This window comes from Eutrigla gurnardus, assembly GCF_963514095.1.
Source record: "Eutrigla gurnardus genome assembly, chromosome: 12".
NCBI classification, from domain to species: Eukaryota; Metazoa; Chordata; class Actinopteri; order Perciformes; family Triglidae; genus Eutrigla; species Eutrigla gurnardus.
In genome coordinates, this window is record NC_139926.1 from 2,542,558 (window position 1) to 2,614,646 (window position 72,089).

Consider the following 72,089-nt stretch of genomic DNA (forward strand, 5'->3'; position numbering starts at 1 on the left):
TCTGCAAACAGTAGGTGGCTGTGCTTAGCACTGCCTCCCTAATAATAAGAAGAAACACGCAGGATAACAATAGGTGGCTGTGCTTCGCACAGCCACCTACTGTTTGTCTCTGCAAACAGTAGGTGGCTGTGCTTAGCACTGCCTCCCTAACTATATAGTATGGCGGAATAACAACTGGAAGCACTTAGACGTCGGCGCAGTAATATCATCACTCAAAACATGACGGGACTATATACCTTCTGCTTGTTTTCACAACCCTGTACGATGCACGTTATAACCATGATGTTTGATTGTTCACAAACTATTTTACTACAACCTGATGCTTCATTTTGTGTAACCAAACTTGGGTCATGTAACTACTCACGTAACCGTATTTAAATAGGGACAACGTGGAAGTGCTTGGTCGCTTCTAACTTCACCCCCCTTTGGATCCTAAGGAATATACTAGGCCAAGCTACATGCTGGCAAATTAGCGCTGCGTGGAGTGCGCGCAAGAGCCATTGAGTGCATGCACAGAGGAGAGGGAGGTATGTATCACCTCGTCTAACATCAGAGCAGAACATAGTTCAGTATAGAAATGCGGTGGTGTTTTCCTTTAATTTGCACGAATTGAGTGATGGGGTACATTTTTTTACAAAAAACGGGCCTGTTCATAACTAATTCATATATTTTTTGCAATGTAATAATATAGCAATTATCATGACATTTTTTAATCAATCTTAATTTTGGTGGCCCCTGCCAGGTAGTTGGGGCCCTACGCGATCTGCGTACTCTGCGTATGCGGAGCGGCGGGCTGCCGCCACTCCAGAGAAGGGCAGGCTACCCAGCTAACTAGCTAACTAGCCAGACATCCGTCTCCGGAGGTGCGTCCGCTGTCTTCCCAGTGAGTTGTTACTAATACACTTTGCGGCCCCACTGACGAGCATTGTCACCATAACAACTAACAACGTCACCATTTTATTTTCGGCAAGATCACTGAAAACAGTCCATTCAACTCTGATTCTATTTCCACAGAGGAAAAGATTCATGGTGAAAACAGCTCTCTTGCTGTTCTGGCTTCTCAAGAAAAGTGTGCTCGGGTGTTGAGTCAGTAAGACCTTGGCTCCTTCCTATTTGCCGATTCTCCAGCCGTCACACAGGCAGCCTGTCGCTCACGACGTCACCATGACCCCAGTCTTCAGGAAACAGCCATTGTTGCAGTGAGGAACAGCAGCAAGCCGAGGAGACTGAATTGTGAAGTGTGTGTGTGTGTGCGTATGTGGTGGCACAAGTTCCTGTGATGGATGTGTCTTTCTTCCTGTTAGTACTTTCTCAGGAGCACTCTTTCTTCCTATGCTGTGAATCACACACATGCAGCCATGCTTTCTCCGGGGCTGCTGTGGGAGAGAAGCAGCGCAGGACGAAAGAGAAGAGGGAAATGAAAGAGTCAATTTCATTCCCCTCAGACCAAAGGATTCACCAAAGACCGGCTCATGTTCCCGTCAATCCGTTTCCCGAACACAGCCCGCCCCTCCCGTGTTCACAGTTTTTAATTCCAGCTGATAATCGCTGTGATACCTAAACGTTGCTTATTTGAGAGGGAGGGACCTCCGGGCTGATGCACCCAGACGAGAAGAGAAGCCCACCGCTTGTCTCAGATGAAGATAAAGACAAGCGCTAAAGCAGATCAGCTTCCCCCGTAGACCAATACTTCAAACCTGACCCTTGACCTCTCCGTTTGGGCCCGTCAGAATCATCTTTCCTCCTCTCTCTCTTTTTCGTCCAGCGCTCCCGAGAAAGAAGATCCCCGGTGCTGACCAGCACTCGTCACGTATGGCTGGTGGTGACAGCCACGTTCCCTCCGAGCCCTTTGTTCCCGAGGTCATCTCTGAAGCTCCTCTAACACTTAATTACATCTCTTCAGGGGACGAGGACAGGGGCGTCACATGCAAGGTGGACTTGAGCTCTTCAGTGGCCTTGACACAAACAAATGTTCTGGGAGGAGGACGTCAGGCATATGGTGGTCGCGGTGTATGGGGGGTTCTTTCAAGAGTTTGTGATTTTGAATTGAGTAAATCGTCAGGTTGGCTGTTCCTGAGTGATGGTGAGTCAGTGGCGGACATCTGGTCAGTGGTTCAGTGGAGGCCGTTGGGGGTCACACGGTGGCAGATATTGTGGGACGATAAAGGGGAAGAGGGGTAACAAATCAGCCAGCAGAAGAAGGAGATGTCTCTTTAAAGTGAAGATAAGGATCCTTATTTATAAGTCCCACAGAGGGGAAATTTACAACATGGTCCAAACATAACTGCTGATCATTGGACCAAATCCAAAACAAGTCAAACCAAACAAAACCAGACGGAAATGTGATGCGTCGCCAACAACATGGGCGTGGGACCCATTGTATGAGGCTGGGACGAGTCCCACACACTTTTTACTTTGGACCCCCCACTTTTAGCGTGTCTAAAGTCAGTCATCTGTCTGTCCACTCAGCACTATTTTCAGTTTCAGTTTCAGTTGTGAATCAGTTAGTTTCAGTGTAACAGCTGATCCTTGTAGAGGTTCCTGTTCTGATCAATAACAGCTGACTGGTCCTCAACATGTATCTAGTTAATTACCAGGATGTTGATTTCTGTCACTTGAGGAAATGAGCTCCGAATAGAAGATCCTCTGAATTATTCATGGAATCAATTTCTACCTTTAGCTTTTTAATATTTTAAATTCAGGAGCCAACCACTTGACAAAATGTACCCATATGTCTTTCTCCTGCTACAGATACAAGTATCAAACCACATGCATCACAATACAGGAAATCATATCCAATCTGTGAGTATATGTCTAGGGGAGGACCCGTGGTCAGCAATGGTGTTTCCAGAATAATTATTACTTCAAAAAATATGAACCTTTAGGTAATATTTGACTAATATGTATACATTTCATTAAAAATATTTTGTTTGACTCGCTTATTTCTGATCACTGATAGAGAACCAACAAAACTATGTGTACAAACCATAAATAATAAATAATAAACCAGACGGTCTATGGTTCAAACAAGGCTGCTGCTTGGATCATTTGAAGTGTTGATGGAGCAGCTACAGTCCCATCCCAACGCCATTCAGAACACAAGCATTTTAAAAGTGATTTGCTCATCATCTCGCAGATAGAAAAAACAAACCATCACTTTCATTCTTACAATTCAATAAAACCCTTTTTGGGTTCACACGGCTGTAGTAAAACGTGTGGCTTGCTATTGAATGCATGCAGTGTCAGAACTACTCTCTTACTATGGATGCAACTCTCCACTCCACTGACCTCCTAAACCTCCTCTCCTCCAAATTATCAATCTTCTTCCTCCTAAAACCTCCACCATGCTCCCGCCTTTGTCTCCCTGTGCTCCTCACCTCTCCCATACCCGGCCTGAGGTGAAAGGGCTGTTCTCATTCAGGGCAGGGGAGGTGGGGGGGGGGGGTCTCCATCCTCAATGGCTCTTTATGCCAGGACCCCTGGGCCATCAACATGACAATGTGACAATGTGGCTGGGCTTTTTAAAAGAGATCCTGTGTTTGTTAAGTGTTTATCCCCCTGAAGAGCAACCACGGGGCAGGGTCAGGGGACCTGAAAAGTGCTCGAGAAAGAAGAGGGCCAACTTTGATCACACAATGTGAAAGGGATGGACTTTTTTGATTAACTTGATCTAGGAGGCCTGGTTTGTTTAGGCTTTTTTTTTAGAGTGTATCTGAGTTCTACGGATAATCTATAATTCATCAAAATAATTCAGGCGGATATTTGAAATGATAAGAAACCCTTACATGAATAGGCGCTATATTATATTGATATATTGAGTATTACTTAGAATGACTTGCAGTGCCATGAACATACCTTAAAGGGATTTGATACTGAGGGAATATGTAATATTTTCCAGACTTATCAATTCTTGTGTGCCTTATGAACTGACCAGTGAGATCACTGAGGTTTAATGTTAATGGTATCAATAGAAGCTCCACTCAAACATAGAGACAACTTCATACTTCCTGTATCACATGTATTTGGTCAATGTGACTTAACTGTTGTCATCTGCCCATTAACACAAGGGTCCAGTTAGTGGGGTATGCATGCACCTCTACAAGATGCCAAGAAGATGAAGAAGAAGATAACAAACCGCTAAAAAATGTAAATGTAAATGTAAATGTGTGTGCCAGGCGGCAACCTCCAGTTCTGAAAGGTGAAGTCAGATCTGAAATTGCTTAAGATAGCATTCTCTCTGCTGGACATGTAGGACATTATGATCCCTTTAGAGTCCAACAGACCAGAAAGCAGGGGATGCTTTAGGGGGCGGGGCCACTTGGTGATTGACAGGTCGCTACCAATGCAGCTACTCAGATGACTTTAACACTTAGCTGTAAAGTTGACCTTAAATTATGAAGCTAACTTTGTTAGCAGCTTCAACACCAGAATCCAGATGGATCCAGATACAGTAAGGGTGCTGCTCTGCTGCTTGTGTTTGTTAGATCCACCTGTCGCTTCTCCACAGTCCAAATATGGTCACTTCCTTCACTGGTTGCAAAAATCCAAGGTGCTGACTGCCAAAAAAAAAAAAAAAACTCGAAGCTTCAACTGTAGTCCACAAACCAACGAGTGACATCACGATGACTACATCCACTTCTTATATACAGACTATGGTGCATTCGTGTGTGCATCTGTGAGTGAGTTAGTGTGCACCTCTGTGTCTGTCCACGGCTAGTCTTGCATTCTGCTGCAGCAAACTTTGTAATATTTTAGGTGCCCTGTTATTGCTGCATGCTGGAGGACCGCTTGTGGTTGCAGTGACTAACACTTCCTTAAAACACATTATTTTGTACTCTATTTTATAATGCTCTAGACTGCCTGCTGCCTTCTCACTCACTATTGTTAGCCGGCCTTAGACTGGGCTGCTGTGATAATACAGCTGAGTGCATCGAAATGGGCACGTTTTCTGTAACGTCATGTTCAAATCTGGCAAATTAAGCCATATCTGGTGCTGGGTTCAACATGACTGATTCATTTTGGTGACATAGTAGAGTCAAAGGTTTTTAAAGAGGTTTTTTTTTTATCACTTTCATTCAGAAAAGGACATCAACATATAAAAAAAAATCTATTTTCCCATGTTTTTAGGATTATCTTATGAATGATATTCGAACAAACCCCTCTGTAAAAAAAGAAACGTCAGAATAAAAATTGGAATGAAGTTGAAAACTTTATGTTTTTCAGTGTTACTGAAGTGGAGATTTCTGCCTCAGAGTCTGAGACAAACCTCATTTTGAGAAAACAGCCATAAAAGATTGTAAAATCATACATTTTGAAGATACTAAAGGCAGATAGGGTAAATTAAATAATAGATTCCATCCATCCATTTTCTACCGCTTATCCTGTATTTAGGGTCACGGGGGGGCTGGAGCCGATCCCAGCTGTCATTGGGCGAAGGCAGGGTACACCCTGGACAGGACGCCAGTCTATCACAGGGCCAACATGTAGAGACAAACAACCATTCACACCTACGGGCAATTTAGAGTCACCAATTAACCTATCCCCATCCTGCATGTCTTTGGACTGTGGGAGGAAGCCGGAGAACCCGGAGAGAACCCACGCTTACACGGGGAGAACATGCAAACTCCACACAGAAGGAACCCGGGCCGACCCGGGAATCGAACCCAGGACCCTCTTGCTGTGAGGCGAGAGTGCTACCCACTACACCACCGTGCAGCCCTAAATAATAGATTTCCCCAGTTAATTATTTATATTGAGATGTTTCAATTCATTATTGCACATTTTTTTAACTATTCTGTTTAAATAAATGAGGCATTGTGGAATGGTAACTTTTGTGAATTTGGGAGAAATCTACAGACTCAAATGGCAAAGTAGTCAAATAAACGGCTAAATGTGTATTTTGGATGTTTTCTTTCCACCAGTCTGAAAGAGGTCAAAACAGCCCAAAATGTACAGTGCATGTTTTTGCCAATTCTCATTTATTCCAACTAGAATTTAGAACTAGAAAAGGTAACAGTGATAGCAAAGGGACATATGTATTCAATAATCAATCGTCAATCAATCAATACTTCATTCAGGACACAGAAATGGTCCAGCCAATTCCATGACCATTTATCACAGTTGAACTGATACATTTCATGAAGTACCTCAGAGGATCACAGCTATGTGATTAATGCGGTCAGTGAGACATTTAAACAGTAGCCTGCTCATTTGGGCTAAACGACACCTTTAAGCCTTGACTGACATGTGATTATTCCTGACATATCCAAATTGTTTCCCTGAGATTAAATCTCGCATGGCATCCTTTCAAATGGGGATTAGAGGAACATGAAACCTGCTCTGGGGCCTTTGAAACCCTCTCCAACAACTCCATCTTCCCCGCTCGTGTTAACGCCTTCAACGTTCACCCCAAACCACCCAAGAGCAAAGCAGACAAACTCTGCAAATTCTTTCATTTACACAGCTTCTGCAATTCGGCTTCATTTTTTCTCTCCCAGCGGAGCCCTCACTGGAACTCCTTCCTCTCTACTTCCATGAAAGATTTTTTATTATTCATCAAAAGGAGCTTTAAGCACCTCTCCCTTCCCGTTCCACGAATGAAAAACAAGACATCTCTGGCTCTTTAATGCTGATTCCTCTCATCTGTGAGAACAGAATTTGTGGATCATTAAAATAGAACACAACCACAAGTTACAGAAAATTGATTATTTGGCTCCGAGCAGAGGAATTAGAAAGAGGGAGGGCAGGCCGCAAAAACCGTTCCTGGATGGATAAACCGAGACTTGCCCTCAATTTCTAGCAGTAAAATCCCATCATTTCTCTCTTTGCCTCAATTCTGAGGAATTTGTATTTCTGTGGCGGCGGTGCTCACACTCAATCTGACAATACAGACTCATGGATGAATGCACGCTCAACACAAAAGCCCCTTTTCATGTGTGCGGGTATGAAAGTGACACATCTGACAACTGTTAGAACTAAACGAAACTAAAAGTTTGATCTACAATCGAGTCCTTGTGAACAAATTATTTCTTTCTACTAAAATTAGATCCAGAGATGCTGGAACCTGCAGGTAATTAGAAAAAATCCAAATGACAAAAAAAAAAAAGCCTTCTGAAGTCAGAGCACTTTCATTTTTAGCTTGAGTGGTGTGACCTTTTTTTAAGGCTGATTCACTGGGCTTTTTGAGTTATGTGTTTTTAAATATAGTAATGGCAGTTTATTTTGAGCGCAGCACTCCGGGGAGAGTTATCACAATGGCCTCATTTTGCCAGAGTGGGACAGCAATCTTTTAGTGCAGGACTGTGTCATTGTCAAGTTGCGCCTTTTTTTTATTTCTCCCTCACTCTGGTTATCAGATGTTCTTGGTGCTATATTTACATAACTCGGATAAAAGCATCATTTTAGCCCCTGATAGTGCATGAAAACAACAGTTAAAAATGGACATATAGGTCAAATGAGGACAAAGATTGAAATCAGTGGAGTTCTGCTCCGCTCGCTGTCAAAACAAAAGGCAGCAGAGAAAACACATGCAATTAACCATTCCAGTTTACACTTCTTCTTTTCCTCAACAGCTAAGTGGCTGAGCCTTTTCTCCTCTTTCAGGTGTTCATCATAGACCCTTACAGCTTCGACACAGTGATGACATACATGAGTGTGCACATGCAGTTTGGCAAGAGAGGTATGACAGAGTGCAATAGCTTATCAAGCTACACAAAAGCATTGACTGCCAAAGACAGGGAACGAACATAATCAAATATTCCATATATTTTTCTTTTCCATAACCTCCCCAGATCTGTGAGCTGTTAGTGAGCGGGTACAATCATTTGCAAGCGGCCCAATATTTAATGGCCACATACGGTATATAGTGCATGTGTTGTCTGACCCTGTTTACAATGGTGTGTTATCTTTGACTCAACCATCCGATAAAAGGTCAATTATTATTTACTTTTGTTCATTTGTGCACACACATTCATTTGAGTACAGAATACTTCAAATCCACAAATCCATAATTTGTATGCAAACTGCATTAAATTGAGAGCATACATGTTATTTGTGTGCATGAATAAAGATCCCCCCCATAACGTCAGTAAGATTGAAATATATCCTGTGTAGCTAAAATGGAGTGTCACATTCCCAACAATGAACAATCTTTATGGAGAGAATGGAAAGTCCCTTTTCTCCACTTGGGACTTTGGGCCTAATATTATATATATATATATATATAGTGCGATAGACCTGTCCAGGGTGAACTCTGCCTTCGCCCAATGTCAGCTGGGATTGGCTCCAGCCCCCCCAGGATAAGCGGTAGACAATGGATGTGTATATATATATAAAGTAACAGTAGGACTAATTATGAATGGGATGTAACAGAAAAAGTATTATTACCATACATGTTAGGTTAAAATAAATACTATAAAGACATGTTTATTTGCGCATATTTGATCACGGATTGCTTTAAACCAGCATAGCAGACATATATTCCCCAATATAATATAAAACTCCTATTTCTACATATTTCTCTTAAAGAAAAGTAAGGCCAACTGTACATTTACATCATGGATGCATTGATTTGACTGGCAATCCCGAAGACTGCCGGGAAATACCGAAAGCCGCGGTGCCTGCTGGGAAACTGTAAACTCGCGAATCCGCCATCTTTCTTTAGAGAGAGCTAGTGGGACAAAATTACAACCAGTTTGAATGATTATTTCTCCAAAATAGAATAGCTGAAGCAATTGCTGTTGGTCTATTATTGTAGATAAAACGTTTAAACAGGCGTGCGCGGGACGGAATTCCAGATATTACCGTTTTATCAGACATAAGACAGTAGTTTGGTGCAAGCGCGCTACTGACGTTACTGGAGGTGGTCAACATGGGCCGATCTCGGAGCCGCAGCTCATCACGGTCCAAACACTCCAAAAGCAGCAAGCACAGCAAGAAACGAAGCCGGTCTCGGTCGCGATCCAAGGACAGGGAGCGGTCCAAGAAGCGATCCAAGTCCCGGGAATCGAAAAGGAACCGTCGCAGAGAATCTCGTTCTCGTTCGCGATCTACCACAGCCTCGTCCCGCAGAGAAAGACCAGCCTCGCCTCCGGAGCGAATCGACATCTTCGGTAGGACGCTGAGCAAGAGAAATGCTCTAGACGAGAAGCAGAGGAAGGAGGAGGAAGAAAGAAGGGCAGAAATGGAAAGACAAAGGAAGATGTAAGTATATTTGAACAAAACACTCGGAACCGAACGTTATACAGTTATATAACGTTGCCTATGTTGAACTGCAAGATGCGCTAATGCTAGGTTAGCTGCGTTCGGTTGTGTATATAGCATTAGCTCCTTGCATTAGCAAGCTAGCAGCCATAGCATGCTAACGTCAGCTCGGCTCCGCAGGGCCCCGAGGAAGATGAGTATCCCTGTCAGCAGACTGCTGCAGCGCAGAGGCCGGTTCACTCACAGCTGTACTGTAACAGAAGCTTGAGGCCATTTGGGATTTGAAGATAGCTGATTTTATTGTTATGTTATATGATTAAGACGCTCATTTATTATTTTTTGTATGAATTCTAACTTTAATAAACATAAACAGATATCATGAGGAAGTCGTCATATAGAAAGCAAACACTGCGAAATAAACGTCCCTGCAGTTCTGGCCATCTATTATCATAAACTGTGACTGAATGTTGCTTCTTGGGTCCAGACTAAGTAGAAGGGACTTATCTAAATCAACATAGGATGTGGCGGCCATGTTTTCTGTGTACCATTAACATTGGACCGTTCCAGCTGGCCATGTCTGTATTAGTACTGAGGTGAGGTTGTCCAGTAACGACTATCAGTGACAACACGAGGCAGAGAGAGACAGAATACATGAGCAATATTTAACACAATGCTTCATCCATACACGCTTATTACACCGTTGGAAACAACAGTGATATAGTCAGGTGACTGTCAATATTGTTGAGATAATTTTCTCTAACACGTGCAAAATGAAGTCAGTGGAATTAGCAAGCTAGTTAGCTTACTAGGGGACAGCTGACTTGTAGCTTACTTGCTAATTCTGTCTTTCTTTAATGCTACACTGATTACAGAATAGAGCCTAACAGCGGCATCACTGGCTCTAATGGTCCCTCCGCCTCACTCCCCATCGCTCTGGAGAAGGACAACATGCCCAGCTAACTAGCCACCTCGCTAACTAGCCAGACATCAGTCTCGGGAGCTGCGTCCACTCTCGTCTCGCTATTTTCTTGTACTTCAAATGACCATGGGAAAACTGCTCAATGTCCATCGTTGAGACCTTTGAATCCACCCACTCCAAGTTTGATTTCACTGACTAGTCTGGCATTGTGACATGAAACAGCTGTGTCTCAGTCAAAAAGTAATCCACCAATGAGTGTTTACATAGCAGAGATTTAATTTGATTGGAAACAGTGGAAAGGCCCACCGCAATGTGTTTATTTTGTTTCTGTTGGCTTTGAATGATGTTTTATTCACTTTAACAATTGACATTTTTTAGCTTTTTTGGTTCAGAAACATCTTCACTGTGGTGGAAGCGGTTCACTCTTCCACAATCACCTGTATTAACGTCTGTGAGCTCGCCTTTTCACCACGGGTGTCAACCAGTGGCTCTTTCCTTAGAAAATAATTCAAAACGGTTTTTAATGCAAGTCATTTATGGAGCAAACCAAACAGTTGTAAGGTACGTCCTGTTTATGTGCTTGTCTGGTAAAAAAAATGCTATTTTAAGCCCCTTACCTGCTAACCCTCACCCTTCCTCGACCCTTCCTGAAGGTGTTTGGTTGATGTTGAAAAATAGATTAGTGCATAAGACAGCATGGAAATTAGTTGGCATTGTAATATAATGCATTGTGGAGAAGCGCTCATCACTACAGGGAAGTGAGGAAGAGTTGGATTGTTACAACACTGTATCCAGCAGCAACAGTGAACTGCAGTCAGTGAGCTGCAGCCTGTAAAGGCCTGCTGTAGACAACATAGTCTAGCCCTGCCCTGCTTCTGCACAATGTGCTATGGCTTGTTTATTAACCACTTCATAAATATTACAAACGGTTTGTGTGCCCAGAAAATGTCAAGGACACACAGACAGACGACCATTCCTTGCTTTCAAGGTAGATGCATGTAAGAAAGCATGCTTATAGCATGGCTGTGTGACAGGAAAAACAAAGCAATGCTTTTTCAAAGATATGTTATGCAATATATAAAGCAAATACAAGAATATTCTGTGTTGTACTGTATATAGCTATAGCTAGCTATAAATGGTGAAGGGCAAACAAGTCACTCCCACAAGGCATGGTTAACAAGACAGGCTCCATGAATCATGTAATAAAAAACAGACTTGCATGTCGTTGCAATTTTTAAAAGTGTATTTATCATTTATTTATGCAGGGAGACCTTATGACTTGTGTTAAACTTATTGGAAAAAGATGTGCATCTTATCTGCGTTGCAAGAAAACGTATTTATAAAAAATGTAAGTGACTACAGCAGGTTTAGTGCCAAGAGTTTTCAGCATATTTTTGATGATTATTGGGATATCATGAATAGCAAAGATTTTCATATGGTCCTGTTAAGAAGCATGAAATGATTGAGTTTATTTGCAAACATTGTATGCCATTGTACGCCGGCGGTGTGACTCTTGTACATGTTCACATCGTGATATTGATGTTTAAATGATACGCAGTGCAGTCCTAGCTTCTAGTATAGAAGTTGGTTGGTTAGCCTTTTAGCAGTGTAATCCTCTTAATATTTGAATCAAGTGTGTGTGAGCGCGCGCGCGTGTGTGTGTGCGTGCGTGCGTGCGTGCGTGCGTGCGTGCGTGCGTGCGTGTGTGTGTGTGTGTGTGTGAGAGATCCAACCACTGTTGCTGCAGCAGTAAAGGTACTGCTCCAGGAGGTGCTAATAAAGTGCATTATTGTCACTAGTTTGCACACATAATCACAATGGGCTGTTTCTTCTCTGCTGCAGGGTTTTGTCTGTTGGACGGGGAACTGCTATTGTGAAGGTGTGTGTGGTAGCCAGAGGCACGCAGACACCTGAGATGTGAGCTGCTGCCGCACACCTGGTCTGCCGAGTGGCTCTTTTTTTACTGCTTAATGGCCAAGGGCCCCTAAACAGTATACAAATGTAAATATCCCAACACAGAGACTTGGTAGATAAGTCGGGTGGAGTCTCTGGTTTCCCAGTGGCCGACCGAATGAAAGCTGACCCGTGCAGGATAGGTTGCATGTTTACAGTCGTGCCACAAGTGATGTGACGACACCCCCCCCCAACTCGTACTTCCTGTTGAGAGTGGAAGGAAAAAAAGATGAGACTGTAAACAGGATGATAGGTGACCTGCATCAACCCCTCAGTCTGCATTGTAAGTCATGTTTTCACATTTGGAATACCTGGTCTGGACTGTGGTATGTTGTCAACTTGTCTTCAACGCTCCTGGCTTTACATCCGACATAGATGGAAAGACAGGTTTTGTGTACTTACAAGTCTTACATAATGGAGGTTAGTTTTTTCAAAAACTGCATCTCACCGGTTCACTGGCTACCACTTCTATTATTACACATTTTCTGAAAACATATCATCTTGTACACTAAAACTATATTATTAGCTTCATAATAGTTTTCAAGATTCTATGTAATCTTACATTGCTGTATGTCATGTGTAGAAAGCACAGTGTATGTTTCATGTAAATTGGAATATCACATAAGGATGACTTCTTGTTATGAGTAGTTATGAGTATACATTTTCATTGAAGTACAGGAAAAACATACAAAATGGAAAATGGCCAACTGAAATAATGGCAGCTATGTGGGCACCAAATTTGGCTAATCTTTCTCGAGCATCCCAAGACCCTTGATATGTGACGGTAACACTAACCTGTAGGGTTGCACGGTATACCGGTACTAATTTGGTACCGGGGTACTGAGGCATTTAAAACGGTACTATATTGCATTTGGACGGGACCGGTACTTGCAGCGCCGCCGGCAGCGCCCGCAACAGCGCCCGCAACAGCGCGGCGAACTCGCCACGTGACGTCACCGCGTTGTAACTACATCTGAGAGGACGAGGAGCGAGCCGCAGCTTGGGGAGATAAAAGGAAAAAGCAGGCAAGCCGGAGGAAACAGCTAGCAAGTTAGCGAGCAGCGTGGACTGGAGCAACAAACGGAGCAGGAGGAAAGCTTGGAGAGAGCGAGCGAGTGCGAGAAGCACGGAGAGGAGAATGTCTGCTGCAACCGTCACCACGCCGCAACTTGCGGACAAACCAGCGCCGCGAAGTGCGATATAGCCGTACTTTAGCTTAAAACAAATGAGCAAGGCGAGGCAGTTAACGCCGACGCACCACTGTGTAAACGGTGTTTAAAACATGCATGGCTAACAGCGGAAACGCCTCCGACTTAGCCAAACACTTAAAGGACAAGCATCCAGACCTGCACACTGAGCTCAGGGAACGACAGGTCATTTACTCAGGAAAAAAGCCACATTCAGTGCTAAAAGCAAGCGCCACCGCCCTTCATTCTTAACAAAAGTAGCTCTGGAAGAAAAAAATAGAGCTGGTTTATTTATGTTATTATATTTTATATTATATTATTGTATTTATATTTTAACATTTTTAAAATTGTGTGCATTAGAAAATCTTGTCTTTGTGGTATTTTATTTTATTTGCTGATTAATATGTTATTGTTCTTAGATTTTCTATTAAAATAAAGTCAGTAATGACATTTTTTGCGTTCACTTTTTATTTGAAAAAGTATTGAAAAGTACCGAAACATCGTGACAACACTACTAACCTGTAAAACCCTCTCCTGCATCCTAACCAGCTGTTGCCTTCAGTGGGGAGCGGCCACATCCACTGCAATATTATGCCGTTGGCATTGATGTGGCCTGTAAGACAACACTGTTTACGCTGTTTATTGATCGGGTGGTTGGGCTAAGCTGCTAACGGTAGCTTTGACTTGTTGTCATAGCAACCGCAAACATCCGGTCAAGCATCGTGTTTCCTTCCTCTTTGACCTCTATAATAAAGTAGCAAATCCATGACTTTATAAAGCAGCAACTTTTTTTTCCTCTGAAACATTGCCTCCTCTCGGCTCTGTTTTTTCCTACTTGGCCCAAACACGCCGTCGTAGAGATCAGTGTTGGAAAAGGAAGAGACTGCACCATAAAAGCCACAGACAGTGTCAGTTTTTGTGTTGTTTTGTGTTGTTGAGCATGCATCTTCGGCATGAGAGCTTTCTGATCAATGGCTCCTTCTTCCTTCTCCACCTCCAGCCGGCAGCAGGAGATCGAGGAGAAGCTGATCGAGGAGGAGACGGCACGGCGAGTGGAGGAACTGGTGGCCAAGCGGGTGGAGGAGGAGCTGGAAAAACGCAAGGACGAAATCGAGCGGGAGGTGCTGCGGCGCGTCGAGGAGGCGAAGCGCATCATGGAGCGGCAGCTGCTGGAGGAGCTGGAGAGACAACGGCAGGCGGAGTTGTCGGCACAGAAGGCTAGAGAGGTAACGCTCGGTCGTTTGGAACGCAGCCCCTCCATTCCCCTCATACCTCCTAAAGCCCGTCCCCACCTCCCCTCCTAGTCACCCATCTGCGGGACATGTGGGGGCGCTGGAGGTGGAGGGACCGCCCTTCCCTCCCAATTTACTGCTCAGAATGTAATCAAGCCATGGTACAAGTTTCACTGCAGGGAGGGTAAACGCAGAGCCTGGAAGTGGCTGTCCTGCAGGGAAATAAAGCACTTAATGTTAAGCAAGCATTACCATGAATTGAGTCAAGTGCCAGTGTAACTGTTTATACGGTCAATTTAAAATATGTGAGATGAGAAACACTGCATGAACCTAAGTGCACATGTTCCTCACTGGGGGAACGAGCCTCCAATTGAATCACAATAATGGAATTAGTACAACGTAGTTTGGTTGTGTAACCTGCAAAGACGGTGTTTCTATGGACTTGTGAACCATATCTAGCTGCAGGGGATTTGGGTTTGTAACAGCAGGAGTCCTGCTGGAAGCCGAGCTGCACTTTAGGCTGTAAGGACGGTGATGGCCGGTTTCACACCTGAAGATGGAATTTAAATATCGCCACCGTTACTTTTAACGTCTCTGGGAATTTCTCGACAGTGGGAGTTTTGCCATGGCAGGGTTCCAACAATGTACTGACCTCATTGTTTTTCCATCATTTCCTCATGGTTTGCCATGACCTTTTACCTTTCCTATTTGCTAGCAGCTTTGTTAATAATATGCAACAGATCTCTGTTTTAAGATAGCACTTGTTTTACAGAACATCACTGGCCAAGTTTCAAATATTAACTCTCTTCTAGTGCTTTTTAATGTTTGGGGTTGTCCAGGCTTAAGTTTGACTTCTAATACGAAGTCTTTTTGATGCAGTTCTTCACAAGTAAAGCCCCTTTGCTTCTTTTGTTTTAGAGTAAAGACCCCCCCCCCCCCCAGCCCAGCCATCATTAAGTAAAAGTACTACAGTAATCATGTATTGTGAATGTTAGGGCAGCTGAAGCCTAGTGACCCTGACTTGCACAGGGAGCAGCCAGTGACTTGGTACTAATGGGGTGAGAAATGTAGTGGGAGCATGCCCCCTTTACCTCCGTGGACTTACTGGGCCACCTCTCTGCTGCTGTGCTCAGTCTCTCTGCTACCACTCATCTCTTTGTCCTGCTCTCAGACCCAAACCCAGTAGAACTACAAGGCCCTTCTGTAACCAAAAGGTCAAAGTGGGTGTTGAAGTATTGAGCTTAGGAAGCTTCACTAGACGCCCACCAGGCCAGACCTCGTAGGAGATCTGTGTCTCTGTTGCTCTGCTGTTTGATGTGTAGAAACTTTAATCACGTTTGTTTAATCCACAGACATTCTGTCCTGTCCAGGTTTTCTTTCCCTCCTCCCTTACCTTCTCTTTAACAATGCTTGTTTTGAGAGTCTTCTGTTAGACGCCATCTGCTCTTGGATACGTAATGATGGACTGCTACGTTTCCTGTTTGGCAAAGTAAACTCTGGTCTAACATTTTTATCTGTTAATATATATCCGTTTTTTTCTAATATTCATTAGAGATTTTTTTTTCTCCCTAGAAAAATCAATGTACTGTGTTTTGTACTGATGACTTGCTTCTCCTGTAGGGTTGCTGCTAAGATTGATGTTATTTCTAAATACATTTTTGTGTTGTTGTTTTTTTTATTTATTATTTTTTGTTTATTTTGGAAACGCAACTCCTAACTAGCACTTGACCTGAGCTGGCCTGCAGCCTTTCAGCTCACCCATGACTTGTGTCCTGTACTGTAAGTGCACCGTGGTCCGGGCCTCCTCGAACACACACACAGACGCCACTTTGTACTGTATTGGCCTTCACCCTGCTACCGTCTGAGTGGGACAGAAAGGAAAAACAATACAAAACCAATGTGAGCTGTGGCTGCAGGTGCAGGCTAAGCAGTACAGAGATCAGAGTTATAAAGAGGAATGCCGCCGGCGCGGTACAGCAGAATCCCCCCCATACCTACCTACCCACCCACCCCAGGAGCGCTTCTCTGTCTCTGCAGGGGCGACACAGTCCGGACGAGACAGTAAATATTCAACCGTTTAATGCCGAATGCTTTCACCAGTTGTGTAGGTACACAGGCAAGGAAAATGCGTAGGTATTCGTGCATTGGTGAGCCAAAACTATTCCCTCCTTTATTTGTATCCTTTTTCTCTTGCTTATAATGATGTTTAAAAACATCAGCAATTGTATTTTCTTCTAGATTGTATTGTCTGTCATTTATATCTGTCTTCTATTTATGAGTGTGATGAGTGGGTTTCCCCCCTTTTTTGGATCCTTGTGTTTAAATTTTAATGTCTTTCACAATAATGCAGTGATCGCCCTAGATGTGGCTTAGCTTTTAATTTTCTCTGAGGGTGTTAACAGCAGTAAAGGGAGGGGAAACAAGTAGCGGGTTCATTTTCCCCACAGTTTCCTTATGCTTTCTTTATGCTTTCCCCCTCTTTGTATTTTAAAACATTCAGCCTGACTGCAGAGAATGTCACAGTGTGGTCATGTGCGAGAGGGTAAACAAACTTCTCTGGTGTAATGAGTTAGGTGTGTGTGTGTGTGTGTGTGTGCGTGCGCGTGTGTGTGTACTGGTGGTGAGTGTGTGTGTGTGTGAGTGAGACACAATTAGAGGGCAAGTGTGTGTGTATGTAACGTGCTTTGCGGCCCAAGCCGGTTCCTTCACTAACATGGAACCGTGTCATCCATCTAGGAAGAAGAAAAATCTAAGCGGGAGGAGCTGGAAAAAATCCTGGAGGAGAATAACCGCAAGATCGCCGACGCTCAGGCCAAGCTGGTACGCCCTGCTTCCATTTTGGTCAAATTCATAACCCTCCTTACACTGCTCTGCTCACATATGAAAGGCTAGGGCTGGTACGGGTGCTGGAAGGCCTTGAAAACACTTGACATTTAGTGTGGTGCTTTCAAGGGTTGAAAAGTGCTTGGATTTAGAATAAAGTGCTGGAAAGGTCTTGAAATGTGTGTTGTATGTGATGACATCTATGATAGAACAGAGAAAAGAAGATCTCCATATTTGAGGGACAGAAAACAGCATTTTCTGACATTTCTTTATGAAAAATGACTTTTGATGATGAACAGATGATGAAAATAGTTGGTGATTATATTTCTGTGGATCTGTTAGTGGAATTAGTTTTCCTTTCATTTGTGGTCCTTCTGTAAAAAGCTGTCTCCAAACATCATGTTGGTTGTTTAGAGGACAATAACATCTCATTTAATGTGATGAACAAGTGACATAATAACTAGACTGAATACCGATGATTGGATTGATACAAATATGGAGTTAACTACAGCTGGAAGGTGCTGGAAAACCTTGAAATATTTGAAAAATGCTTGACTTTGGGTCAAGAACCCTGGAAATGACCGGCACTATTGATGCTTCCTTGATTCACGTCACTGTTTGCATCACGTTAACACCCACAAATGATGTCTGGTTTTTGAGTTTTTAACGTCACTTGCATATCTTTAAATCCAAACGTCAGTCCTCTGCTGATAGAGACCTTCGCCACCACCCGACATGATTGAATAGTCGTATGGAAGAAGTGGCTTGGAGTTGGTAGTGATCAGCCTGCGTCACCGGACCAGTAGGGTTTCTGTCTTTTGAGCTCCTGTCTGACTCATTTGGAAAGCAGTGTGTATTTGGTTCAAGCTCAATTTGACAAACGGCTGGTCACAAAAAAGAGAAGCAGAAACTGGGAGAGTGGATCTGAAATGGGCTTAAAGACGGCGGCTTGAAAGATAACTTGTTTGTTTTTTGTGTCCGACAGGCCGAGGAGCAGTTGCGTATTGTAGAGGAGCAGAGAAAGATTCACGAGGAGCGCATGAAGCTGGAGCAGGACCGTCAAAAGCAGCAGAAGGAGGAGCAGAAAATCATCCTCGGCAAGGGCAAGTCCAGGCCCAAGCTCTCCTTCTCCCTAAAGGCCACCGAATGAGACTGCTCCCCTTCGTCCACGCGTCACGCCCTGCCTTGATCCCATCCTGCTCTCCCTCCTCATCTTCCAGCCCCACTCTTCCTCCTCTGAGGAGCGCTCGCTTCGTTTTGGAAGTGCTGAAGGAAGGCCGTGGAAAGGGTGCCGCCCCGGTGTGTTAACTCGCTTGTCCCTGTGGAAGGCCCACGTTGTCCTTACTGCACAGATGAATTTTGTTTGTGCGTTTTATTTTCTTTTTTAGGGGAACTTGAACATTTGATGTAGATGATGCTTTAACATGTCCCTTGTCCTGTAAGTCTTAACTCTGGTGTTACAGCGTGTAACTGCTCTTCTGACATGTCTGCACAGCCAGCAAACTACAATAGAACGCTGATATAGAGGAGTGTGTGTGACTTTGTCTCCTTCACTTACTGTAAAAGCTCATGTGCTGCTTGGGAGTTGGCCTGTGGTTCTCCTGTTTTATTTTTTTTTATTTATTTTTTTTGAAAGGTTCTTAAAGTGGCTGACGCAGCGGTAACCAATCACATAACAGCCTCTAGAAGCACAGTTAACTTCCCGTCCAGCTGACAGGTTTGTGTCTTCCACCCGCCCCGCTTCCTTTGCCATACGTTCTGTTCACCACATAGATCTCAGCTGAGTGTCTCTGCTTCAGCGGTCTGCCATGTGTAGAATGTTTCTCTCTAAATGACAGCAGCACGTCGAGCTGACAGGAAATGTAAAAACTTGCGTTAGATTTGAAGTTGCAGCCACAATGCAGGTGAACTCGGCGCCGACTCCCAAGCCGCCCATGACAAAGCACGAAGCCGCCGCAGGGCGTCCCGTCTACGATGGGGGTGACGGAGGAGCGAGGACATTTCCTGTATGATGTAATTTTATTAGCCTTGCTGTGATGTGCTGATCCCACTCCTCCCAAGTTAAGATTGTTTTATGAAATTGATCCATGATTAGAAACAGACTATTTTTGGGAGACAATGAATTGAAGAAAAGCCCCATCAGACAGTCAGAGTTGTGTTGTAGTTAATGAACTTGGCAAGCTGCTTGACTTGGGAAGTCTTGATTCGTGTAGGATGGACAAGTTCAGGTAAGATCATGTTTGAGGTCAGCAGCAGTGTGTGTCAGTGTGTGTGTGTGTGTGTGTGTGTGTGTGTGTGTGTGTGTGTGTGTGTGTGTGTGTGTGTGTGTGTGAGTGTGTGAGTGAGTGAGTGAGTGTGTGTGTGTGGTTCTGAGTGACAGGCAGGCTGACCTCAGGTGGGTATAATGATTTTTTTGTTGTGGGATTTTGAATTTGTCACGTACTTTCCCCCCAGTTACCAAGGGACTGCCCAGTTCAATAAACCCGTTGAATGCCTCCTGATGTGTCTGTGATGCTCTTACGCTCTAAACCCTCCACTTCAATTAGCATCATCTACAGTTCAAGCTCACAAATAAGACCAGTTGCTATGTGGCCTTAATTCAATTCGAGAGTTGACCTTTGACCTGGTCAATGGCAGATAGACATGTAATTACTGGCACCGTTTTGGGATTTCTCTGCAGGTTTCTGCAATCCGTTTCCCTCAAGCCTCGCGGCATCAGTAATACATCGCCATGGTAACGGAGTCCCAGTAACAACAGGTGTGTCATTAGTTGTTGGCTCCAGTTTGAGACTGGTTTGTTTCCAGTAAGGGAAGGATGGTGTTACTCTCCTCTTCATCACATTCAAGTAGATGAGGAATGAGCTCATCATTTCACTGCTGTGTGGAAACATGAATGTTCCTGATTCTCACTGTGGACTCCTGTAAATGTGGACTCCTGTAAATGTGGACTCCTGTAAATGTGGACTCCTCTAAATGTGGACGTGCAGCACTGATGGATGAAGAGGAATTGGGCTTTGAAGCAAAAGTGTGTAGTGGCCAAGTGAGGAATTTGCAGCTTGTTGGTCTGTTCCACAAAGGAACGGTAGAAACACCTTTCCTCAGCAGGGGTACGGCCCGCCAGGCAGGAGGTACACAACCTTTTTTTATTCATTTTCTTGTTTTTACAAAAAAAATCCCTTTGTCTTGGACAATAAACAGGCAGCGAGTCAAAAGATATCTCCTAGGCCTCCTTTGCCACGAATCCTTTACAATCACCTTTCATAATACAAAATGCTGCTAAAAACTATAATGGATCAAAATAATGAATGATCTTGATGTTATTTCAATTTAGTTTAAAAACAACCCATAATAATAAATTGTGAGCTGCTTGTCTTAAAGAGAGGCTAAATGATTGAACACAGGTGATGTGTTTACTATTTGAATGTGGCCCCTGAGAGTAAACATGGAAACAGCTTCCTCATCCCTGAGTTCCAGGATTCAAACGGCTCCGAACATGGCCGACACCTCTGGACCATTTCACTCCGTTAGGACCCTCCTCTCCATGGTCACATCCTGTTAGATGGGATCTGTAGTTCTATCCTGTGCGTTCTGATTTGTATTTTTTGTAAACTGCTTTTGAGAAGTGTAAATAAACGTTATTATTATCAACCACACAAACTTCTGTTGCACATCATGAGACTACCAGCCTGCGATCTAGAGTTAAATATTACGATTTCACCTCTAACCCTGGTGGTGCTGCCAATCAGCTCTGCGATCAGTCCACAGCCAGGCACTTCCCCTCATGCCTTGGAGTGTTTTTCCCCCGGTGGAGAGCAACGATCTCGTGAGATTATCGTTGCCCACCTGTGCGTGATGTCGGAGCAAGTCGGACACAAATCTAACCAGCATGCATTGTGTGATGAACGCCGGTAATGGATCCTCCAACAATCTGTATTTGATGGAAGTAACGAACGTAACGTCAGCCAATCCAAACAATCCTCCTCAATCACATGGTAACTGTATGCAGGCTGCATTTACAGGTGGAGCGGTGATAGATGAAGAGATTACGTTTGATTCATGTAATGAATGAATCACCCAAATCAGAGGTGCGTCTCCTCATTAGCATGGCATGCTCGTTATATTCCCACCAACAATATTACGTTCCCATAATCTCCATCACGTTTCCTGGGAAACGTCTTTTCCCCCGGATCGATGCCATCGCAGTGTTAAGACGGTTTCAAACACGGTTAACGAGAACAAGAAAACAAGAAACACCACAAAGCCACAGATTCAGGGTCAGTCACCGAAAACTACGTTTCCCTCCAAACCTCGTGAGAATGTAGGGAGATGGTTTCCAACAGTACGTCACTGTCATCGCACACGTTTCAACCATGAAGAAACAAACTAATCTGCACTATTTAGGTAATAGACCTTTAAAAAGTTCCATTCTGTTCTTTTTTGCACCGTGCAGACAAACAAAAGTGTGTATTGATTCCTGAAGCTGGTGGCAGTATGACAGTTTGACCACGCGTTCTCCCAGCATGCTCAGCGGTGTGTGAAACAGTCAACCAAACCGCTTAGTTGAGGAGAGACATCCCAGCTCGGTTAGAAAAACACAAGAAACATTCATTATTATTGCATTTCGTCACTTTTTCACACCCGACCGTGAGACTCAGAGTTCAGGATGAACGATCTGTGTTTTTCATTCACATTCCTCTTCCTCCTCAGCCCTGCTGTGATCTGCATGGCTCCGTCTTCTTATTATTCACGGTGTTTTACTTCTGGACACTAATGTCTCTATGAATCAGACTACTAGGCTACTGTTCTCTGAGCCCGTGTTGAAGAGCACAGACATAACTAGAGCACAGACATAACTAGACCTGGACTTGGACCCGCAGCACGAGTCAGCCTGCTGTCACCTTCAGCACGGATCACGGATTACAGCATTTAGTCTCAGCAGGATTTGGAAAAACTTGTCCATGCATTTATCTTCAGGGGACCGACTGCTGCTGTGGTGCGTTCACGGGTCTCCTCCAAAACATGGATTAGACAGCTGCAGCTGATTGCTGCTGCTCGAGTCCTTACTGAGACCAGGAAAGGGGATTCAATTTCAATTCAATTCAATTTTATTTATAGTGTCAAATCACAACAGAAGTCATCTCAGGACACTTAACACATTGAGCAGGACTAGAATACGCTCAAAATTTCAAGAGTCAACACAATTTCAGAGTCCCAACATCACCCAGGGGCAAGCTTTACAGCGACAGTGGCGAGAAAAAACTGCCTTAGGATCACATCAGTCCAGGTCTGAGGTCTTCACAATGACTTCCTGTTGGCAACCGCTCTGATGAAGAGCCTTTCTTGAATGTTCCGGTTCAACCGAGAGCCGCATCGACATGAAGGCGAAGATCGAGTTTAATCATGAGACCACATCAAATTGTGAGTCTGGCATGAGAGCCCAGGGGGTCTGCGTCTGGGGGCGGAGCTTCATGGAATGTGGGCGGGGACTACAGGCTACAACTGCTAATTGATGATAAGGGATCATTGAGCAGCAGAGGAGAGGGAGCTTCAACATTTACACCAAACTCTCTCCTCTTGGTGGTCTCTGATCTCCTCTCTGGTGGTCTGGTTCAGGTTCAGGTCTGCTTTCTGTCCCCAGAGTCCAAACTAAACATGGAGACGTGGCGTTCAGTTTTTATTCTCCATGTATGTGGATCAGTTCTTATACTCTTATACTCCATGTATGTGGATCAGTTCTTATTCTCCATGTATGTGGATCAGTTCTTATTCTCCATGTATGTGGATCAGTTCTTATTCTCCATGTATGTGGATCAGTTCTTATACTCCATGTATGTGGATCAGTTCTTATACTCTTATACTCCATGTATGTGGATCAGTTTTTATTCTCCATGTATGTGGATCAGTTCTTATACTCCATGTATGTGGATCAGTTCTTATTCTCCATGTATGTGGATCAGTTCTTATTCTCCATGTATGTGGATCAGTTCTTATACTCTTATACTCCATGTATGTGGATCAGTTTTTATTCTCCATGTATGTGGATCAGTTCTTATTCTCCATGTATGTGGATCAGTTTTTATTCTCCATGTATGCGGATCAGTTCTTATTCTCCATGTATGTGGATCAGTTCTTATTCTCCATGTATGTGGATCAGTTCTTATTCTCCATGTATGTGGATCAGTTTTTATTCTCCATGTATGTGGATCAGTTCTTATTCTCCATGTATGTGGATCAGTTTTTATTCTCCATGTATGTGGATCAGTTCTTATTCTCCATGTATGTGGATCAGTTCTTATTCTCCATGTATGTGGATCAGTTCTTATTCTCCATGTATGTGGATCAGTTTGTATTCTCCATGTATGTGGATCAGTTCTTATTCTCCATGTATGTGGATCAGTTCTTATTCTCCATGTATGTGGATTGGTTCTTATTGCCAGAAAACTGCTTTTTTCTTTGCTGCCTATTATGAAATAATATGAAATAATGGTACACCTCAAGGTGAGTTTATTCTTGTTTATTATTCTTGCTATGTCTCTGCCTGCTTGGGTCGTATATAAAGTGCTTGTAGAGTGTTCCTCTGCACCTGTCTGGTGTCTGGTCTTCATGTAAGGTGCTCGGCCTGTCTCGTCCTGGAGAAGGAAACCGCCCTGGGATTTGTTGAAACATAATGTGACGTTTTCTCTCCGCGGTGGGAAGACTGATGGGGACACATGTGATTTATGTATTTAAATAAAATATGAAGATGATATACATGTGTGCACGGTATTATGTAGTAAATTCATTCAAGTGGAGGATGAGTGACTGTGACGTATATGGAAACAAATGGCCGCTCCCCTAATGATTGTTTCCATCTCTCACTCATCATCACATTATGACCGTGTCAACACTTGTGACCTGCACTTGAAGTTGTGTGTAGTGTAGGAGGAAGACAAGTCCCCCTTCCCGGACCCCGGTCTGAAGGAACGGCTCCAGCGCGGCCTGCGTCGGCTACGGAGTCCGCGTCCCGCTGCCGACGGTCTCCCTCAGACCACTTGAGTCCGGGATGAAAAGCAGCCTGCAGCTTTGAGAACCAATGAAGGAGATGACCCGCTCCTGGAAATCATCACGACAAGGTTTCATTGCTTGAACCAAGGCGGCAAAGACGTATTTTGAGTTATAATAACAATAATAATAATAACTGTAATCATATATATATATATATATATATATATATATATATATATATATATATATATATATATATATATATGAATTATATAATAGGCTAATTATTATGGCTTCGAAGTTTTGTTTGCATTGATGGAAGTGAATGATGAGCCTGCCGGTCCTCCGTTTAATCCACTTTATCTCTCACCATTGTTGGAGCAACAATAGTTAAAGTGCTGTCCAAACTGCTTTCCTGTTTGCAACTGTCAAACTGTTAACTGTGTGTGTGTGTGTGTGTGTGTGTGTGTGTGTGTGTGTGTGTGTGTGTGTGTGTGTGTGTGTGTGTGTGTGTGTGTGTGTGTGTGTGTGTGTTGCGGGTCTGCAGGAAGGACGCTCCGCAGTAATTATCGGCAGGTTGAGTGACTTGAATGAGAGGCAGGAAGTTCGAGATTTAAAAATAAAGAAACACTCAAACCTGACATCTTTATTTTTTTCCTACTGAAACTATAATTTAAGACAACACAGCTACAATTTTACATGAAAATAATAAACATCGTTTCTTGCACAATATTCAGCTTTAATTCACCACACTTTCACACTTTTGATTTTTACAGAAAAAAACTCAAATCATCAGATATAAATTAATTCTAAATTTATATATATATATATATATATATATATAAATGATATATACTACTATACTATATATATAGTATAGTAGTATATATAATTTCTGTCCATCTCCACATATTCCGGATGATTTGGGGCTTGGTCTCGAGTAAAGAAAGAGTGTAGTTGAGTTTTGGTTGCGGGGTCCCGGGTCTCCGAGCCGCGTCGTGTCGGGCTGTTAACCCGTCCTTGAATCGAATAATCTACTGTTCCAAATAAACACCGCGTCTGTGGTTCGGCTGATCTCCGGTCTGTGTTTATTCCAGCGGCGGACTCCTCAATTACCGTCCCGGTGTCCCATCAGCGGCCATCAGCTCCGCAAACAGCCGCAATCCACAGCGGCGGCCCTTCAAACCCGCTGATCGAATTAACGCGTTCAAAAGTGTCAAAACTTCACACGGTGCGTTCAGCGCGCGCGCGCGTGTGCGTGCCCGCGTGTTTCCTCATCTAATTAGAGGCCATTGACTAAAAGGGTTTGCAGAAAGTGTGAATGTGTGTTATATCAATGAGGCTCCGAGTTGAATTTGAATGCGCGTTAAAGTAAAGTTTAAATTGTTAGGGAAGCAATTATAAAGCAAAATAGGTGTAATTATATGAATCATAATAATAACGTATTAACTGTGTTGGTCGGGGACAGAACCTAGTAAAAAAAACAGTTTTTAATCCTTCAAAGTTTAGAAACGTGCATTACCAATTTAAACTGCTTCTATGTTCGGAAACAACGTGTGTTTAAAATACTAGAATGTTCTATTGTATTTATTATGCAATAATACGCTATATTGGGTGGTTTATTATTACTTTTTGTTTTCTTTAGACGTAAAATGAAACATAATTCGATTGTTTCTGACTTTCCTCAACTGTGCCTGAAGCGAATTTTCCGCTAGTGGGCGCTCGTGCCTTTCGAAAAACTCTGAGTGCACAATGAGCGCTCTCAATGCAACTGCACCGCGGGCTCCGTCCCGTCCTGTGTGTGTGTGTGTGTGTGTGTGTGTGTGTGTGTGTGTGTGTGTGTGTGTGTGTTAAATATATAACATTTATAATAATAATAATAATAATAATAATCATATTTCTAAAGTATAAAGACGGGAGCAGCGCGGTGTAAAAACGCCATTAATTGACATGGAGTCTGCTGCGGTGGAGTTCACCTTTATCGGCGTCACGTGATCGGACTGTGTGCGTTCATGTTTTTTATGATGTTTGAATCAGACAGAATATTCATCGACCTATCGACAAAAACAGGATCCAACTGTAATCTCGTCCCGAACCAGTTGCCCTGCTTGACTGACAGCGGAGCTCCTACTGACTTCCCCGCCGAGGGACCAATCAGCGGCGGCGGGGGGCGGGGCCTGGGCCAAACCAGCTCCACCAAATATTCCCAGTCGCGGTCCCTTGCAGTTACTTTGCATCCAGGTTTCGGAGCAGCGCCGCGGCATCATCCCTCCGTGTTCCGCGGGGCGTTTCGGGGATCTGCAGCAGGATTGAGCCGCAGCACTTGTTGGGACCTCGAGTATGAGAACTTCCATTCCAGCTCCTTTGATTTCTTCCATTCTCATTTTTGATCATTTTCCTCATTTTGACCACCCGACCTCATTGTTCAGCCCTCCTCATTTTTCTGCTGCTGTCACCCACAGTTTGTTGCTCACCACCACCACCTCCACCACCACCACCACCTCCACCAGCAGCAGCAGCAGCAGCAGCAGCGTCTGAAAGCAGGGGAATATCTCACCATTCCACCATCTCCGTCCCGGTTTTTTGGCCGTGCACTGCTGGACTTGAACGCAGGGGATTTATATTTGTGTTGATTTCATCCGCCGCCGGCCCGCCGCGGACAGCCCGCCGCCGTGCTCTGAGGGATGTACAACAGCGCGCTGTGAACACGGGGACGCACAGCCCCGCTGCCCGCTGAGTGAACTACTGCCGTGCGCCTGTTTGGAGCTCCCGTCTGGAGATGCTCGAGTCCGCCTGACCGGGGTTCGTGTCCGTGCGCATCCCCACCGGATCGGGATATAAGCCGAAGAAAATTGCCGCGGTCAGCCTTTTATTTGTGGAGCGCTTGTCCTCTGATCTATTTGTTTGTTTGCGCGTGTGGACATATTTGGTGATTTTTTGAGGAGGATTGTGCACCCGGAGGCGCGCAGGCTAACCATGGGGGACTCGATGTGGAGATATTATTTCGGAGTTTTGTTTATTGCCTTCAAAGTGGACTTGTGCCGGGCGATCATCCTGGAGTCCATCTACTGGAACACAACAAATACCAAGTAAGTGGACCCGAACCGCGCGGATCCGCGGCCCCGTGGCGCCGTGGACGCTTCTCCCGTGTGGCGACGAGTTCATGCCAGACCCCGTTGAAAAATAAGGCAGTTTTATTCTGGCTCGCTGGCTCGCTTGCCGCGCGTGGCTTGCTGATATGCGTAGAATATCAATAGTTATTTTTTTTATTTTTTTTAACAGAAACAACTCCCGTTCATGCATTGAGTAGAACAACAGCTCTCAGTAGCGCGATTTAACATTTTCATTTCTGCTCAGACTTTCTCCGCCTCGACGCACCGCGGCGCGTCTCCAAAGTCACATTTAGTCCAAATGAAATAGCCTCTCTAATAGTTGCTCATCTGTGAGCCGAGTTTCCCAGAGAAGCTTAATGGTCCGTTAAAAACCCGACATCGATCTGAACGCAGCTCAACTCCGTCACCACCGGGAATGAGCCCGAAATGATGAGACACCTGTCCGGGGAACAGAGCCCGCGTCCGGCCCTGCTCGGTGCTCCGCGGGCGGGTTGACTGGTCGGGGAGATTTACGCGCAGCGGCCCGCTCGGCCGCGCCGCTCAACCCGCCGCACCATCACCACTCTTATGTGTTCTTCGCTGGTAGATGTTAGGGAGTTTGTCCGCTCGGTGTGACGCGTTTTTGTTGTTTGAAGTAAAATCAATTTGAGGCTAACTTTATAGTCGATAATAATAATAATAATAATAATAATAATAATAAAAATGATAATAATATTAATAATAATAACGTCGATGGTAGTATTATAATTCATATCGGACTGTAACAGGTCCGGACCCGTTTCTTCCCTCGCAGTGTTTCACATATTGGATGTTATTTTCTCCTCCGCCATGAAGAGATTATTAATGAGACGTTGGAGAGCGATGAATCCGTGTTGTGTGAATGTGTTCGCGGGGCTGCCGGGACGCTCCGCCGGTGTACCGGGCCTTATAATAAACCATTCAAACCGCATTGTGGAGCGGATTAAAGCGGACAAATAGTTTGTGAGACGGGAACTTTGGACGGACCGAGCAGGCCGCTCGCTCTGAACGCGGCCGCGTCACGGCGCCGCGGAGGGAGAGTCGGGCGGGTATGTGTTTCTTCTAAATAGTGCGTTTGGACGGAGGAACCGGGCTCCGTACGGAGATCTCACATCAGCTCCGTTTGCCTCCTAAATGTTCGCAGAGGGCCAGAAAGGCGGTCCCCGCTCCCCGCCCTGCTCGCACCCGGCGGGGGGCGCCCCTCTTTGTGGCCGTTTCGTCACGGCCAAACTCGCTCAATAATTCAGCCCTTTGGCACCGGAGCAGCCAGAAACCCCCCTCCCCCTTTCTGTCTTTCCCCGGTGAAACACACACAATGACGGTCTAACAGGTGTCTGTTGTGACGTGGCCGGGAACGGCCTTGAACGGCCCGGTAACTTGTGCGCTGCAGCGCGCTCGGGCCTTGTCCGTCCGCGGTGCCCCGGACGTCGGTGTGCGCGGGGCCACGGCCGTCTGAATACACCGGGGCCACGGCCGTCTGAATACACACAGACGGCCGTGGCCCCGACGACGCGACACGGAGAAAACAAGCTTTTATTAACGCGGCGAGTTGTTTGCGCAGAAGTGATCATATTCATGTCGATAGACACAAGATACATGACGACGCTTCCTGAGCCTGAAACCTCTTATTTTTTCCACATTAGTTTATTTTTTTTTAAAGAGTTCACAACACACACACACACACACACACACACACACACACACACACACACACAAAGTCAACCGCGTCCAGCCTCGGAGGGAGTCCAGGACTACATGAGTCCAGGACTACAGGCCTCCCTTGGGCGACCACAGACTGGCGGGCATTCCGCTGAATTAGCGCGTGCATGTGCACATTCTTTGCTGTCCGGGCGGAGAGTTCAGAGGTAAAAGGCCACAGAGTGATATCATTGTGGGACTGCTATAGTCTCTGTGAAGAGCCTCGTTCTGTTCAGTTTCAGTTCAAGTCCTTCAGCTGAAGAAAAAATAACAACGTTTCCACACAAACCCAACACAGTGGGGACATTTCCCATCAGGCCTTGTGTCTCTCCTGCTGAAGTAGGCGAGTTACCTCTCACAGTCCATGCAGCTTACACACATTATTATATTATATTACATACATAACTTAACATCGCATCATAACCATCATCTCTACACAGGTCTCAGTCTGTCCCTCCGTCTGTCTGTCCCTCCATCAGTTTGTCCCTCCGTCTGTCCCTCCATCAGTTTGTCCCTCCGTCTGTCCCTCCGTCAGTTTGTCTGTCCCTCCGTCAGTCAGTCTGTCCCTCCGTCAGTCAGTCTGTCCCACCGTCAGTCAGTCTGTCCCTCCGTCAGTCAGTCTGTCCCTCCGTCAGTCTGTCCTCGTCCTCTTTGACTATTCAGGGGAGGCTGAATGTTAGAAATGTGAAGGCTGCGGGCCAGTCTAATGCCTTTGTGTGTATAGGCCGGGGGAGAGGATAAAGAAACATGGAGGCTCTCTCTCTCTCTCTCTCTCTCGCTCTCTCTCTCTCTGTCTCTCTCTCTCTCTCGCTCTCTCTCTCTCTCTCTCTCTCTCTCTCTCTGAGTGTGTCTGTGCAGAGAAAAAAGAATCCCTCCACAGGGCCCACGGCTGTGTCGATTAAACTTCATTGTTTGTGCTTTACTACGTTGCTGCCCCTTATGCATGAACCTACTGAGAAAAAAACAAGAGAGCCCCCCCCCCCCCCCATCTCACCATCACATCACACACCTCCTCCTTGTGGTAATCCATTTTGTAGTTGGGAAGGAGAAACAAAAGAGAGGCCTGCTTTACACGGTTTATGTAAAAGGAGCGCTCCCTCTCTTCCACTGCAGTTCATTAAGAGATTACAGAGAAGCCCGAAGGCCCTTTGTGACCGGGCACTGACGGGGGCACCTCTCTGGGTCCTTTTGTGTGTGTGTGTGTGTGTGTGTGTGTTGGGGGTGCGTATAGAGATGCAGGTCCATCATGAATGACTGACGAGGCCTTGTGCTGAATGTCGTAACGAAACCCTCCCTCTTCCTCCTCCCTCGCCCCCCACAGAGGAGAGAGAGAGAGAGAGAGAGAGAGGAAGATCAGTTGCTTTAATTTCGCTACATCGATCGGCCGGGTTGGCGAGGGGGAAATGGGGGGAGAGAAAGTGCAACGCTGCCATGTTGGACACAGAGTTCAGCGCGCCGGGGTCAGAGAGGTGAACGCTGCGTTTTAATGATCAGCCAGGAAAAGAGGTGATGATTAAGACGGAGTAATAAAAGAAGACATGAAACAGAGGGAGAGACGCTCGGGGCCCGCGGGGCCACACGGGGCCACGCGGGGCCACGCGGGGGGGTTACGTCCTGCCTGCTCACGACCCGTAGGCCTGGATTACTGGATGAAAGCTGGGCCAAGGGCCGCAGACACAACCAGACACACGGGACCTCCGTCCCCTCGGCCGACAGGGCCAAAGCCAGGGCCAAAGCCGGGGCCAAAGCTGGGCCAAAGCCGGCCGCTGTGAAGACTTCTGTGGATTAACCCCCACAATGCCCGGCGTGGCCTCTTTGTCTGCCCTGATGAATCCGTGCTTCGCAGCTGCACATTCACAGTCAAACAGTTGCTCTTGATCTGCACTAAATATTCGCCCTCCCCTCATTTTCACTGTTTCCTGCTAACATCGGGGCCACAGGAGGAGGACACGGGGGGACGAGACAGACAGACAGGCAGACAGACAGGCAGGCAGACAGATAGACAGATAGACTCGCAGATGAGAACTTTTTTGAGGGTTGTTTTTTTACTGCGACAGATGCAGCAGTCACGACCTCAGGAAGTAGATCCACAGTCCTCCTCCTTTTTTCCTTTTGCCCTAAACATTTCCCCTCCCCAAACTACTCCACACACACACACACACACACACACACACACACACACACACACACACACTAAAAAAAGACACCAAACTAAAAGGTGGTGGAAGACTAACGAGGTAAACAGATGTCACACGGCAAATGTACTTTCAAGTCTCCAGGAGTGTCGGCAGGGTTTGTCATGTAGGGACAAACACTTAACTTCCATTTCCATATTTCACTGAAAGATAATTGCATCCTCTCTCTCTCTCTCTCTCTCTCTCTCTCTCTCTCTCTCTATCTATATATATATATATATAGATATATATATATATATAGATATATATGCATACTGTGTTAGATTATGAGAACCGAACAAAACTGACTGTGAGGAGCGAGTTCAGCCACCTGTGGATCTTCTCACCTTCCCACCAAACGGGCCGACGGCATCTCAGAGACGTGTGTTGGTCGGGGAGGTGGAGGAGGGAGGGTGGGAGGTGGAGGAGGGAGGGTGGGAGGGGGAGGAGGGTGGGAGGTGGAGGAGGGAGGAGGGTGGGAGGTGGAGGATGAACACTGATGTGAGAAGGGTGGAGAGATGGGTGACTGCTGTCACCTGTGGTTCTACGTCCTGCTCCGGGTGGAGGAGGAGAACCACATGTGACATGACAGGAAGCTCTCAGCGATCTCACTGCAGCCGTCCCACGTTCCCAGTCCTGTCTCCATAGCGACCCCTGGTCCACCTGTAGGCTCTCATACCAACCTGACTTAAACACCGCTCTCCCACCTTCCTAGAACGAAATGTAACCAATAAACACATTTACAGAAGTCTTAGCTATTATTAAAATAATAAATCTTACACCAGCAACTTCAAAATTAAGTTCGATTTTTTTTTAATTCAGCAGCAAATTTCTCACATAGTTTTTAAAAATGGTTTTAAATGAGAAGGAATCAGTGTTTTTTTTGACATGTTTGGTGTTTTCTTTATCGCTAAATACATTTTTCTGTAGTTATTCTATCAACATGTAATATTACAGTTCATATTCATGTCACTTAGTTCTACGTACATGACCATGACATAAACAAGCTAAACAGTTTTACATCACACTTCCACAAGGACACGGGTTCCTTCACAAGTATATCATGTATTTCCTTGTTTGTATTTATACGACATACTGTGGGATGACTGCAGACAATACACTTAAACACAGACTCGAAGAGGGAAGCAGCCTTTAATGCGTCTAATGCCTCCTCTCCAGACCAGCAGCAGACCTCGGGTCCAGCAGGGCTGCAACCTCTTCAGGGCAGGAATATTTATGATGGGGGAGGTGGAGCAGGGCGGGGGTCAAACCCATTCACCATCATGGCTAGGCCTTTATTCCTCCTCTCCATGGATGCAGCGGCTGCATCAGGCTCAGGTAGACCAGGCCCTGATACCCCCCCCCCCCCCCCCCCCCCCATGAAGGCAGGACGCAGGTTTGGGGTTGTAAAGGCAGAGAAACATGATGCAGCTGTTGTGATAGCATATCTCATAAAACACAGTGTGTGTGTGTGTGTGTGTGTGTGTGTATAGGTTTAGTCATGTGTTCCTGCAGAGATAGCATTCATGCTAGCAGAGCAGCAGCTCCGACACCCTGGTTGATAGGATTGTCAGAAAACAGCAGAAAAACACCTGTTCACTGTGTGTGTGTGAGTGTAACGTGTGTGTGTGTGTGTAACGTGTGTGTGTGTGTGTGTGTAACGTGTGTGTGTATTCATTTTGACTTTCTTATCACCTTGAGTTACATTTTCAGACTTTTTTGTAGCGTGCACACACACACACACACACACACACACATGCATGCATGCTTTCACCCATCTACACAACACACATGCCGACTTCCACGCATGAATGAACACTTTCAACCGTGCACACACACACACACACACACACACACACACACACACACACACACACACAGCTCAGTGGAGGAGTCCCCCACGGCTTCTCTAAGGACCTCTCTCTCTCTCTCTCTCTCTCTCTCTCTCTCTCTCTCTCTCTCTCTCTCTCTCTCCCTCCCTTCCTTCAGACACACACATGAGAAGATGATGCCAGATGGCGCTGCCGAGCATAGACATACATACTCTCTCCACCCCTCTCTCTCTGCCTGTGTCACTGGACACACTGTACCACCACTGAGTGCGTCCCCCGGGGGCCGAAAAAAATATTCTCTCGGCCTAGTTAGCCATCGTGTGTGTGTGTGAGCTTGTGTGTGTGTGTGTGTTGCGCCGGAATAAAGAGAAGATGATGATGATGATGCTGTTGGAGACGGGAGGAGGAATAATGCATGTGTCCGTATCCGTGGGTTTGAAAGACAGACAGAGAGAGAGAGAGAGAGTAGTTCTGTGAAAGATGTTTTTATGTATATAAACGTGATTATGCGTTTCCGCTGCTATTTCATTAAGTGCTCTTTTTAATTATGAATGGACTGCCTTGCCACCCGGCCCCCCGGTGTCTCTTTGTAGTCGGGAAAACAGGAAACCTTCTGCTTTGTAGTGAGCTCATCTCAGTTTCTCCTGGAAAAGGGGTGAAAGGTCATCTGGAGATGCCCACAGACATTTGTATTTACAGTATATATATATATATATATATATATACACACACATATATATGATGATGCAGGTCTGCGTGGGAAAGACAAAAGAACCGGAGAAGGGGGAACCGGCTAGGTCACCTGGTCACCGCTATCCTGACCAAAATAATTGTGATTCACAATATTATCCCCATAATCATAAAAAAAAAACGCTTCAAATGACACTAAAACATACTGTTGTGAGAAACAGTCAAATAGTCTTAAATAGATGATCATTAATCATAAGGGCTCCCTGCATGAATAAAGGAGATCACATTAAAAACATTTCTTTATTTGTATTTTTCACTTCTCTTCCATAATAGTGAGTGAGAGAGTTTTTTTATCTCCACTCCTGAGACCATTAGTGGCTGATCAGAAATCATTTTGTTCAATTATTAACAATGCATCAGTCTCACACATGGACTGCTTACAGGTCTTTCATTCCCCTAATTGTAGAGGGAATTTAATTATTCTTAATCATGTAATTCATGATAAAGCTGCATCAATTACTTTCATTGCGAATTCATCTGCGGATTATTATTTAATATCATTTTGTAATGATTTCAGTGAATGAATTCATTGTCTGGGCTTTAACATGTCACACACGTCTGTGGCGATGTTTTATTTCTATTGCGTTGACTTCCAGAGAACAGAAGCAGCAGCTAGACTGACTGGTTTGAAGGTCTGGTTTTGTACATACTGGTTCATACTGGTTCATACTGGTGGACACGTCCAGCCTCGACGTCCCAGCAGACGTTCCCATCGTTCCTTCGGCACTCAGCCTCGCTTCACGCTTCTCGGCGCTCACATTAAATAGCAACATTATTTTAGGGAAGAATTTGGGGAAACTGGACTCCGCTCCCTGCAGGCTCCCTCGTCTGTCTGTTTTCTGCTGCTTCCCTCTTGTTGTGATTCTGCCTCGCCAAGTCAGGCTTTTATTGTGTTTTTAATTTTCTGTTTGGTATGCCAACGCCGTCCTGCCTTTTCCTCCGACACCCGGCGAGCCTTCTCCTCATTTAGCCGCTTCGTTATTCTCTTTTTCCATCGTTGCCACGACGCTGCAGAGAAGCTGCGATTTCATCTTTAGATCACTTTGCGCGTACACACACACACACACACACACACACACACACACACACACACACACACACACACACACACACACACACACACATCACGCTTTCCATTATCCTTCATCATCTAAAATTAATGGACCCAATCAGTAATTACCACATCAATAATTAAGCCAACTTGTCTTTTTTTGGAAGATATGGAGACTCGATGGCAAACACTCCAATCTGCGCTGCATAATGAATGACTTATCATCCTGTTTCTCTGCAGCTAACCAGTATCCTCTTCCTCTCTCCCCGTCTCCTGTCAGATTCGTGCCCGGCCAAGGCGTGGTGTTGTACCCCCAGATCGGGGATAAGTTGGACATTGTGTGCCCGCGCGTGGACGGCGGGATGAGCGACAGCGTGGAGTATTACAAGGTGTACATGGTCCCCCGGGAGCAGCTGGAGAGCTGCACCATCACCAAGGCCGACACACCGCTGCTCAACTGTGTCAAGCCCGACCAGGACGTCAAGTTCACCCTCAAGTTTCAGGAGTTCAGCCCAAATCTGTGGGGGCTGGAGTTCTTCAGGGGCAAAGACTACTACATCATCTGTGAGTACAAAACAACAAATTCCTATATATGGCTCAGAGTGGTGGTGTGGTTTCCTTATTCTAGTCAATAACTGGCCATCTGATGGAGGATTATGGGGGCGGGGTGATGGATAAATAAATGTAAGGTGTTTTTAACAGGACTTGACTTGAGAACGCTGTCTTGCATCATGTAAGATGAATGTTTTTATTTCGTGATCTTTTATCTATGCAGAGGAATCTTGATGCTAAAAGTCCATTGAGAGGAATGTGTTTCTTCTTCTACAAACGGGTGTAAAGTTAGGATCATTCAAAGTAAACCACCTCCGTGGACACGAGCAGCTCTGATAGGAGGACATGAGATGGTTACAGCTCTTCTCTGGTCACATGGTGCGGCCGTGGACGCCGTCCTGAGAGGAAGTTGTGATGGGCTCTAGTGACGGCCCCCCGGTTTGAAACATGGGAGGTGGACTGAACCATCTGCGTGGCGCTGATGGGGGTGTGTGTGCCGCAGATAGGACCATCTGTGATGCTCTGCCACGGCCATCTGTGAGCTGTCACAGTAGGGGGAGGCCATCTTTCTGAGTAGGAAGAGAGGAGGAGAGAAAAAAGATCCAAACCGTCTCTTGTGAGACAGGAAGTGGAGTTTGTGGAAGGTACCGGCACGTTGTGTGTGAACACCTCTTTAAAGTGCCTTCCTATGAAATGTTCCTCTGAGCGCCACGGCAACCAGAAGTCCTGCAGAGAGATGCGTCAAGCAGCTGTTTCACACAGACAGGTTCAGCCAGACATTATGCTCAATCACTTCTACTGAACTAACTTTAAAGTCAAACATGCAACAGTGGCTGCTGTTCGGTTGCTGCAGGCCTTTTCATGGCGGGGCACGTCTGCTGGTCTCACTGGTGAGACGCTTGTTTCAGCAAATACAGCTGTTAATTGGTTTTGGTGGTAATAGTTACCTGTGCAAGCAAGCATGAGCATCCAGATCTGGTTCTTACCTGGTGCCAAAACGCCGTCACCATGACACCTCCACCTCTTATATACAGTCTACGGGGCAAACACACACACACACACACACACACGTACGTTCCCTCGGAAGGCTGCAGTCTGTAGCATCTTCTCTGTGCACACACAGCTGTAGCAGTCCTCCTCTCTGCTGTACATCTGTACGTTGTTGTATCGCAGCCCGAGCAGGCGAGGAGATGGCGTCCGCCTCTCCGCCGGCTGGGAAAGTTCAATTCAGAGCTGGAAAAAAGAACACGGGTTGGAAAATGCAATTTTTGCAGGCCTTGCAAATTCCCTTTCTGCCGACCTCCCCCCCCCCCGGCCTCCGCCATCGCCGCCGTCCCGGCTCCCCAACATGCTAATGCGTAGCCTAAAGAGCTGTTTCTGCACCGGAGTGTGTCACGTTTTGCTGTTAATTGCTTCTTCTCTCCGGCCCCAGCTCTGCAGCTCAGCCCGCTGCATTGCACCGCTGCCATGTGTGCTCTTCCTTCTTCTTCGTGTGCTGCCTGGAGAAGCTCCGGCTGTGCCGGTAAACACTGGAGCTCACACACGGCAGCGAGGGAGCGAGGGTGTAGGTGGTTGTTTCGGGACTAATAGACACACGTACGCTCAGCGTTGGACTTCCCCCCGTGCACGTGAAAGCATCTCCATCTCACCGGTCCCCCCTGTGTGTGTGTGTGTGTGTGTGTGTGTGTGTGTGTTTGTCCCCCTCCAGCAGTGCTGCCCATGCTCCGTCGGAGTGTGACACTGCCTCAGAAAGTTCACCTCGAGGATTTCATTAGTCTCTAGGAGTGAGCACTCGATACGTAATTAATTAACCGCCGTTTAATCCTCCGTTTCTTCTCACAATCGCCGAGGCTCCCACATCAATGCTGCGCCGTCTCAACCAATTGGATTAGTGCTGCCTTGTGTCGAGTATTGTGCCAAGCCTGGACACCCCCCCACTCAAGTAGCTGTGACATCGTCCTCAGCATTTGTCTCTTCCTGTACCGTCCTGTGGATTCACGTTGAAGGGACGGCGGCAGATTTCCGTCACTGCGCCGATACGTGTGTGTGTGTGTGTGTGTGTGTGTGCGTGTGTGTGTGTGTGTGTACTTCTGCGTGCCTTTTTCTCTTTCAAACAGCACACAATGCTGCTCCAGCTGAGAGCAGATGAGTTTGATGTGATCGTTTGCGGCAGCATGGCCTGCAGCCCGAGAACGTAGCGAGCTGGATGATTCCATGAGCTAAAGAGGGAGAGAGGAATGAATAAGTAGGGGAAGGGGGGCGGGAGCCAATGAGAGGCAACGAGAGAGAGACAGAGAGAGAGAGAGGGGAGAAATAAAGCCAAAGGGAATGGGGCCATAAGAGAGGGAACGAGGGATGAGGAGCTGAAGAGGGCAGGAGAAGGACAAGGCTGCGTCTCCAGTCGGACGTTTCATCAGCACTGGAATCACCCGTTGCCACGGTCACAACAGAAAATTGTCCCGTCACCTCCCCCGCCTCGCCGCTCCGATCCTCATCGGGGAACGTTCCTCTCATTAAATATGATGTGAATTGAATATGTGCTGCAGGTTTTTGTGTGATTGAAAGGACGGCTTCTTGATTCAGCCCGATCCATCAGGTTCATACTGATTGATCGCTGGTGACATCATTGTTACACTGTGGAGCTAAAAACAAACTCAGTCACAGTCAGGTGTTTTCTGCACCCAAAGTTAGAACTAAGTCACTCATCACTGCTGTAATAACTGTTTCATGAAAGGGGTTTTGAATCATGGATTTTAAAGGTCGGTGTTTTGAGAGAGTCGTGGTCGTTATCAGATTATGCCCTGACCTTTGTCCGAGGGTCGCCGTGGTCCCTAAACGCAGAGGCCCCCCGTCATGGGTGATTAGGGCACAGGGAGACGATGCGTAGTCACCGGCCTGTAACCCCGGCACCGCGTTCAGATCAGAGCTGACTTTCTGGGACGCGCCGTCCATCCTGTTCATTCAGTCTGGTGTTCTGCCTCTTTAGCTCTGTTCCATTATGGCCAAGCATTGTCTGTTTTCGGAGCAGTGCATCGTGGGTTAATTATAGCCTACCAACAGAATACGACAGCAGAGCAGCTTTCAAAGTGGAGCACTTGATACGACACATCATTATCATATTTTAACTCATATTTGTACAAATATTTCATATTAACATGCCATAAAAAAGTTATGAAGTTATTCCACCTAATATCAAATTTAACTTAAGCTCATCAAAATGATAGAAATCGTATTTACCACCATTCAGAGAGCGTATTTACCGCTCTCTGAATGTTGTTAGCTAAACTACAAATGCTACTCTGAAACTAGCTCTAAATGCTAGCACAGTTATCTGTAGCATTGGAGGCTAGCATAAAATGGAGCTTTATCTGGATTATAGCTCATGATTGATCGTTAGACACAAGGAGATTCTCCAGCCCTGATCTAATAACAGGAGCAAATTAAGTAAATTAGGGTAAATGAAGCTAAGGAGGGGGGAGGGGGGGGGGTTACACATGGCTCTTACAGACAGACACTCAAAGTGAGGCCTTTCACAGATTTCTACCATTTGTTTGAGACAACATGTGACCCGTGTGTGTGTGTGTGTGTGTGTGTGTGTGTGTGTGTGTGCTGGACCATTTTTTACGGCCCCACTCAAGCTGTCACTTTGGTCTCAAGCGGTACTTTGTCACTGCTGGTGAGTGATTTTTCCTGATGGCCTTTTTTCACCTGTTGTGGAGCCTGTTTTTGCATTTGTGTGTGCGTGTGTGTGTGTGACTGTGTGTGTGTGTGTGTGTGTGTGTGTGACTGTGTGTGTGTGTGGGACCGGTCTCCTTCAGCCCCAAAAACCCTGTCTCAACCACATGGCCAGTTGCTCAGGAGAGGGAAACTAGACTGTGTAATTCAGAGATGGAGTGGATGAACATCAGATGTAGCTTTTCCCGTGTCGTTGTTCCTCTCTGCTGAAGGTCACACACGAGATGAGGTAGTGGGTTAATCTTTCCAGCTATTTCTTTTCTCTGCTCCCCTCCTGTCTGTGCGTGTTACCCCGACGCTGTAAAGCCAACTAGTTGGTGACTAAATCCATTTGTGAGGGTCTTGTATGACCAGGTCTGTCCCAGCCCCCCACCTCCAGCGTGTCCCTCAGGACGGCATCATGGATTAGCTGGTTAGCTCTACAGCTAGTCTGTCAGCCACTCCGGCCCGGCCTCGTCTGGACTGCAGGGCCAAGTCATCCGGCCGGCTTTAGCCCGTTCAACAATCACATTCTGTTTAAATCCAAGTCAGGCTTGCCGGGGCTGCAGCTTGGCATAGTGAGTGTGTGTGACTCCACATTTAAAGGGGAAGAAAAATGTAAAGCTTCAACTCCAGATTGAAGGATTTTTTTCAGACATCTTTGAAATGTCAAGGAAATGTAGTTACAACAACGTTTTTTGGAGGCTTGATGAGGATATAGATTTTTCTTTGCTTCAGCACAAATGTATGTTGATGAAGAAGAAGAGAACAAAGGAAGGAGGCGATACGTGTGTAGCAGACCTAAACACACTCATCGCCCCTCTGTGAACTCTGACCTCTCAACGAGTGCTTATGAGCGTCGACTCGACATCATGCCTCCAACACACCGTCGCCGTGCTGACCACTGCAAAGTAAACAGCGTTGGTTAATGACATCTTGCGGGATTGTAAAATTCATGTGTGTTGTGCTAACAGGTTTATGAAATGAACACACAAACACACACACACACACACAGGAGCACAAGCCTTTAAGGAGCTTTGTCTGTAATGTGCTTTTCCGTCTCCACTGGAAAGCCATAGGTCAACTCGAGAGGGAGACTGGAGGGGGAGAGAGGAGGCGAGATGGAGGGGGAGGGAGGAGGGAGGAGGGAGGGAGGGAGGGAGGGAGGGAGTCCTTGTTAACATGCTCTTTGTGTCCGCTCCCATCACCGTCTCATTGAAACGAGGGGATTCGGATCAAAATGATTGGTAGCTGGGAGGCTGCAAAGAGAAAAAAGAAACCGGGTAGAGGAGAGAGAGAGGGAAAGCAGCAAACTATGCAGAGCTTCTTTTTTCAAAGCTATTTCAATCGGGATCCCAGCACCTGCGTTTCAATTCCCCTGCAGTGTGATGGGAAACAACTTGGAGTGCAGCAGGGATGAGAAGGAGGACGCATTCTGGGGTAAAATGGGGAGACGGCGGCGGCTGCAAGGTGGCGGCCCAGGAGAGGAGGAAGCCGGGATGACGGGGTGTTGTTCAAGGGAGGGGAGAGAGCAGGAGAGGGAGGGGAGAGAGGAGGGAGGGGATGGCGGTCAGCGTGGTGGGGGCCGTCGTGGCTGGCGGGAAGCCAAGCTGCTAAGCCCCGGCAGCTCGTTAGCCTCTGTGTTACTGACCTGATAGACCACAAGCCCTGCTGCCCCCCCCCCCCACCTTTCATCCCCGTTCCCAGCCCCCCCCCCCCCCCCCCCCCCCCCCTCATGATACAAGCCAGCCGTAGTGCTGCCAGCAGCCTCCAGGGGCAGCGCAGATAAAAGCAGAGAGGCAGCTAATAGGCTTGAAAGCATTCAGCTCATTGAGCCCTCTGAATGCTACGTTAGCTTCTCTCAAGCTAGCTGTAAGTGCTAGCACACTTATCTGGAGCCCTTTTCTTTTCCTGGCTGTTTGGCAGTTATATGAACATCCAGCTGATTAAGCTGTGCGTGTGTGTGTGTGTGTGTGTGTGTGAGGGAGACGTCTTGCCCCGCCCCTCCACATTCCTCCACCAACATCTGCTGCTTGTCCCTTAAACACAGTGTTTAGCGGTGCACTGCTGTTTTCTCCTGGGTTTGATGTGTTTTTAGACCCTTTAAGCTGAGCTCATCTGAGGGCCGTTGGGGTATTTATCCCTCTGTTCCCTTCATTTCTCTCCTGGAAAAATGCCCTACTTCTTGTTTTTACACTAATTTCCATCCCTCTCCTGATTTGTTCTGATGTTGTCAGCAGGTCGTTCCTTCTTCTTCAGCCTGGCAGCCACGTTAGTTTGAAGATCTGTGCATTTGAGGGCTTTTTAAAATCCAAAAGTGTGTTCCTTAATAACTGGCTACCTCTCTCTGGAGTGCAGTTAGTGCTAATGCACGATAAGCCGCCGAATTTCCCGTGGCTTGCGAAGAGGGCCGCCATCATGGCAATGCACTGGTTTCCCCTCTCTCAGTCTCTCACCTCCCCTAACAGCCTCCTTCATGAGGCCCATCAGCACAGTTAGAGGTATTACAGTCACAATTACTCAAGTTAATTGACTTTGGGGATGTGAACGATCCCACCGGAGCGGAGCATCCGAAGTGATGAGCAGGTGAATTGTGATTTTATTAAAGGCGATAAGACTCCTATCCTTCCTCAGAGGAAGCCTCTGTTGTCTTTGGGAACTGGCTGTTTTTCTGAGATAGACTCAAGGCGACAGGGCATGGGATGATAGAGGCTTTTATTGTGGAGTGCAATAAAAACACTCACAATTGATAGTGGTGGATTTCCATTATCAGGATAATGGTAAATATCATCATGAGTGACCTGAAAACGCTGTTGAGCTCGCTGTCGTCGTAGAGAAGTGAAAAGTAAAGCTTGGTTTAAAACAATACAAAAATATATTTTATTAAATAAATAATAATAATAATAATGATAGTAATAACAATACATTTTTTATTCACAACGCATTTTTCATTAAAAAATCACAAAGTGCTAAATGCTAATGAATTATTTATTCATCCTTTATTTGTGCAGGGCGATGTTATGATTCATGATCATCATCTTTAAGACTATTTCATTGTTTTTCAATAAAGAAGTATAAAGAATAAAATATTTTTAAAAAGAAATAATTCAATTCTAAATTAATATATACATAAAAATAATCAATGTCTTTCTTAACACAACGTTAAGTTATACCAGTATGTGAACGTGTGGTTTGAGAGTTTTAAGCATATTTTGATGCAGTGACAGCTGATCTAACCTCGTCCCTCTCTTCCTGTTGCAGCGACATCCAACGGCACCATGGAGGGCATCGACAACCAGGAGGGGGGAGTGTGCAAGACCAAGTCCATGAAGATAATCATGAAAGTGGGGCAAAGTGAGTATTGTGTTATTGAGTTGGGGCCGCGAGCGCCTGCAGGCGTACGCAGGCGGCCGCGGTGTGAGCACTAGCACGTTGTGAAAAACTGTGCGAGACTCTGAAAATGCCCTAATAAGGTCGTAGGAGGCTTCGCGGCTCCATCGTCTCCATGACACCTGGGGCTGCGAGGGGGCCGGAGATGTAATCTAGCGGAAACCCACTTGCACACTATCGCGTATGCTTGCATGCACACACGCACTGGAAGCATCTGCTGCTCTCCACTCCTTCAACTGGAAGGCTTTCTACACATGCACATGTAGATTAGAGGCACACAAACACACACTTCTCATGACCTGACCCTCCATGTGTGACACACACACTCTACACACACATCAGACCCTATTCTCAATTACAGCAAGGATTATTCCTAAAGCGACACCGGCGATTGGTGAAGGTCAGGGAATGAATGGAAGCTCAGAGGAAGAAAGAGGAGAGAGCAGGCCGTGAACGGTCGTGGGGATTGGCTCAGCCGTTAAATAGAACTTGAAACCAGCTCCGGTGTTGAGAGCTGCTTGCAAATCAATAGCTTTATGAAATAAAATGTACTATAAGTGTGGTTTGACGGTGCGAGGGTTGGAAAAGCGGCTTCCAAAGAGCAGATGCTTCACACACCGTTTAGTGTGACTGTGTCGGAGTCTGCCACCACACATACTGACAGAAACTTTAGCAGCAAACCATCCCAGAGCAACAATCTGCATGAATGACATGAAGGGTTTGCCTCATTCACCTATTTGAAGAAAAACATTTCAATTTGAGCAAGAAATTCACGCTGTGACACCTAAGACTGTCAGCTGATCATCTTCCTGTTGTCATGACGATGCTCACATTAGTCCAGAGACCGGACAAGACTATGTGGGAAACCAGAGACTTGATTATGGTCTCCTGGTGTATCTGTGACTTTAACATGTACACAGCAGCAAAAGTTGTTATTTCAGGCCTGATGGATGAAACCGTGTTGGTGTCTTCATGGAGATAAGCCTCTAGAATGTGTGTCATGATTAAACACAAACACAGCATCAACCTTCATGCGACAACAGGGACAGAGATCCCCGCCAGACTGAACCATCTTAAATCTCTCAACACGACAGTGAAAAATAATAATTTTGATGCATCTTTTCTGCATCGTTTCAGATCCCTCTGACCCCATCTCACCCAAAGACAACCCCACCAGAGTCCCCTACTCTCCCAAGCCCTCGGATGACAAGGATACCTACAACCACAACGATGTGGTGAAAACAGGTGAGATTACCTACTTGCAGTTTAAATCCCAGGAAATTGGTAATTGCATGGAAGGATTTATGGCTAAGTGTGTGTGTGTGTGTGTGTGTGTGTGTGTGGGCGAGACCCATTGAGGTGTGCATGTGAAAGTGAAGGAGAGAAAGGTCGGCAATTCATCAGGCAGTAATTGAATGTTGCCCATAAAAGTGATAGGCATCTCCGGCCTCTCAAGGACTTAGAAGGTATCTCCACGCTGGCCCCCTTCCAGCCTTAACCCGACGCTTAAGTGACATTTCAGGAAAATGATCTGATCGCTGTCTGCCATCTTTTTAACGACCTGCTCTTAGTACAGACACGCGCTTGTTTCTGCACCCAATCACAACTCACCGGCTGCATGCCGACCGCTCTTCCCTCCGCTATTAGATTGCAGTTCAAAACCTCCCCAGATAAATCCCACCGGCAATTTCCGCAGCGAAGAAGAAACAGGAAGAAACACGCTGACCTACATGAACGGCCCTGGCTCATTGGGGGCGTGGCCTCACCTGAGTCTTTATGTCCTCACCCCCAAATCAAGCATGCAGATAGCCGTTAAACCCACGCCGCCATCATTCTCTGCAGACGTCAGCATCTTGCTCTCTCCATTTCCCTGTCCTCTCCGGCTTTTTAATGTCTCAGCCATCCATCCCGCCAGCTATCACAACCATATGGGCGTCAGAGTGCTGTGGGCAGGACGTCTGAGGCAGCATAATCCTCTTGTAAAACAAAGGAAGGGTCCTTGCGTTGGGCCGGCTGCCATTCCGTATCCTCTCCCCCTGCATCGAGATGCGATCAGGCCCTCAGGACGACAGCGGCAGACAGGGAGACACGATCATCCCGCCCGCCCAGGAAACACGCTCCCGTCCTGGGGAGGACAGAACAAACCCGCCCTCGGGTTGTTGGACGTGGATCAGAATGTCCATCACACAGCTTGGCTTTCATAATTAATGCCGCGGGTTGACATCGAATCGCTCGTTCTTATCTTCTTCCCGCTGGGGCCGTTAGTTAGAAAAGGAATTTGCTTTTTTATGTCTTTCAAAATGCAATTTATCTAAGTGCCATTTGCCTGCATCCAGCCCAGCCGCTGTATCTCCGATCAGGCTGCGCTTGCCCTACTTTCAAGGTTGCAGTCTTCACTGGATGAATTTGAATAGCCGCCGATCGAATGTGACCTTTATACCAAAAGCCCTCCGCAGTCAGGCTTCGCTCTCAGCCACCTCGCTGCTGATCGCGACGCCTTCGCGGTGACACGATGAAAAGACTGGAGGATGAAAGCAAAGGGCAGGAGTAAGCAGCAACTTTGTTTGGATCCTCAAACAGCATCTGAGATCACGGCTTCCCTTCAACCTCCTTCTGCAATGGATGGCCCCATCACACACGTCATCTGCACATGATTCAGTCAGACTCATTAGTGGAATATCAGTGTGAATATATTGTCACAGTGTCTCTATTTGGATGATTATCTCACCTCTTCCTGGTTACAGTTTGTTTTGACCGTTGTCTGACGATGTAAGTGAGGTTTTATAGCTTGACTCGGCTAGTTTACTCATTTGACTCATGTTGCCCTCTCTCTATCTCTCTCTCTCTCTCCCAGGTGTAGCGCCCAGAGAAGGCACCGACAACGACACCGGCGGAAAGTCCTCCAGCGTCATCGGCTCTGAGGTGGCCATCTTTGTCGGCATCGCTTCGGGCAGCGTCATCTTCATCATCATCATCATCATGCTGGTCCTGCTGCTGCTCAAGTACCGGCGGCGGCACCGCAAGCACTCGCCGCAGCACGCGGCCACGCTATCTCTGAGCACCCTGGCCACGCCCAAACGGAGCGGAGGCAGCGGGAACAATAACGGCTCGGAGCCCAGCGACATCATCATCCCGCTCAGGACTGCTGACAGCGTCTTCTGCCCGCACTACGAGAAGGTCAGCGGCGACTACGGCCACCCGGTCTACATAGTTCAGGAGATGCCGCCTCAGAGTCCGGCCAACATCTACTACAAGGTCTGAGCCGGAACTTTTCAAAGCAAGAGACAAACTGGAACAATCCCGGGCAGAGCGGGTTTTTAGTTTTGGCTGGCACCGACGGCACGCCCGCAATGACTCTCTCTCTCTCTCTCTCTCTCTCTCTCTCTCTCTCTCTCTCTCTCTCTCTCTCTCTCTGTCATCTCCTCCTCGTCTCTGATTTTTTTTCGTCACTCCTTTTTTCCTTCCTCAAAGTTTGGCTGATAGCTGGTGGTCTGGCTGGGTCCCGGTCTGCTGCCGGCCGGTGGAGGGCCGGAGAGGAGGCTCACTGCTGCTGCTCTCCGGGGTTCTTAGGAAAGAGAGGATTCTTTCCCCCGATGCTGCTCCATGTTTTGTTTTGAGGACCGTTTGAGTGTTGCGGGGTCAGAAAGGTCGACAGATGCACAGTTTTTCTTCTTTTTTCTCGGATTGGACGGATGGACGGATGTATAGACGTGAAGGTTTACTGGCGCGAGAGGAGGGGAAGGAATTCTTTTGGCTTCGCCTTCAGAGAGACTACTGCTTGGAGAAAGAGAGGAATTCAAAAAAAGGAGTGAGGATGAGATGTAAAGGAGACAACGGGCTGACCATGAACTCACTAAATGGCCCTTGATGCTCACTAGCCAGACAGACTCTGTGGATTTACCAGTGGGACGAGGAAGGAGAGCGATTCTTACACCAGTCCTCTCCGGGACTTCACTGAGCGACTCACACCCGTTCACCTGCCACCCACATGCTCACCATCACACCTGCATACTCACCCACACGCACAGACACACGGCCTCACCAGTCAATGTGAACTGCTTGGGTTTAAGTGTGCATCGCACCATTTCTCCCAGATATGTTTCCAGCATCGTTCAGATGTTACTTGAAGGTCTTAAGGCAGAAAAAAGATTTTTTTTGCACCGTCGTATCTGGTTTTCACACCCTGGTGTAGTTTTAGTGACGTCATATCCTTTGTGAGGTTTAAACACAAGCGACCCCACAGTGGCGTGGGGTGGCGAGAGCGCCTGTCAGGTCTGCCCAGGTGGCTCCTGGGAAGAGTGGAGGACTTTCATATACATAGAGCAGCACTTTTAAGCCCCTTTTTGGTACCTCCACTCTTAAGAGAGACAGTGATGGCGAGCGTTGGGAGAGCAGCTGTATCCTGTCAGATTTAGTAGTGAGGGCTCACCTCCGCTTCTCTACATCCTGGGCTTTTCACACGGGAAGTGTTAGGGGCAATAAGAAATCCAATTGGCCTTACTGCCTTTTTTTTGCATCAGGTGAAGAAGAGGCCCGAGATCTAGTTGAGGTCAGCTTAGCTGGCTGAAACTGCTCTAGGTACTGTCATGTTTACCCCTGGGAGTGTAATGATGATTAAGGGTGCCCCGAGGGCCAGGATCAGTGTGACCGGTGCTCTCCTATTCTTATTAAAAAAAAAAAAAGCACAGGGACATCTTACATTGTCACTGTTTCTCAATCTCCATTAGCATTTCCATATTGTGAGTATTTTATTTTTTTCTTTTTTAATAGATGTACATTTAAAAGGACATAACGAAGACGAAAAATCAAATAAAATCAAATAAAAAGCAGAATTTATTTATGATAGACACAGAGCACAGGTGTTGTCAGGCGGGATGGACAAGTAGTGGACGTAATGTTAATATATTATGGTATAAGTGCACATTATGCAATCTAGGTTTTTGATTATTTCATATCTCCAAGTCCAGTATTTTTCATGAGCGCTCGTCCACAGACACAGGGCCTGGGAAAGAGGACCGGGTGGGGGAGGGGGGGGGGACCCAACAGGGAGTAGACTCATCTGACCCAAAATAGCTCACATTGGTGTACACAAGGGCAGAGTAGCTGTGTCTCCCACACTCACTCAGAGTAGCATCTCCCAAAGGATAATTCTCATGAACACCCAGTGACTCTCCTCATACACACCTTTCATGTTTCCCTTGCATGTGTGTGTGTGTGTGTGTGTGTGTGTGTGTGTTGAACAAGTCAGTGACTTCACATTCATTAATATCTTTGGCTTAGGATCATAATCGTGACTTAAGCTGTTCCCAGAACATGTATCAGCCCATCATCATAGTTTGTTCATAACGAACATCAAATTTCACCGAAAAAGCCAAGCCTTGTATGATCTGAGGTTTGTGCCTCTAAGAGGCTACAAAATCTGCAAATATGCAATTCTTATTTATTTTTTTAATCGATTCTGAGAAAAAAAAAACACCTATGGAAAGTGTTCTTAACCACTGAAAGATGTAACAACAAACAAATGACACAAGACTAGCAAAGTATGTCACACAAGACTAGCAAAGTATGTCACACAAGCCTGCTGTTAGTTTTTATTTCCTGCATTCTTTGTAGTATCATTTTAACCTTTTTTTCTGTTTTAACTATGTGCCGTAGTTCAAAGGTAAACTGTGAAAAATGAAACCATTAAAAAGCATATATATCACACCTGAACAGGTGTTTAAGAAAATATGAAAAACAGACACACACACACATACTACAAAGAAATGGCTGTTTAGTTGCTGTCTGTCTGCGGCCGAATATGACAATCTTATTAGTTTATTTGAATCTGACGTCCTTTTCTTAGCTGCCCCTCGACTAACGCTCTCCCAACATTGACCCGCTTTGGTTCAACCTGCTATGAAACGTTGCAGCAATGCTGTGAGAGTCTTAGCCTAAAGGCTAGGAGAAGCACCTCAGGCTACTGTAAAATGCCTTGCTCGTATGGTCAGCCCTTGGTCACTTGACTCAGTAATTTTGCACCGTACTTCTGTAGGTAAGAAACTGTAAATACATTAATGTTTGTATTGTATATGGATCCTGGGTTGTTACAATAGCCTTATTCACCTTTTTAGGAAAGTAAACACAGAAAAGAAGTACAGAAAAAAATGGAATACACTTCAGTAAAACAGAGCCTACTACTTTTTTGGTAAATAGCTTATGTAAATATTGACCAGAACCCAATAAAAACATTTTTTATAAACTCTTCAAGTAAGATGTTTTGTATAAAATTTGAATTTTTTGCTATGTATTTTAGCTAGCGCTCGATGGAAAGCCCGTGTCCTCCCCACTCCCTCCCCTTTTGCACTGTTTCCATGGTAATTTGGTTTAAAAAAAAGAGAGAAAAGTTGCCAAACCGACTGCTGCATATTTGTGCCATAAGTGTGTACCATAAATATTTATTGAATTAGTTTCTTTTTTTGTTCTGTTTCTGATTTAACTCCAGTCCAGTTTGTAAGTAACACAGTATTATATTTGCATTGTTTGTCGTCCCCCCTGGTTTTCTTTAGTCATGTCATGGTTACCGGGTGGCTGTAGCCCTGTTCTCCCCTCCCTTGCAGTATGAGATGGCCAGGCTGTGAAAAAAATGGATTTAACATTCAAAAATTTAAAACAAGTTCAAAGTGAGGATAAATGACACACATTCCACCAGTCTGTTACAAACTGAAAATGTTTTTCAATAAAATGTTTTTCCTATGGACGCGCTGTCTGTGTTGCTTTGTTGCTTTCAAACCGCGTGAATGAAGAAAGTCGATTTTTTTATTGTTTTCGGACAACTTGACAGTAAAAGACTTGACGTGACAGATTTATTTATTTATCTCAGTGTATAATCATGGCATACAATCCACCGCTCCATTTCATTTCCACAATATTAAGAACATTTTTGCACATTGAACATTTTATTTTTGTAAGAACTGAAATGTGAAACCAGATTTGTATTTTTTATTCAAGAAAATATCCTACATGGTCAAATATAAATGGAGTAGTCTCTGGTTTCTCCACATAGTCTGGTCTGGTCTCTGGACTAATGTGAGCTACTATCGTAGACAACATGTTTCCTCCATTTCTGATCCAGCAACACCATGACGACAGGAGGACGAGCGCAACGCTGATAGGCTTTCGCAACACAGCGTCACACGAATCTCTCTTGAGTTCAACTCTTGGGGTAGCGTCCACGCAGACCGTTAGTTTCCACTACAAGCTTTAAAATAAAAATGTGCTGTATCCAAGATAACCCCAACAACCTCATTATCAAAGCATTATTATTTTTCCACAGGCTGAGCAGTAATATTTTGAGCAAATTGAATTGATACAGGAACGATCTTTCTTAATTGAAAGTATGGGGCCAAGTCGAAATCGTATCAGTGGGACGACGGTTGCTCTCGGAGAACAAGCACAGGGCCAAATTGTCACTAAGCTGATGAGTCAGCGCATATATCCAGGCAAATAGACTGTATAAGCAGCAGCCATGCTGCTGGTGAGTCAGGAGGAGAAGCTGCCAGAATAAAACCAGGCAGAGACACAGCCGTAGCAGACCAGACATCCCTTCTACTATAACTAAGAACCAGTCAGCCACCAAATCCGTTCTTATAGTCCATCAGCTGGCCACCATAAGCCAGAGAGTCTGCAGGCCAGGAAGTAGAGGGGCCAGAATAAAGCTGTAACAGCCAACCCTCCAGCTAGCCAGCATTCTGGACCAAGTCTAGATTAGGGCTTCATTTGATTTTATTGGGTCTGTATGCTTTCTGAAAAAGGTTGAACCACTGAACAAAACAACTTGGTAACGTTATATTAAAGATTGTGGTTTGGTTTAAAGTATATATGACATAGGCTAGTTAGGTAAGTACTAAAACTTTAAATGAGTCAGTGATTGACTTTTGTATCGTGCATCCTCCCAAGATCAACCTATCTTCTAACCCAGACTTTGTCATGATTCATACTACTACCTGACTTCCAGAGTTGCTCTGAGCCTCCAGTACAGGCGCCGTTTACATTGTAGTTACTTAAAGCTGGGTGCTTTGTGATGCTGATGCCGCCATGACAACGTGTCAGAATTTGACGCCCTGGGAACGAGACCGTGTTGGCAATTTCCACAATTCTATGGATGACGAAGCGGAACCTGACGCTGGATGACACCTCATACAAACAACTTAGCTTCAAACATACCCTGGCCATAAAACAGGGACATTTTAAAGAAATACTGAAATGCATTTAAAACATCTGCAGAATAAATATGAGGCTACAGCCGGTTAGCTTAGCACAAATACTGGAAGCAGGGAAAACAGCTAGCATCACCCTGGTTGCTGGCTGAAGTTTCACACTGCCTTTTTCGTGGCAAGAAATTAGCATTTCCCCAACTATTGAATTATTCATTTAAGCCTTGTGTGGTTTACCCTAACACAGCATCTCCAAACTATCAGGCAATAACTGTAAAAAAAAAAAAAAATAATGAAAAAAAAATAGCATTGTTAGTCCCAAGAAGAGCCTTATGACTAAAACCTGCAGCTAGAAATTCCTAATGGAGTGCAAAACGTCAGAGTCAGAAAGTAGTCCCCATCCTTTACTCTACTTTTTCATTATTATCTCATACACTGCTCAATGATTTGTCACATCACAAGTATTATATTAAAGCCACTGGCTATATATTCATCATTTCTAACCACATTGTCTTCACAGCACTCTGTTTATGAAGCTGCAGCTGAAAATGAAAATATCTTCCCTGTACTGCAGCTCAGCTCCCGAATGCTTATCAGAAAAAAAAACTGCCTGAGAAGCCAGATGGAAAAAAAGCAGAAAACAAAAAAGGCAAAACAAATTGTGAGGCTTCCATCGTGCACTCTCTCACGGTGGCCTGTCATTTCCTTGCATCTGGCTCGCACACTTTGATGAGGAAGAGGAATAGGAGGGAGGGCGAGGGGAGAATAAATTTCTGATGTTTTTCCTATTTAACGTTTCCGTTTTATCTCCCTTGCTTTCATGCCTTGGTCCACGGAGTGCTGTTGAGAGGCGACGAGGCGTTGCGGGTATTTAATGGGTTTTTTCGTTTTGAGCAAGCTGAAGGATTTATCATCAGGGAGTAGTCAGGTTTTAGGTCCTTAACCTCTCTCCACATGTCTGCAATTTAACATTGTTCAGAAGTGGAGGGCCGGCGTCTTAAATGTCCAGGGGCTTGCTGTATCAGCGTTGCTTATGTTTAGGAAGACACCCGCTGGAACTTTGGTTGGAGTTGTTTGAGTAGGATGAAATCTCTCTGTAGGCTGACCTGTAGGTCTTGTGAGGTTTCTGAGGTGGGGTGTTTCTACACTCCAGTGAGTAAATTAATAATCCAATCCTGCATAAGATGGTGTCCAACAAATCTCACCCGACTCGTAAAAAAACAATGCTCGGTCAGTAGCCCTGCGCTTCAAACTTTGTGCCCCTCTAGCATCAGATTTGGTCGTGTCAGGCACGTGTCAATTTCCACTTCAAACTATAATCATGTTTCCATTTAATTATCCAAATGACTTGTGCATTTGGGGCATTTCCTTTACCCACTGGTTGGGACTGAATAAACTAGACTACAACAGAGTTTCATCAGAAGGTTTGTGCATGTGATCCGCATAAGAATATGTGAATGGAAATTACACCTTATGGCGCTCATGAACCTCAGTGAGTCCAACACTTGAGTCCAACACGCTCGACTCCTATGTCTATGAGCATTCTCCTGGGTGAACGTCCTGTGTTTGTTTCAGTGGCAGACTTGCTCATTTACACAAGTTAGTTGAAAGCCCGCTGCATAGACCAAACGTCAGTATTTGACGATTTGCTCGTGAGTCCTTCTGTCATGTGAATGTGGAGCTCCATCCTAGTGTCTCATACGTGGAGGCAGTAAACAAATAAGTCACTAACATATTTTAAACCATACAGAAACTGGACTCCTGCTGTGACTAATCCAGGAATATACTGCTCCGAGGCATGCTTACATGGGAGATATTAGTCATATCAAGGATTTCAATGAAGAGTAGACCGTTTGCAGCCCTGTCGGTTCACATAAAGGCTATCAGTCACATTCTGCTGCTTCTCTCTGCACTTGTAGTTTGCATCCTCTGCCAGCCAGCATAAGAAGTACTACTCAAACATTTAAGACAGTGAACAGTCACTTTCATGAGGACTGAGCATAATGCCTTGCATCTTTAAGGCAGCATGCATTGATTTTTAGAAAATTGGGGTCAGCAGAACTACTTGCTGTTGATGTGTCGATGTATAAGAAAAACTACCAAACAGAAAGTTTCAGTATAAGACGCTGAGTCATAACAAACCCCACTTTTGGGTTGTGGCGACCTTGCTGACATGCTATAGAGGTATGTACAAACAGCCAACACCTTCAGCTAATGGAGGCACTACTCTGAAATGGATTTCCCTGCCTCCCTCACCTGCTGCTCTGCTCTGGTATTATACAGACAGACGGCTCCACCCTCCTCCTTTGTGTGGATGAATGGAAGGTGTTAGCAACTGTGGCTCACAGTGTTACGTGTAGAGCAAAGGAACAAAACAAGGAGGTTTGGAAATCCCTTAATCCTCTCACATATCTCGTCGACTGGCTGCACCGATGCCCAGCCTGTAATTTAATGTTCTCCTCCCAAGTCATTTTGATCACACGCCACAATCATGATCCCTCTCCGTCTGTTCTCAGACAACATGTGTCTGACCTGGTGGAACTCTATATGACAGTGATGCACATCAGCTAATCCCTTACGCTACTAGTGGCGAAATGTGCTACACTACATTACAAACTTTGTGTTTTTTTTTTATTTGGGCTTTAAAAAACATTTTTATGAGTCATAGCTCATGTTACTATCGACTGAGTGTCGGACTGAAGCAATGTCATCATCACATGTCAATCAAGCCCGCTGACAACAAATCAAGGGGTCCATCAGTGCAGGAGTGCCTCCCTCCCACTGTCAATGCCGACCCGGGAGCTGTCACTCCTCCTGTTGCCGTGCGACTCACTTTGCCTTGAACTACTCCACTACCTTTGTTGCCAGTGTCCCACCAGCATCATTAGATCCACGTCAGTCCCACCATAATGGACCCCAAGGAGCCACTGCACTGTTTGAAGTTTGCTGTGCTCTGCTGCTGTCCCAATGGTAAAACACACACACACACACACACACACACACACACACACACACACACACACACACACGCACACACAAACACACACACACACACCTTTTGAATCTCAGTGGAGGAGGTTTCCCAAAATACTGTATTAATCATTAAAAAGAGGTATATCACTCATCTGAAATACGTAAAATGACCACGACCCCTGAACAACATTGTGTTGGCAATGTGTTATAATTAGGGCTGTCAAACGATTCAACATTTTAATGAGATTAATCACAGGGTAGCTGTGGATTCGTTACAGTTTTTCTCCATTGGTTTGGCTCATTTCTTGAAACAGAAATTACATTCTCAAAACTCTAAGATCATTTGGCAAAACAGTCTTACAGTTCAGCACAACACCATAGTTCACTTGCAAAAGCTCATATCTCTCCCAAAACTGTTCACTCATGTTTCAAAACTAAATTCCTTTCCCATATAAATAGTCAGTGCCCCCAAAAGACAAAAGATCCTTCTCAATTGCTTTGGCTCATTTCTCGAAACAGACCGGACGTTCTCAACACTCTTGGTGCTTTTGCCAAAATAACCTGGATGGTTCAGCACAACACCATGGTTCACCTGCAAAAGCTCATATCTCTCCCAAAACAGTTCACTCATGTGTCAAATCTAAATTCCTTTCTCATATAAATAGTCAGTGCCCCCAAAATGCATTGTCCCTTTGGCATTGTGTAAGCACTGCAAGTCAAAATGTTTAGATGTTTTGTCACTATGGCAGAGGACAATTGAAATATCCCTCATGTCCACCACTAAGTCTTAGCCCAGTCCTTCATTTTACAATGGTTACTGTACTCGTTTTTTTGTCTAGCTAACAGAATACAATTGTGTGTAAAACTGAAAAAAAAATAGGATTTTACGGTAAAAGTAGCCACCTGTGCCAGGTTTTCGTTCAAACATAGAATTCAAAGGACAACACTCCATTCGTAATGTATGTCTTATGTATTTCTTACAGAATGAGTTACCAATGAAATTGTATTGTTGCTTTACTTTTTACCACTATTCTAATGCATCAATGAACAGTGACTGGAATACTACTGTATCCCATTGAGGTACATTACTGCAGGGCTATAACACACACACACACACACACACACACACACACACACACACACACACTAAATGAATAGGTAAATGCACATATCTTGCTTTATGCACAGTGTCCAGTCCTACAGTATACAACATATAGTTCAATTATTGACTGATATGAGTACATACCTGTTTCCCTGCGAAAGGTTTGGATGATGGAGGAGACTGTAGAGCGAGGCACATTAGGCTGCACTCTGCGACCTGCCTCCACCATTGTGAGACGGTGGTTGACAACATGGTCTATAATTGTGGCCCGAATTTCATCCGGGACAACATGGTGTCTTCGTGCTCCTCGGCCTCTTCCCCCTATTCCACCTCCACGCACCCTTACTCCTCTTCCTCTTCCTCTTCTTCTTCATGGAGCAGGCAGTTGCCCTTGTTCATTTGCTTGGCCAGGTGCCTCCATGTTCAGAAATGGTACTGGTCCTGGTCAACCTTTATATATATACTGTATATGTTTGGCAGCATTCACAATCATAGACAGCACCTGTCAGGTAACTAAACATACGGTTTGATTGGTCATCTGAGATGAGTGAAACTCATTCTTCGTTAGTCAAGTTCTAGTTTCACCTGACTGTCAATGACTGTACTCAATTTATCAAATGTTCCAAGAGATTCATATATGGTATTCATGGTATTATGTTCTTGACTAATTTTGACAATTGATCAGACTATTGTGCAAGTGATGACTTACACAATGAAATGATGCTGCCATGTTTTGAAGAGAACAACCATTAGACTGAGAACCGACAATTAGTTTAGATCAACAAGATCTATTCACTTGGAAATTGTGCTAAATGTAGGCTACCTGTACTCAATCATTTGCAAAGATGTAATGAGATATTGAGACATGTACTAAGACAATTGCAATTTGATTAATGAATGAGAAATGCAATTCTGTTGTGGACAATTGCCAAGTGGTTTGGAGATTTGTCCATGTTGTTTTGAGAATGTAATTTCTGATTCAAGAAATGAGCCAAACCAATGGAGAAAAACTGTAATATACCTGAAAAATTCTGATTTTCTCTGTATATTGTTGTGGGAATGGAGACTGCAAATTCATAATGTTTCATGTTCATAATGAATTCATATTGTTTTTTTGGAAAACCAATGCAAAGTAGGAAATGTTCTGCTGGAGGGCTGTCACAATATCACGTTTAACCACCATAACTGTATGATTTAAGAGACACTGAGTATTTACATGATATCGTGTGTGTGATATGTCTGCCCTAATTTTACATGCATGAAGGCCAAATTTAAGGTGACTTTCTTGAAAACCATCCATGTGAGCATCATCAGAGGGAAACCTGAAAGGTGATGGCAGTGTATGTGTGAAGGCAATATTTAAAGGCGCTCTTGCTGCTGGTCGAGCGCCGGTGTTTTAGAAATTGAATGTGACCACTGCATTGCGGTTGCGGATGGAAAAAATTGGATCGGAGCATAAAGTGCCTGAAATGCGTCCTCACGCAATCACCATTCCAAAACCAATCTCCATCACCTCTGAGAGGAGCGGAGAGAATGATCTCACAGCATGGAGAAAGAAGGAATGCTATTTCAGTCGCGTCCCGACTGCTCAGCTTTCACTCCGCTTCGTCTCGCGGTTGCTTCTCCCCCTCATTTCCAAAAGTGGATTGACCTTCTTACTCCAGTAGGCGCAGCAGAGTCGCTCCCCATTCTTTCAACCAAGGCTCAAATCTCTTCTCTTCAAGAAGTACCTTTTCACACATAATTATATCCCTTCAGCTACATCTTCCTCTTGGACACCTTCTAATGTGACAAGAGAAGAAAACCTCCTGCCGCTAAATTCCTTCTTACCACTTACGTTTTCCAATTATTTTCTCATCACGTTTATAAAATCATTTGAGAATGGCCGTTTGTGATTTCTTTGTTCCTATTGAATCTTACTACGATTTTGTCTTCACTCAGATAATAGTTTTCTCAATTGACATGTCTTGAAAGTAAAATGGAAGCTAGGGTTTAAAAAAAATGTCATACATATTGATCTTCATTTGAATGATCTGATATCGATTCATAAAATCCATAGATGTATCTTTTAATTGATGCAATTTCCTATATCCTCTGCATCAGAGGAGCGTCCAGCCTGAAGGCGACGTCTGGCAGCGTTTGGATTTTAAAAGTCTGAGGACGGAGGAGAACTGGACACAATCAAAGCCACATGTGAGATGTGCAAACTAGAGGTCAACTGTTGTGGAAACGCCACAAATCTCTGAAACCATTCAGCCAGACATCGGCCACAAACGCTGTCAGCAAAGTACAATTATTTAAATTTTATTTGATTCTATTGAGAAAAACTAGTTGAACTGTCCAGATTGTTGACGTCATTGGAAATTCGTTGATTCCAATCCCGGTTGGTGGAAGTCACACATTTCCTTGTGGCATCATCGATTGCCTCACCAGTCCCAGCAGCAGTTCCAGTGTCAAAGCTGTGAAGTCCAGGTTCTGGTATGTCTGGCTACCATGGTGATGACCCTGTCAGACATCATGGACCTCTTATGTCAGTCTTATCAACTGACAGTGGATTTGTTTTTTCCTAATGTTCTCTGGTGAATCACTGCAGCACAAATGTTCCAATCATTCATCTGGGGGGGTTTGGGAATATAAAAAAGGGAGAAATTAACAAAGCAACTAAATTCCATTTGCAGTGTTTTAATGGCAGAGTGGAAGGGGTTTTGCATACATAAATATAAATGAATGAATTAGCTCTTTTGGCTCAAAGAGTGAAAGCATCAATGACAGGTTTGGTCCATTGTGTCAGAGATAGAAAAAGGAGGAGCGAGTCCAAAAACAATAGCTGGCTTTTCGCTCCTCATGCTCCAGCCCAATCATCGGCACTGATCCGTGTGATTGGCTGGTGATGAGCACACATACACAACGAGCTGGGATGCAGCTCTAATCACACAAGGTGACAGACAATTGGATATTATGGTGGAATAATGTGAAGACTCGTGGCGGACAATGAAGTTGTGAGATCTGGATACGAAATCAGAAGACGAATGAGATGGACGATAGGTATCTTGCAATAAAAAAAATTCAATACAGGCATTGTGGCTGGATGAATCTATTAATGTGCTTGTGGGCAAACAGTCATCTCTTTGTATTTTGTTGAAATAGGGGGGATTGATAGAAATGTCAGTGGGTTCATATGGTTCCAGGGCTGATTATTGTGGATTGGCCGAGGTGATGAAGCTTTGAGCTCTTTGTGTCTCACACTGATGGAGAATATGATGGTCCCTAAATGGTAGAGACTAACCTGGACCTGCAGTGTGGACAATGTGGACAGGCAGGGCAGTATGCCCACAATGTGTTGAGGATCGAGAGAACAAAAAGGAAGGATATGGGCTAAAACACACACATACAGCTAACACACTAGCCATCCGCTATGATGTAATTTAACTTTGTCTGTTGTTTGTGCTCCTGGTTTACCGGCTTAGTTTCCCACAGAAGCTTGCAAATTCCTTGTTTGACGATACGTTCGTTTCCACCTCTTCTTTTCCTTTATTTTGTTACGCCTCTCATCACCTGGATTCATCGACTACATAACAACCGTACATATTCTCCCCAAACTATTGTCCCATGGGGAAGTGACTTTTCAATATAATACAGAAAAGTATTTTTACATTCTAGCTGTTCATTGACACAACAACACCGTATTGCGGGGCTCCAAACCCAAACTTTTGAAACTGAGTTCCAGAGTGAGATCTTTTGAATACGTGGTCGAGTAAACTAGCAAAACCGGTCTCCGTGGAAACGTGACGTCACGGCTCCACTTCGCACATGTGTATTACGTTGAACAGTTGAACAGTTGAACAGCCACGTGCGAGTAAAAAGACAACATTAACGGGCTGCATTTGTGTTGTTATCTCTGGATCGTTTGTAAAACAATGTAGATGCAGTAAGAATGCAGTGTCACTTTGAATATCAGCTTCCCATTAAACTGTTGACTACCAGGTATGTAGTGCACCTAGAACAATAAGGTTCTGGAACCACTATTCCATGGCAAGTTCACATCAAACCTCACCAGGATTCAAGCTCCAGACCTGAAAAGAGAAGTGCCTTACACAGGCTAGATAACTAGCTTGCTAATTCCATTGATTTAATGTTGCATGAAAATAAGCTAAAGCTAAACAAATTTGTCAGTCATCTGACAATATCAATGTTTCCTGCAGTGTGGTAAGGGTGTGTGGATGAAGCATTAAGTTGTTCAATGTTACACATGTCGTCTGTCTATGTGCTTCTTAACGTCACTACTCCAGTTATTCCTGTAAAAACTCACCTCAGTGAGGCTGGGACTTGCCATCATTTGGTTTACTTTACATGGAAGAGGCCCACGATAATGGTCCCAATGGCAATGGTAGACATAAAGCCTACCACCCTGCTATGCATTCTACATGTACTTAAGCTCTATGATTTATGCACATGGCTTTCTTTAAAATAAATCTTCTGGATTAGGTAATAATGCAGGACCCACCACAAATTATACTGTGCTTTAATTGTACAAACTCCTAAACAGTTTTGCATTTAATCAAGTTCCTTACAACCAATTTCTCCCAAGTAAATCCTGGCCTTTTAAGGTCTCTGCAGTTTCCTTTTCCTGCAGTAGAATCGTGTAAGCAGGCAACTGGACTTTCTGGACCCGCCCAGCCCTCAAGTGAAACGTGTGGGTGCAAGTGTGTCCTGGGCCATCAAATGAACTCACATGGGTGTTGGATGGGTCACTTGAGAGTGCCTAAGTCATCTGGCCACCATGTGACTGCTTCCCCCGCGTGTCATAACAACAACAACGGCGTATTAGGGCCACTGTATGAATAAAAACGGAGCCAAGAGAGGGGGGCAATATTCCGTGAAAAAAGTCGCAAATTTTGTACTTTTTTACAATGCTATCAATTAACCGGCATTTATGCTAGCTAACTTCCCATGAATGTAACATTTATTTTTCTAATTAGTCCATCACAACGTGTGACAACGCCTCGTTAAGTTCCTTAGGCCCCATCCACATTTTTGTGGGTAAACGCAGAAGTCTTGTGCGTTTCGGCCGGCCGTCCATACGGATCGGGTGCTTTCGCTGCCTGAAAACACACTTTTTTGAAACCAGCTCTCAGGGTGAAAAAGACAAAAACGACACCCCTCTGTTTCGTGTTTGTTTTCATGTAGATGGCGAAAACGAATACGATGACGTCATCGGCCTGCCCCTCGACCCTCGAGTCTGACTTCTTGCCCCGCAATGTCTCATAACAACAACAACAACAACAACGGCGGCCTCTGTGCTCGTAGCAGATATTCTATGAAAAACAACGGAGCCGAGAGAGGGGGGCGATATTCCAGGAAAAAAGTCACAGATTTGCTACTTTTTTACGGTGCTAACAAACAACCGCCAGCTAACTTCCCATGAATGTAGGCATTTATTTGTCTAAATAATCCATCCCAACGTGTGACAACGCCTCGTCAAGGTCCTTAGGGTGACAGCTGTTGATGCTTATTGTTGGTTTTATTTATACGGGCCAAATTGTCATCTTATGGGTGTATTGATCGGGTGATCGGGTGGTCGGGTGGCGATTAGCCGTAGCTCTCACGTGTTGCCATAGCAACGACAAACATCCGGTCAAGCTCCGTCTCTTCTTCTGCATTTTAGTAGCAGAAACAGCGCCACATATAGGCCTGGACTATGTACTACAGTCGTTTTCAGTGGATTCCTCTGGATGCAGATTTTCTTGAAATGACGCCAAGGCAAAACGGAGAAAAAACGTTTTTTAGGCTAAATTGTCATCGGCTGTTTATTGTTCGGGTGGTGGGATGGATAGTAACAATAACTTTCACTTGTTGCCATAGCAACGGCAAACATCCGGTCAAGCAACATGTTTACCTCCCCATGCTCTGTCTCTTCTTCTGCGTTTTTGGTGTATCTTTGTAGCAGAAACAGCGCCACATAAGGGCCTGGAATATGTACTACAGTGTTCTGAGTCGTTTACAGCAGACGCAGATTTTCTTGAAACGTCCCCAAGGAAAAACGGGAGAAAAAAGATTGTTTTGGTACGTGTGGATGGCCTCTTAAAACCACCTCCTCTGTTGTGAGATGGTCGTTCCAGGTTGACAATGGCTTCTTTAACCCCTTTCTCTCAAATCATCTGTCTTCCTTGGCCAGAATACGAACATTGCTGTCAACTTGAGGGCCGGATGGGTCGCTTGCTCACATGCCTCTCACATTATTAACGGCCCTACAAGAAGTTAAAGGAATACTTCATAAGTGGAAACATGAATTTGGGTTGAAAGTGGGTCATATGTAGTCAAAATTCTGAATTATTCTGAGCTGTGTGTGAATCTTCACTTCAGACCCCGAGGTCCCACCACTGGTCTGTAATAGGAGGCTCTTTTTCAGAATAGAAATACAGAGATCTCCCTTCTCTGGGGAAATGAGGGAATGATGCACGACCATTCAAAATACTACCAGGGTTCTAACGACACAAAGCTTAATGCAAATGGTAAAGTATTCCTTTAAATACCTAAACTCCACACGAGTCAGTTAGAGCTGATTTCTCCTCTTGGATGAAAGGAGAATGTTCTTCAAAAACCTGAACCAAGACCAGATGGATACGATAAAGCTTTCAAAGATTACAGTTACCTGGATGAATACAAACGCAACAAAATGCGAACACATGAGACATAAAAGACGACAAAGGACAAAGAAGAAGAGGCTATGATGAAGGAGGGTTCATGTGTTTATCTCATCGTGTGCATTCATTATGTATAACTACGTTCTCATACAGCTCAGTCCACAGCGTGGGGGCTGCATCTTCCCCTATGTATGCTTGAAAGGGAACATGAAATGATATGGTCATATATGTAGCTCACTATAAATATCATCCTTAATGTTGTATGACCTTTCTCAGTGAATGTAATCCCACAGAGTTATATGTCTAATATGTCAGAATCCCTAGAGCCGATGCTACGAGAACCACTTCCCCCTGACTGTGCTACATTAAAGGGAAAATAATCCAGGCTAAAACTGGGCTCGCATACATTACTCTGCTGAGCTCAGTCTGCTTTATTGAGTTCATGTACGACCCACCGTGGCTCCGTCTGCAGCCCAGAACGCACAGTTCATTTGTGATGTCATCCATGAGATGAAACATGTTGAGTCATTTGGAGACAGACTTGAGTGTCTTGTGCCAAAGATGTTGTGTTTTCTTTCAAACTCCAAAGCTCCCTCAAATAACCGCACTGGGTGGTGACAAAAATGTGGGTTTTCAGTCGTCTTCTACTCTTTCTGTGGGAGTAATAAAGAGAAGCAAGACCAGACAAATCAATGGGTAGGTAGAATGAGACAGAGGATGGTGGGAATACATATTAAACTCTAATCAACTAATTGTATGACTCTGAATTGTGTTTGGACCAGAAAAAGTTGTTTGTCTCAAATTATGTATTGTGTTGTCAAGTGACAAAAATGTGTCTGGATTAACAATAACGTGTCTCATGACAATGCCGCAGCTACAAAGTCTCACCGACTGTAGGTGGTCTGAGAATTTAGCCTGTGATGACACCTGTCAGAAACTATGGTTTATTATAATAACATGGTATTCTCCGAAATAATGGCTGATCTAATTACGGAGAGTTAAAAGACGATTGATGGGACAATCATTTAGATTGAGAAAGATCAGCTGTCATTTTATTGAGGGGTTAAAGTCAGTGCAACAAGAAAACTGAGAGGAAGCACAACTGCAGCATGTGTGGTAAATCAAGTCCAGATCCAGAAGGTTAGTCCCACCAAACCCTCCCACCCAGCCAGAGGACATAATGAATTCACAACGAGTGCTGCAGGTGCAGCTCGTTGAGCTCTCAGGAGGTCTATTAAGGCAAGGTCGCCTTATTCCTCCCTTTCATATCCATTTATTAAAGGAGTAAACACTCCTCTGTGGGCTCTGGGCGCGGGGTCCAGCCCACAATAGGCATGAACCCTCCTATAAGGGTCTGCGGGTGACCAATAGCTGGACCAACACACGGAAAAACAACACCTAACAACCTTCATGGTGAGAACCATAAAATAAAACTATGAAATAACCCAGTATGATATAATATAACCCAGTTAGTCCTGCTGGACTAACTCTGCTGGACTAACCCTGCTGACCCCATCAGGAGCCCCCCGACGGTGTCCTAGTGGGCTTCCCTGCCGGCGGGCGAAGTGGTGCTACCCCTGATTTTTTTTATTGCTGTAGTTTTTTTTAAGGTCTTGGTAGTAATCTTGGTGGTGGTAATGGTAGTTTTAGTATCATGTATATTATTTTATAACAAATTATTGTTTTTTTGTTTTTGTTGAATTTGTTATTTACATGCACACACACACACACACATACACACACACTCTGTTCATATCTTCTATTCCTACGTGCAGTACAGATTTTCTAGATTTGCGAGTTTTAACGTTTTGCCAGTTCGCCAGTTGTTGTCCATCAGCTGTTTAATGCTAGTTGGTTTAACGCAGATAGTCGGGTTTCATCAAACTCAACTGATTTGTGTTCAAGCTGACATTGTTCAGCTTAAGTTGGGTTTATGTGGACACACTTAAGACATTTCATTTATGAATGAGTCAATCAGCGGAACGACTGGGAGCCTTCTCCCTCCCACTGCACATTCAAACCTCAAAGACCAATCGCTAATGCTGAAGAGTGTTTATCGCTGTGTATATCAGACCGCACTTGATTGTAGAGAATACCCAATTCAAAAGTGTATTGCCCTGTATAAATGAACTGTTCAGGAATTATTGGACTGAATCCTGCAATTATGTTTTGGTAATTACCGATTTTAACCACAGCAAGTGCAGAGTGCGTTTCTAGTTTCTAATGTATGTATCATTATGGATTTCCCATGTTTTTTAAGGTTCACACTGATATAGGCTAATAAAAGTCATATTAATTTTCTAAGAAAGGGGAAGTCGTACACAATTAAATATTAAATTCATAAATATTTGGTTTTTATTTTTTTTAATTGATTTTCACTCAATTTCATTGGGTGTGTCACTAAAAACTCTCCTGAGTTCTGGTGGACTTCGTCCAATAGGAGTTCAGAGTTTGAGTCCAAACCAAACCTCACACCTAGGTGCGACTTTTGGAACCTGCAGGATTTTGGCTTTGTCCCATTGTTCAGGCTTTTCCTTGCAGCGAGGCCTCATATTCAGGCTTTGAGGCCGCTCCTTAGCTCCTCCCACATGCCTATATTTTTCATAAATTGATATGTACTTAGCATTTTGTACCTCCAGACTGGTTCTGCATCCACCTGAGTCCATGTTATTATTTGTGCATCTGCTCCTTTTTTTTCTTTTGCAGGGCAAACACCCATCTTACTGTAGTCTGTTTCTTACAGCAGCATCAATTAGGGTTTATCATTAATTTTAGTTCATCTGCACAGTGAAAGCATAACAAATAAGGATAAAAATACAACACAGACAAGTGAAGAACAATAACAACTTGTCTCAGGTGAGATTGAATTACTCCAGAGGACAGCGAAGACACTTCCAAATAAACAAACTGCACAACAAAAGGAGAACAAATATTCCAATTAAGATGAAAAGACAAAAAAGTTTTTGTTGTTTGAAGCAGCACAAGTTCTTAATTTAATGCTCCAGAAGCATTTTGGTCATAGACGTAGTCATGGTGACGTCACCCTTTGGTTTGTGGACTACGGGTTTGAAGCCTCGTCATTTTGACCGTTGTCACATCGTGCTGGATTGAAGAAGACTTGAAGACCATAAACTCACGTTCACAATGTTTACTGAGATAATGAATCAAGTGAGAAGTAGGACCATTTTCTCATTGAGGAACTTTTCAGAACCGGATCTAAGAGTGTGAACCTAAAAATGACTACGATGGCACACTTACTCTGTGAGTGTGTGTGTGTGTGTGTGTGTGTGTGTGTGTGTGTGTGTGTGTGTGTGTGTGCGTAGTGGAACCTTCCACTCATACACCAAATGATCCGTTGAGTGTGTGAGAGGTCGGTGTCTGACAATCTGCTAGCACGGCTGACTGAGCTCCACCATTGATCCTCTCTGACCAGCCCTACATTCTAAGCTATGCCACACACACACACACACACACATACACACACACACACACACACACACACACACACACACACACACACACAGACACACACAATGGACAAGTAATTGTATTTTGTGTGTGTGAGACAGACAGTCTGACAGACCGACGACCACGATTATAGGACCTCTGCACCTCTAATGACTTGACTTTGACTTTCCTCTCATGAGACTGAAGAGACACCTGCCAATCATCCTGCAGGACAAAGGCCACCGCCTCCCACACATTAGTGCGGTGCGTTCACTGCCACGCCCTGAGGAAAGAGCAAGCAATGCAAAGTGTGTTTGGGTCACATTACACTTAATTCCTGTAAATATTGTGCTTAGTTCACGCTGCAGGGTAGAAACACTGCCAACAAAACACTTCAATCACACATCAGATCTTGATGAATGAATTATTCAAGTTGAATAATCTTTACTGATGTACTTTGTATGACAGCTGTCAATGGAAACCCATCACCATGGAGGGCTGGGTTCAAAACCACACCTGTTGTTACTTTCATTTGCAGCAAAGGAGCTGAAACTGATGAATCAGCTGTTCTTCCCAAATGGACAAATTGAAGTCCCTGAAGTTTAACTGGCTTGATGTTAAACTGTGATGAGTAAATCTTCCCTTATGTTTTATATTTATCATTTTTGGGGAATTTGAACAGTCAGCCCAAAAGTAATGCACAGTGTCTTGTACATTATTACACAACCAGACGGTTTATGATATTTTTGTATTACCCAAATTGTATCAGTGACATCAGACCCTATTTTGCTGTTGAGTTTGGGGCTCTTTCATTCAGAACATCATTCATTCATTGCAGTTTTTTTTGTGAATTGTAATACACATGGAAAATTGTTCCTGCTAAATCTGCTGACTTTGGTTTTGGACCACTGTCTTTTTATATTAGATATGATATCGGCGTAAAGTGATGTTGAAAACATGTGCGTGGCCAGAACCAGTGACAAATTTCTCTTTTTATTGGTTTTTATTTATTTTCGTCAACTCGTCAACCCTCGATGCCAGTTCAGCCAACCTGCTATCCATGCAAAGGTTATGGCGATTAATGTAGAAATGAATGTAGCATTTATGAATGTGTGTGCCATTATCAAAATGATGCGCTGTGGTTGGCATTAACATCTTAATTAAGCTTAAACGCACACAAACACAGTGATTAAAACAAATGTCACTCACCGCACAGAGACTTTCTCCATTTACAAACAATGAAATACTAGACATGAATGAGAGTTCTAAAGCAAGCACATAGAAGGAGACTAAAGCAGGTTTAACAATGTCAATTATGTATGTGTGTGTCTGTAAATTGCGATTTAAATGTTTCAGTAATATCTCTTGCTGATCTTGGCATTAAACTCCCACTTCCCATTCAGATCTTGTTCTGGAGGATATCGATCGTTTCATCAGCTGTAATGCGATCCAACTATAATATCTGCCTTATGTTCATACTTGCAAGTAGAATGAGAGCATCCCGGAATGATTTCGAGTGCAACAAGCTGGCGAAAACAAAGACATTAAAATCCCAGAACAAAGTGTTTTTTTAATAGATCACATGTGAGGTTGAACTAGTAAGATCATTTGACAGCGTTTGCAGATATAACCCCAGTATAACCCAGTTTAAATCTGAATTTCAATGGGCTCTCTGGGAGGTGCAACGTGGCCCGGTTGTGTACACTCATACATATACATAATGTGCATCAAAGAGGCGTCAGGAGACAGACGTGGGGAGGGAGGAAGGGGATCCTAACCTTACAAGGCTCGTAACTCAAACCACTACAGCTACTTATAGGCCCAAACTTTGTGTCTGATGGTAATGTATGCAGGCCATGACAGGAAGAGGAGAGACTAATCCACTGGCTGATTTATGTGCTGAGCACTCTCGCAACGCCACCATTAAAGGGGCGCTCTGCCAATTTTACAGGTCAAAGTCAATTTGCCCGTTACTCCTAGCCTGTAGTGGAATGATTGTGGCTAAAGAGGAGCTTTTTTCTACCTCTGATGATGTCATAGTGACGTCATGAGGGTTATCTTAGCTTGGTATTTGTAGACAACTCATTTTGGGAGCATGCATTTTGAAAGACAGCGTTCACCATGGAGGGTTGAAATGTACGGATCCAAAGTTCAGATACCTCAGTCGAGGCTGCTTCGATGGTAAACATTCTGTTTTCAAATGTCTGGAAGTGCAATCTGAAATGTCTGCTCTGTGTTGTTAATGCAGTGGCATCGTCAAACTATATGCAGGTTCAGTGATGGCCCTCTACAAATGAGTCACTTCTAAAGAGTGAAGCCAAGTACCTTCAACTTTGCATTTTCTCTCCTGGCCATCAGGGGGCGTCTCCTCTGGTTGTATAAAGAAGTCTGATTACATGGAAGTCTATGAGAAAATGGTCCTACTTCTCTCTTGATGTATTATCTCAGTAAACATTGTAAACATGAGTTTATGGTCTCAATCTCTAGTTTCAAGTCTGCTTCAATCCAACATGATGTTCATTTAGTACATTATGGTCCATTTAGAGTCCACCAGACCAGAAAGCAGGGGATGCTTTAGGGGGCGGGGCTACCTGCTGATTGACAGACAGCTACCATGCTACCAATGCAGTTAGCTACTAAGATGACTTTAACACTTAGCTGTAAAGTTGACCTTGAATTATGAAGCTAACTTTGTTAGCAGCTTCACACCAGAATCCACATGGATCCAGATCCAGTAAGGGTGCTGCTCTGCAACTTGGATTCATCAGATCCTGTCACTCCTTCTTTGAAACCAGAGTCCACAAACCAATGGCTGTCTCACGGTGTCTCCACTTCTTTCTCACAAATCTGATCTGGGACAGGAGGAGGGGGAGGCTTTTTTCCTGCAGTTTGAGGAGACAATGACTTTTGAATCTGCGTGGCTTCAAATAACCAAACGTCTGAGGAAGATGTGGTTTGTTAGAAGCCTAAATCCTGTCCTGTGGCATCTGGTCTTGTCTGTTGTTGTTAGCGTGTGTCTGCCCCTCAAATGAAATATGAGGGTGTTGTATGTATGTTACTTACTACTGTTACTTACTATTAAATAAACAAAATACATAAATAAATAAGTAGAGGGCAAAAGTTTGAGGCTTCCTGCTGTGCTCCTGAAATGAATTTCTTTGACGTCTCCACAACTTTCCATAACTAAGTACACATGCTTAGTAGGTGAGGTAAGCATGCATTCTGCTCTATAAAAACAGCCCTTTGTAAATCCCCTTTCGATTCCCAGACTTCCCCGGAGAGTTGCTGAAAACTGCTGATTTTCTCTGTCTTCATTTACACCTCTCATTATTCCATGTTTCAGAAATTCCATGAGCAACAGGAAACCTGGCGAGTGAGCGCGGCGAAAGGCAGAGGAGAGAGGAGGAGGAAGAAAACAAAGCCAGGCTTGTGCAGCTAGCAGTGATAGCATCGACGCCCCAGTCAAAGGCCCCGTCTGTCTCCTCGCCTCTCAGAAGCCCAGCCAGCCAGAGAGAGAGAGAGACAGGGAGACAGAGAGAGAGAGAGGGATGGACCAATCACAACACAGCGCAGAGAGATGAGACAGAGTGAGTCCAGATTCTGTGCACTCTGACACGGTGGTGACGACACATAGACCTCATCAATTATCATTTGATTTGAACGTGATCTCAGCTGTTTGGCTCCCATGTTGACGAGCAGTCTTGGTCTCTGCTGTGGAGAGAAGCTGCTGAAACCCTCAACCAACAGCCTCGAGTGGAATACAGACAGCACACTGTCAAAATAACACCAAATAAGTAAGTAGGTCCTACATACATATACAACACCTTACTTAAAGTTACCGTGAGGCACTTTGACCTGCTTATTAAATAATCTCCATTTAATACTTCTTTATGACTACCAGCAATATAATATAATATCGGCAAATGAGTCCAGGCTAGAAGATCAGCTGTTGTGTTCACACCAAACGCAAAGCAACATTTTCCACTAGAGAGTCATAGGTAGAGAGTTTGACCGGGGGATTGTTTGTGTTTATTCTCTGTGCTGGAGGGGAGGCGGGGCTTACCTCTAAATAGACACAAGGTTTCGTCCATGATGGCTGACATAACAGTTATAGTAATGCTTTGTACATGTTGAAGTCCCAGATCCACCAGGAAACCCTGTCCTGTCTGAGTTCATGACATCATCAGAGGTGTTCGGTGGATTTCACCAAGCTGGATTCACTGGATCCAGGAAGACACACATCAGCTGGTTTACTACAGCTGGATGAACCCAGAATAAACCATTTAACTGTGATTTAATATCAATAAGGATGCTGAAGTAACTCCATACTGATGGTGATCAGAATGTGATCAAAAATGTAATAGCATTAGCAATTCACTTACCTGCAACCGCAGCTGCTCCGCTGGCCAGGAGGCGGAGTCAAGGTGGAGGACTTAGCAAGGTGGACTGTAGATTGTGCTCTAGTAAAATAGAGTTTTTCTAAAGGGACTCTATTTTTTGTCCACTTATGGACAAGCTGAAAAACACAACATCCACAGACTTCACCGGTCGTTACAACACGTTCACAAAGAGTCTCATCTCCACATCCAGCAGACACGCAGCAGCGCTGTCCTTCATCTGGAATGGATGGATGTGAGACATGGACTTCTTTTTAGCTGTTATGCACCTCCTCCAGAGGGAAACAGCTCAGCTGCTGAATGCTCCACTATGTTCACCAGAGCTGCCATTGTTGTAGTCCTGCTCTATTTTGGTGTGATATGACACTAGAAATAAAATTTAAGCAGGTTGTGCACTGTTTTTAGAGTTTTTTTTACTGAAAATAGCTGCCTGGAGTTTGTGGGCCTTAAAATCAGAACAATGGCTTGGTATATATACATATATATATATATATATATATATGTATGTATATATGGTTTTGATATATGGTTTTGAATTCAGCATTTGGATACATCTGTTCATTTAATTCCACAGATGCTTAGAGCATGTGATTCACTGCTGAAACACTATGATTGACCAAGTACACACATAATATTTCCAATAAATAAATGGCATGTGGTGATTATTTACCGTTGGCGTGTTGTCTGGGACAAAATCACTGGAGGTTGTTATTGGAGCTTCTGAGGATTACGTCATTGATTTTGAGCTGAGACAAAATAAAATTGCATGTCAACTGAATTGTATTTAAACAGGCTAAAATCACAAATTTGCCTCAGAGGGTTTTACAGTCTGTGGAGTATTGATCCCTTAGCTTACTGCTTCATTCCCTATAGTTTGACAGAATAGTTTTCTCTCTCTAAAGAAGATTTTTGCTTTTCTTACTGTTTACTTATTAATTACGTTTGTTTGGTTCTTTTTCTTGGGAGGAGATCCAGCTGAAACGGGGAGAGTCCACGCCGAGCTGCGAAGACAATTCTATCCCTGTGTTGACAAACCAACTGACTCTGAAGCAGGAATTAGCCAGCGGTATCTTAATTGTTTTGCCTCAGCTTGACTCACTGTGCTGCCGAACACACGGAGCTGACTATCTCTGCTCTGTCATCTCAGACGCCGGCAGACAAAGACATCTCTTTATCCCCGATACAATGTGTGCTCTCGGCAAAAACCAATTAAATGCCCATTTACTCGATTGCTCCAACAATGTACACCCACACATGATGCATGCACACACACTGGACAATTTGCTTAAATACTCTGTGGCAGATGATGGCCATTTCCTGTCAGCACACAATGGGACAGCATCTAGTTAAACGGGGAATCCCATAACATACCTTCTCCCCCTCACAGGGGCCCTCAGCCTCTCACTGCCACTTAAACCAGAAGTACATCTCAAATTGGAATTACAAGCAAAACAATATTTAGGCTACACAAGTAAATACACATTGTTCAAACTGGATATCATTTGAGAACTTTGGGTATTGTGCTCTCAAGTATGGTTGAAATCCCTGCAGCCAGTCCTTGAGAAGCCCGTCTTTGTGAACCTGACAAAGTTATTGTCACGTTTTTTCCACACGAGACACTGGCTGATCCCTTTTGGCCACCGTGTTAGCCCTGATGTTCGGTCTGTGTTGGTACCTGGCTCCACGGGGATCAGCGGGACAATGAGGGGGAGAATAATCCTCGTAATTAACTTTAAGCCGAGGAACTCTGGTGAAGAGGTCTCGACGTCCCTGGGCTCTGTCCCCATCAAACACAGTCCACAGTTCCACGGCAGAGGCCCAAGCAGGCACACACTGATGGGCTCCGATCTGATGTTCTATGTGTGTGTGTGTGTGTGTGTGTGTGTGTTTGTCTGGCGATGTCTAGTTTAATATTTCTTTTTCTTTTCTTTTTTATATTTTTACCCTTTTCTTTTTTAAAAAGGGGGATCTCCCACCATATTCAAAAAGATGTAATATTTCAGTATTTTACAGTATTTGTGTCACAATGCGAAGAAACTAGTGTTGTGGAAAAATGAATCTGCCCAATAAAGATCAACAACCAGGATCAGCTTTTTCTCCGAGGTTTATTCCACTAAGTATTCTCATCTGCAGAGGAGGGACTGGTCACCCCTGCCTTCTGATGCAAAGGTTCAGAATCAGCAGGAACGACCCTGAGTCCAACAACAATCTCCCTTTTAAGGAGGAGGAACCAAAAGACGGATCATGTCCTATCTTACAAAGACAAGATGTACAGGCAAGGTCAAGATTTACAGAACACAGGCGTCATAGTCCTGAAATTATCTTATGTCAGTGTGGCACTCATGTTCATATCATCTACAAACAGGCATTCATTTTCGTCATAGCATAACAGTCAGATGAGGAGATGCGGATCGACGTCTGGCCTGACAAATATTCTGATTATAAAGTACAAACATCCAAAATTCCCATTACACTAGTCATTTAATTCTTTTTTATTTTATACCATTTCTACATGAACATACAATGTGTCACCACTCCAGAACAAGAAAAAGTGTGTGTGTGTGTGTGTGTGTGTATATATATATATATATATATACTGTATATATAAACACAAAAAGGCAGTTTATAATAAATGGGGTTTAAGTGACACTCACAGGTTGACTCTCTCCTGTCTACTTCCTGCTTGTGTGATTGCAGTCCTAATGTCTTTCACTGCGTCTCATTGTCTTCCCCTCCGAGT

At 44.6% G+C, this 72,089-nt stretch overlaps 2 protein-coding genes across 2 annotated transcripts; both read left to right on the forward strand.

Annotated features, from left to right (window-relative positions):
- Positions 1 to 8,653: 8,653 nt before the first annotated feature.
- On the forward strand, positions 8,654 to 19,810 carry LOC311021616 (arginine and glutamate-rich protein 1-A-like). The gene is made up of 4 exons (XM_084022285.1): positions 8,654 to 9,201; positions 14,261 to 14,486; positions 17,229 to 17,312; positions 18,301 to 19,810. Exons 1-4 carry the CDS (start codon positions 8,870 to 8,872, stop codon positions 18,463 to 18,465), a joined length of 807 nt encoding a protein of 268 aa, XP_083878411.1. The 5' UTR covers positions 8,654 to 8,869; the 3' UTR covers positions 18,466 to 19,810.
- A 6,735-nt stretch (positions 19,811 to 26,545) lies between these two features.
- Positions 26,546 to 49,328, forward strand: efnb2a (ephrin-B2a). Its single transcript, XM_084023563.1, has 6 exons — positions 26,546 to 26,637; positions 26,762 to 27,388; positions 35,216 to 35,499; positions 42,463 to 42,555; positions 43,729 to 43,836; positions 45,446 to 49,328. The coding sequence occupies exons 2-6, from the start codon at positions 27,276 to 27,278 to the stop codon at positions 45,850 to 45,852; spliced, it is 1,005 nt and encodes a 334-aa protein (XP_083879689.1). The 5' UTR covers positions 26,546 to 26,637; positions 26,762 to 27,275; the 3' UTR covers positions 45,853 to 49,328.
- Positions 49,329 to 72,089: the final 22,761 nt, after the last annotated feature.

Coding starts and splice junctions, on each gene's coding strand:
- LOC311021616 (XM_084022285.1), top strand. CDS start 8,870: ATGGGCCGATCTCGGAGCCGCAGCTCATCACGGTCCAAACACTCCAAA. Junction 14,487..17,228: donor CGGCACAGAAGGCTAGAGAG/GTAACGCTCGGT, acceptor TCATCCATCTAG/GAAGAAGAAAAATCTAAGCG. Junction 17,313..18,300: donor CCGACGCTCAGGCCAAGCTG/GTACGCCCTGCT, acceptor TGTGTCCGACAG/GCCGAGGAGCAGTTGCGTAT.
- efnb2a (XM_084023563.1), top strand. CDS start 27,276: ATGGGGGACTCGATGTGGAGATATTATTTCGGAGTTTTGTTTATTGCC. Junction 27,389..35,215: donor TGGAACACAACAAATACCAA/GTAAGTGGACCC, acceptor GTCTCCTGTCAG/ATTCGTGCCCGGCCAAGGCG. Junction 35,500..42,462: donor CAAAGACTACTACATCATCT/GTGAGTACAAAA, acceptor TTCCTGTTGCAG/CGACATCCAACGGCACCATG.